The sequence below is a fragment of the Cannabis sativa genome, chromosome 9 (assembly GCF_029168945.1).
Source record: "Cannabis sativa cultivar Pink pepper isolate KNU-18-1 chromosome 9, ASM2916894v1, whole genome shotgun sequence".
In the NCBI taxonomy this organism is placed as follows: Eukaryota; Viridiplantae; Streptophyta; class Magnoliopsida; order Rosales; family Cannabaceae; genus Cannabis; species Cannabis sativa.
In genome coordinates, this window is record NC_083609.1 from 51,830,712 (window position 1) to 51,895,512 (window position 64,801).

Here is a 64,801-nt window from a genome sequence, read left to right on the forward strand (position 1 = left end):
TTTTGCCACTAAAATTTTGTTGCAAAATGATTTAAATTGAATTATAATTTTTAAGTTAAAAAAATGCATCTTCTTAATTTCCCTATGAAGCAAATATATTGTCATGAATACAAGTATTAATTAAGGCAAACACATTTTAAATCTTACTTTTTGGAACCCATGACTCCCCAATAAAGTTTTGTACATTCTGACAACCTCAGCACCCTGATGAGATAAAGCAAGAAGAAAACCGTTCATGCAATTAATTATTGTTCTTTTTTAGAAAGAATCTACATATAAAAAAGGGAAAAAATCAGGAATATTCTAAAAAGAGAAAAATATTACAACAATACTGTGGGCCGGCCCAATGAACATTTGTACAGCCCAAAAGGAAAATATTACAAAAATACCACTTGCCCTTACCTTCAGCCGCACGTCACAAATGGAGAGGATGAATGAAGCTCCATCGATGCAGTCGGCCACGCAACCATAATGAAACCAGATCGAACGTAAAACAGCTGTAAATCCCGTCGAATTTCAATAGGAAACGATCAAATCCAACGATCTAAACATAAATTTTTTTAAAAAAAGAGCAGGACAACCGTGGAGAAACTGAAATTCAACATTTGATTTCGGTTTTTATAGTGCAATATCACTCAAACGAGCGTCGAAAATTCAGATTGAAGCAATGTAAATCTGTATTGAACAGATCTGGAGCTCCCCCTCAAATCCAAAAAAAAAGGTATGAACTGAATTTTTTTTTTCAACAATGATACACGGCATTTTTAGTTGCATTCTGGTTGATTCAATGGTGTGCAACAGGCAATTCATATGGTAAAACCAATAAACAAGAACTGATTCTGATTAAGGAACCAAGGGATACTAAAAACTTTTTTTAATTTTTTTTGCGTTGGCTTACAGTTGCATTATCGTTTGCAAATGGTTTAGAAATCATGAAGAAGTGTTATATGACAAGTACCAAGAGCTAGCATATATACAAGGTAAGATTTATGTTAATGGTAGCAAATTAGTTTTATAATAGTTGTAAATCGATCTGATTCGAATAAACATGATGAAAAATGACAATGAGTAAGAACTATGTAATTTTGGGGATATAATTGTGGTTTTTCAGTTGGTTTACAGTTGCATAATCATATAATAATAGTTTCATTACGTTTTTTGCAGGAATTTATTGTGGAAAAGATAGAGGACAGAACAGTTTGAGAAATGGTTAGTTTCCCAAAATTTAAATGAAGTTTCTTAATAGTTTTATTCTCGTTTCTTTGTAGTTTATTAACAACCAAAAAATGGCAAAATCAGGAATCAGGACAGGAAATACAATGCTTGAACAAAGGAACAGAGATAGAAGTAAGTTTGTACTCTATTTCATAACATAATAAAACCAGTTTTAAAATTCGTTGTCTCGGACTAATAACCATTGCAAAAACACAGGAAAGGAAAGACATTCCATTCCTAGTCTTCTACAATGGAAAATTCGATGATCGAATGAATTATGAAAATTATGAAGCCAGTGGACACTACATTTCTGCCAATTGTAACTATGAAGATTTGCAACAGAAACTCAAAGATGCCCTGGAATGCAACCAAGAAAACACTGTTTTGCAACTGAAATATCAAGTGAAGGAAGGATACCAACCATTGAGGATAAAGGATGATCAAAGCCTGCATTTCTACATACAACTCAAACTGAAAGACCCCGACTTCACAACATACCCAATGTGTGTGAATGTCATCAACAACCCAACAACAACCATCGATGCATCATTCTTTGGAAATGACAATTCATTAATTACACATAGAAGCGCCTTCCAACCAATCGAATACAATGCAGCAACAACAGAAGACTCAACAAATCAACAACATATAATTGAAGCAACGATCGGAATTTGGGGAAGAAAGTTTTGACTTCATGGACTATGCAAAACTTGTGGCAGAGGAAATGGTTGAGCAACTGGAAAACAACAGAAAAAAGGAACCAGAAATCACAAATTATGACGAACTACTAATCACAGATCCGCATCATCCAGAAATAGAAGAAGCACAAATATACAAAGACAAAGAAACACTGCAGAGTGTGCTTGGTTTCTATGCAATTAGGAACAACTTCCAATTCAGAGTTAAAAAATCATGTGCAAGAACATACAAGATTTGTTGTTTGGATCCAAAATGCAAGTGGGCACTAACAGCATCCAGAAACGGGCCAACAAAGTCATTCATCATTCGAAAGTACGACAGAAAGGTGATACACACTTGTGATCTAAACATCAGATTTGCCGACAAGAGACAAGCTACAACGAAATTGATTGGAAACTACATCAAGCCACGGTTCACCAACATAAAAACAACTCAAACGCCACAAGACATCAGAGGAGAAATGAAACACAAGTATGGGGTCAGAATGAACTACATGAAAGCATGGAGAAGCAAAGAGCACGCGCAAGAAGAATTACGAGGAAAAGCCAACGAATCATACAGGTTGCTGCCCGATTTTTTACACATGTTGCAAAAAACTAATCCCGGAACAATAGTGCACATGGAAACAAAGGATGACAACAGCTTCAAGTACTTGTTTGTCGCACTGGATGCATCAATAAAAGGATGGAAGAAATGCAAACCTATAATAGTTGTTGACGGAACTTTCCTTAAATCAACATATGGAGGTACACTGCTCTCTGCTTGTACACAGGATGCAAATGAGCACATTTTTCCACTAGCTTTTTCTGTTGTGGATTCAGAAAACAACAACTCATGGCAATGGTTTTTCACAAAAGTGAGAGAAACATATGGGATTAGAGAGGAACAGTGCTTGATCTCAGATAGACATGAGAGCATAAGTAAGGCAGCTTGTCAAATATTTCCAGAAATCACGCATTGCTATTGTGTATACCACCTGTTAAGCAACCTAAAAGCAACCTTCAAGAAGAATGCAAGCAAGCTGGATAAACCATTCTTCGCTGCAGCCAGAGCATACACAGAGAGGAAATTTGAATACCATATGAGCGAGTTGGACAGCTTGGACATCCGTGTAAGACCATATTTACAACAAGTTGGATACCACAAATGGTCAAGATACCACTGCAAAAACAACAGGTATTCAACTATGACTTCAAACATTGTTGAATCTCTAAATGCAGCAAACTTGGCAGCTAGAGAGCTACCAATCACAACACTGATGGAGTCATTGAGAGCATTGGTTCAACAATGGACATACACAAACAGGAAAAAAGCACAGAAAACAACAACATTTTTAACACCTACAGCAGAAAAGAAATTAGTCGACAACTTTGTGGAATCATTGACAGAAAATGTAATGACATGTTTAATATTTTAGTTGCATTATAGTTTCTTTATAGTTTGTTTTTCGTTGTTATACATATTAACAGTTTTACACTTAATCCGCAGGTAAAACCAATAAACGAGACCATGTTCGAAGTCATTGAACTAACCAGATCATGGGTCATCAACCTGAAGGAGAAAACATGCAGTTGCAACAGATTCCAACTTGATGAGTTACCGTGTGCTCATGCGCTTGCTGTTATAAAAGAGATGAACTTGAATGTTTACAACTACTGTTCGGGTTATTACACCACGCGAACATGGCTTGAAACATACAGCGGCTCAACATATCCGGTACACAATCACACAACTTGGGATGTGCCACAAAACATAAAAGATATCATTGTTCTGCCACCAAACCAAAAAATAAGATCTGGAAGACCAAGGAAACGAAGGTTTTTATCTGAATGGGATACAAAAAAACATAACAGGTGCGGCAAATGTGGACAACACGGACACAATCGAAAGACATGCAACAATCAAGCAATAAAATAGATACATATGAAATATTTGAATTGTTTAATTTTGTGTGCAAATTCAAATAGGTTGATCTGTGATGTTCTAAATACATGGGATTTCATTTTTATGAAATTTGAAACAGTTTTTTAATAGTTTCAAAATCGTTTTGTTACAGTTGCGACCCTTTGTAAAATATTAAGTGCCGGAATGACTTCTTCTTCACAGTTTTAAAGGCAGTCAGTCAATAATTGATAAAACATAACTTGAATAAAGGGAAAAGGATTAATGGAATACGAAGAATAAAAATACATTCATAGCACTATTTAGGAAAAATGAAAACATAGTTTGTATTCAGTTGGTTAATAGTTTCTCCATAGTTGTGCGACCGTATATAAGAACTTGAACAATTAAAAAAAACAAACAACTTTGGGAAATACAAACCTATACAATAAAGATATTATAAGGAGTGAATGTCAAATATCCTAAAAGTTTTAAACCAGCTACATAGTATAAAATCAAATATAATACCTACATTGAAACAACAACACTAAAACTTGTCAAGTAAATAGATTCAACAAATAACAGAATACAGCCACCAAATTAAAAGATCCTATTTCTTCAATTTAGATGCCTTAGAAGACTTGGTTTGCTTCTCATCCTCGCTGTCAATACTTTCGTCAATTTTCCTTTGTCCGTACGAGTAGAAAAGTGAAGCAAGTCGGGTACGATAAACTTCGATGTCAAAGTCTGCAGGGACATCCTTTCCGTGTATAAAGAATTCAGCAAAGGCAGCAACATATGCTCCACAATCACTGTTAAAAAACATAGAGAAAAAATAAACAGTTTAGAAACTAAAAAACAACATAAAAGAAACTTAAAAGAAACACTCACTTCTTCTGCTGAGACGCAAGACCACTAAGCTCCACGATTCTGAATGGAGCTGTAGGGTCAGAAACTGAGGCAGGAGCTTGTGCTCTATTCTTCCAGAACCCAAGTAAATCGAAAAACAAAGGCAGCAACACGGAATAAGCCTTCATCGCATTCCTAGCTGCGGCATTCATCTTCGCGGTTCTCAAAGAATTGTACAGAAACAACGTCCCTTCGTTCACGTCAAGACGCCCAAAAACCCAATGACTTTCCCTTCTTAAATTGATGATGAAAAGCACGTGATCGGCTTCATACCAAGGCTTGGAACAGGGAATGCGCATACCTCGGATGTAATGCGCAATTGGGTGGGCAGCGTGAATGTGTGACATCTTAGTCTTCATTGACTTGGCCTTGTTAAATTTGTGGTACAATGCTTGGATGGAATCATCAAAAAGACAATCAGTAGTTGCGAAATTCAACGTCACAGCGGAAGAATACTTACCTTTTTTCCGAAGGTAATAGAATATGGTGTTCATATGCTGAGAAAAAAAAAACAACACAGAAACACAAATGAAAAGGTTTAACAACTGTAAAAAAACTGAAATGTAGTATCAAAACTAAAAAATATTTATAAAGCAACTAAAAACAAACTACCATAAGTACAATATAAATTGGAAACTTTACCGAGTCGTTCATAAACATGTCGCATGTGGCCAAATGGTAAAACCAAGTTTTATCCTCAACATAATCAACACCTAGCCTAAAACCCGGGGTAAATTTCTTTGCGCCGTCTTCATAACAATTATAATGCCTACAACAACAAAAAAACAGCAAAAAAATAGCATTAAAACAGGAATAAAACTGGAAAAAAAAAATAATACAAAAACAGATTTAATAAAAACAGTCACCTAGGATGTTTAAGCAATCCTTCACCAATCCAAGAGTCAAATTTTGCCTCAATCTCGGTAGATACGGGATCAGCAAAAGCATCATTAAGAGCATAAAGGCCCTTCACATAAGTCACCATTTTGAAATCCCTATCATCCCCAGCTGATTGAGAACCTGAGGACATAAGCTCCATTGGAGTGCTCCCGACATCAGCAGACCCGAAATCAACAAATGGAGATTTCAAGGCCGGAGCACGCTTCCTCTTATCCAACAGAGGTGTATCAGAGACAGTATCCTCAGTTTCTTCATCAGTATGAAGGGCATCTGACTTTTCACCAACAACATCTGGATTGGGTGCGGGGACCTAAAAAATAAAGAATGCATTAAAACAGTTGCAAAACATACTAGAAACTAATGAGCAACCAAAAAGAAACCTAGTTTTTTTGAAAACAATTAAAAGTAAACTTACATTGATTTTAGCAACAGCCTCCAAGCCAGCCAACACAACTTGATCATCATCTATTACAAGCTGGCTCAACCCATCAAAGAAATCGTCCCCCTTCAATCGAGACTCATCGCCCTTCGGCTTCTCAACATCCTTAACATTTTTATCACTCCCTCCAACATCCTCAGATGGATTCACATCAGCAGAAGGAACAGCAGTAACAGCCTTGTCAGCATCATCAGCATCCCCACCAACTTTAACCAACTCACCACCATCGTCGGAGTCGGAATCAATATTTTCTGGATCAGGCAATTGCTTCTCATCATCCTCGGCATCATCATCATCATCATCATCATCATCAGCATCATCATCAGAATCTTGAGTTACTAATTCATCCGATGACTTTCCCTGTATCAACCAACATAAATGAAACTTAAATAAAACAGTAAAGAAACTATACAAAAAAAAATATAAAAAAACCTAAACAATAAAATAAGAATAAATACCTCGTCAGAAGGACGACGATGAATGACATTAACCTTCTCTTGGATATCCTTAATTACAGTCATTACGGATTTGAAATTAAAATCAACAAAACACCTCAATGAAATGAAGTCCTCGGCCAATGATGATTGATTCGAAATGAGCATCTCCAGCTTAGATTTCATCCAATCAATATCTGCTGAATCAGACTTCTTTGAAGATGACCCACCCTCGAAGGATTGCTTCGCTACACCACGTTCATCAATAGATTCATCGAGAAATAGACCGTCAAGTTGAAGCTGCTGCCTCTCTTCATCAGTAGGACGCATGTTTTTTATCTTCAACTGAACAGCATAATCAAACATAATATGAAAAAAAATTAAAACAATTGGAAAAACCAAAAAACAACAACATAAATAAAACTGAAAAGAAACAGGAAAAAAACAGTAAAGAAACTGTAAAGTACCTTCTCCAAAGGTAAATCAAAAATCTTGCCCTTCAAGTCTCGAAGGGTTGGATTTTTGGTGACGATGGTGTTGCTCCAGTTCAGAATCCTGGGAATAGAAGATGAAACTCTCTTACAGAAAGAGTTCACCATTGCAGGACAACATTCATAAAACCAAACAGTGAAAACCCAAGGACATCCCAATGCCCTATACCAGCCATCATATTGACCTCCCTTCTCTGCCTTTCTATTTTTCATAATGATCCCATGCTCGATCCTACCTTTGAATGAGTCAATTGTCAATTCAAATGATTCCCTACCCCAACAATACTCATCCCACCGACCGCTATCAACTACATCTAGAACAAACCTAGACACTTCTTTGTCAGGAGTATTGCTAAGAAGAAAACACTGAATGAAATACAAAACAGCCATTTTCAAACCAATAGACTCATCCAAACCCCACCGACTACCCAAAAAAGCATCCTCGATGGCTTTGTTGTCAATAGTTTTTACACCGCGGAAACATGTTTCTACCAATTGATTTGTTTCCTGTGAAAACAACAACTTGTTGCAATCACCGAAACAATCTAAACCAGAAATCAGGTAAAATTCTTCGGCACTAAACCGTATGCAACGACCAGCAACCTTAGCCCAAAACTCCTTAGGATTAGGCTGTAAAACTTCCCTTAGTAATAAACTATGTACGACTTGCGGATGAAAAACAAACTCAGGCATATCCAGAAAATGCCCAAACTGAGTTTGACGAAACAAAGAAAGCAAATTAACAGATAAAGTGTTTTTAATATTATCTATCACAGAATAAACACTGGTGCATACACACTTAGATCTGTAAAAATCAGAAGGACTAAATTTACAGTCCCAAACCTGCAACATAACGAAAAGGGCCAAAATAAATTATAAATCCTGAATAAAACAGTATGAAAACTGTAATACAACTACAAACAAACTAAAAATAAACTATCAATAGCAAACAACTACACAGAAAATAACAGTAAAGACCTGAAATCGTTTGGAAACATAAAAAAAACAGTAAACAACTAACCCTAAAAGAAATCGAAAAATGCAGTATAAAAAGAACAATAAAACTATATTAAAACAACAAACAAACTAAAAAACATATACAACTATAGAAAAATATAGAGCAAAGATTTGAAAATCGTTTTGAAATCTAAAATATAACAGCAAACAACTAAACCTAATGAAAATCGAAAACACATCAAAACATACCAGTAACAAACTATTAAAAAACTGAAAAGAAACTACCGACGACTGATTGAAAACACCAAAAACGAAAAACAAAACACATAACCTGTAAGCACAAAAAAACACTGAAAATAAAGAAAACAAAACCAAATTAAAGAACAACACCCAGACCAGAATCAAATGAAATGATCAAAAGCAACAATAAATAAATAAAAAATTTAAAAACATGAAACAAAATGCGCAAATGAAACCCTAAAATTACACAAAGCATAATGAACATGAAAACGCCAAAATCTGGGTAAAGCATAAATGGAAGAAAGGGGGAAACGAAAATAAAACTAAAAACCAACCTCAGTCCGATCTTCAGCATGTGTAATAGATTTTTGAAATTTTTTCCCAGAAATTTCTGGAAGCGTGTGCTCCTCCAAGTTCAGCTTCGTTTTCTTCGAAGAATGGGGTCTCACACGCTTCGGCATTGGAGCTTCAAAATCAGAATCAAAATCATCAATGATTGGGCGTTTACCCTTGGATTTGTTGGCCAAAGATTTCTTGCCCATTTTTGATTTCTGTTTGAGAACTGGAGAAGGGGATGAAGATGAACGAGTGATTGCCATCCTATAAATAAGATTGAAAAAAACTGAAACAGAGAGGGAAAAACAGTTGCTAAATCGTGGGCTAAGAGGAAGTTGAAAATTCGTGGATGAACCAAAAAGAAGAGGGAAAAACGTGATAAATTATGGGTGGTTAATGGAGGTTACTTGAATTCAAAATGAACTTAGAGAACAGAAATGAAGAATCGAAAATGAAATGAAAACAAAATGAAAAAAGAGAGGGAAGAGAGTATGATTTGATTGATGATGCATGGGGAGAGCACACGTGTATGCATGGTATGATGAGTAAGTGGTAAATGTGTAATAAAAATAATTTTGTAAGTAGAAATGTAGTAATAGACGTGTGAGGGTAATTTTGTAATAAAGTGTCTAAAAAGGATTTTTCATGTAAAAATTTCTATAAAAAATAGTTGTTCATGACAAAATAAAATAAAAAACAAATAAGATAGTTAATTTTTTTTATTTTTTTTTAAAAAAAAGCCACATTTGACACAATTTTTTCAAACAATAAGAATTATCTCACACGAACAAGTTCAAAAGAATGACAATTAGACTACAAGCATCCACCATATTGTCATACAATTAGTTTTCTTTCCTCTTTCTCATTTCCAAAGCATAATGCAATAATAATGCATCCCCCCACTTTCTAAATAATTTTAGTCAGCTTAAGAACCACAGCATGCTGATTTTTGTACAGCTAAACTACTAGCCCCAGCACCCCAAATGTGTATTAAGATATGTGCTCCACAAACAGGAGCAGAAACAAAACTTTCGAAATGTACCTCAGCTTTGTTGTCAGTATCAGCGAGCCTTTGTTTTATATCTCTTGCTATTGAAAAGAAAACTTGTTCAACATTTAAATTCGTTTCGGCACTTTGCAATATATGTACAATTTAGACTCTCAGTACACAATACATAAACTCAAAATTTGCATATCAGATTTTCACAAGCTGTACAGCACTTACAGTTTCGAAGAACTTGATCCCATACTCATCAGCAAGTGCTTGGCCCTTAGCGGTGGGCACATCCTATAAATTAGGAGGTAATATGATCAAATAATGATAGAAAAAAAAGTCAAAATAAACTTTAAGCCAGAATTCAAGTCGCAATGAAAAGTAGCATACCCTTCTACTTTCATCCATATCAGCCTTGTTTCCTACCAGGATCTTGTTGACATTATCTGAAGCATGCTGTTCGATGTTGCGAATCCAATTCCTAATATCTGAATTAGTTAAAAGGTAGTGTTAGTGCAAAAACCATAAGGGAAACAAGAGGCTAATGACTCTTGAGCAAAGAAAAAAAACCCAACAGCACATATAGAAACAAGATGGATAGCTCTGAAGTAGACAGAGCTATGACAAGAAAATAGAAGATTATTATTGAAAGAAGATTCATCAATTACATCATATACTAGCAGAATTCCCTTGGCTCCTCGATAGTAAGCTGAAAATGAAAGAAAACATACATAAATATGGTTTACCAATTAATTTTGATTGAACCATGAAATTAGATATAATAAGAATTGCAGCAGCAAATCCACAAACAAAAGAGTAGGATGGAATCAACTGAAGGCTATAGAATCAAACTTCTCCATTCCAACAAAAGAGTACGTCACCAAGCTTCCAATACAAGCTAACTTCAGGATGACACTATTGTTTGAGTAATAGTATCTGAACTATTTTTCATGAAAGATCCAATATTTGAGTCCTATAATAGCATCATGGAAACCGTTAATTTTCTTTCAAAAATCCAAGCATGATGATGAAAACAAAAGATGTTTATACATATGCATGTAAATAAAAATATAACATAAGAGTACGTATATCCCCTAGTTAATAAAATGCTTTCCAAAACAACTGAATTTTGTACAAGTAGTTGGCAATAAAATTACATATTTTTATGCATAACTCAATTATTTCACGTGTTACATATTGTACGCATAAACATTCAATTAGTGTCCATTATTAATGCTATGACACCTTAAAAAATAAACAAGATTTCATCATCAAAAGGCACATAGGCAATGGAAGCAGCCATAAAAATAGGAGCCTAGTGATTGTATATGGATAGCAGATGAGAATGAATTCATTGTAGCATTAGCAACAAGTTTAGCTTCTTAAACAACATATAGCACCAGCATTCAACCCTAAATCATTTCATTGAAAATCCCAACTAATTACACAAATCTCATGTAAATGCCATACTTGTGCAGAACAAGTAAAGAGTAATAGCAAATTGAAGGTATCCTAATTAATAAAATTAAGAAGGTTGGTCTATTTAGAAACAATAAAATGATATAAACTCAAGAAACTTTTGAAGTTAACAAAAAAAAATAAGGAGTTGGAGTTTCTATATGATCAAAGTTAAAGGTACGAGAGCATATGTAGAGAAATAGCAGGACCCAAATAAATATAGGGGTTTTTTCATTAGTGTACAACAAAAACAATTATATTACAAAAAATGTGCAAAAAAATACAATTTTAAAAATGTACACATTTAAAAATATATTTACAAAAATTCATACATATTTTTAATTAAATTATAATAGATATATTAATGATTCAACTTTCTATATTTAGATTTGTATAACTATTTTTTATGACTAATTGATATGGTATTAATGAGTAAGCCTACTAATTAACAAAATTTATATATTAATAATTAAAAAACATAATAAGATTCTAATTATAAACAATAATATTTAAAATATACAGATGTAATATTTTAAATATAAGATAAAAAAATAATTAACGATTAAAAATAATAAACAGTTTTAAATTAATAATAAAAAGTGAAAAAAATACATTAAAAAAATAAACAAAAACAACCCATCAAGTTTAACAAAAACATATATAAATTAAAAAAAATACTAAAAACAAATAAACAATATTAAAAAAATATTACAACACGATACACAACAAAACATAATAAAAAAACCACAAAACAACAAAAGAAAAAAAAAACAACTAACAAAGATAAAAATACCAAAGAAATGACATTTATAGATGGAGCATGAATAATTCTTCCACCAAAAAAATACATTAAAAAAATAAACAAAAACAACCCATCAAGATTAACAAAAACATATATAAATTTTTTTAATAAAAAAACAATAAAAACAAATAAACAATATTAAAAAAATATTCAATGCGATACACAACAAAACATAATAAGAAACACCACAAAAAAAAAAAACAAAAGAAAAAAAACAACTAACAAAGATAAAAATACAAAAAAAAAAGAACCTTTATAGATGGAGCATGAATAATTTTTCCACCAAAAAATTACATTAAAAAAATAAACAAAAACAACCTATCAAATTTAACAAAAACATATATAAATTTAAAAAAAAAAACACTGAAAACATATAAGCAATATTAAAAAAAATATTACAATACCATACACAACAAAACATAATAAGAAAATAGTTATACAAATCTAAATATAGAAAGTTGAATCATTAATATATCTATTATAATTTAATTAAGAATTTGTATGAAATTTTGTAAATATGTTTTCAAATATGTGCATTTTTAAAATTGTGTTTTTTTGCACATTTTTTGTAATTATTTAAAAAAAATGTATACATTTATGTAAAATGCCCATAAATATAAGGGATTTTTTCTCATATAGCTTTATTTTGGTAAAACTTTACTTTTTTACTCTCACATAAAAAATAAACAAAAAAGGAAAACTCAAGGTTTTTTTTTTTCAAAAATACGGTCTCTAGAATGACCTTCCTAAAATAACTTTTTCAAATAATATTTCAGATCTAAAATCATCATAAGCTCACCCAAACAATCCAAGATCTACTCCATAATCGATGTAGCTTCTCCAAACAACACCACCAACAATGTAGAAATTTTTGCCGATCACCATGAATGCCGACAAGAAAGCTTTTACCGATCACCATGAACTCCGGCAAGAAGCTTTTTCCGATCAGCCATGGCAACACAATCAACAATAGAGATCTCCATAAAAGTCGACAAGAAGGTCACTATTGAGGCAAATCTCCATAAACGCTTAATTAATTGCCAAATTTTTTGGGTTTTCCTTAGTAAAAACAAATATGATGTTGATTAGTATGTTTGCTTTAATTATTTTTTTAATCAATTGTTGTTTAGTTGATTCACATATATTGGTGGTTTTAGTTCATATATTTTAGTATTTTCTGGTATTTTTTAAAAATCTGGAATGAAAACAGTGAATTGAAGTTTCTGGGTAGTATAATAAGAACAGTGAGTTGGTTTTAAAATTTTAAAATAAAACTATGTTGTTTTAACGTTGTTGTTATGTTTTTTTTTGTTGTCCATGATCGTAAAATAAAAGATGTACAAAAAATACAATTATAACACAAAAATAATGAGAAACTGATATTACTTTATTATTAAGAATAATAAATAATGAAATAAAGAAATAATTGTGTTGACCACAAGAGAAAAAGAAAAAAAAATATTGTATCATAACATCTTTACCCATCCCATCTAAAAATAATTGAATTATATTTATTCAGTAAGATTAATCTTTCCATAATTTTCAACATTAAAAATAAAAATTAAAAAGTTGAAACTGTAAATATAAATTTCAAAATATAAAAAAAGAATAAAAAAGTTATTTTCATGTTGTTATTAAGTTTTATTTCCATTGTTTTGAAACATCTTATCCTTAACTTGAAAATACTATGTTAAACCAAGTTATTTTGAAGTTGTAGTAAAGTTTGTTATGAGTTGTTTATAATGTACTATATTATCAAAAAAAAAAAAAATACAACTGTTTTCCTTCATAACAAGGTTGTTATTTAATGTTTTTGAAGTAGATCAAAGTAAATTCATACTGAAAATTGGTTGATCTGAATAAATTGGTGCAAATAATTCATATTTAAAAAAATAGTGATACATGTAAGGTCATTTCCTGATTACTGTCATGAATAGTTGTTTATACATTGTTCTCATGTATTAAAATAGTTGCTTAATAATATTGAAAAATTGATACACTAGTTTCAAGTATGGAACCATTGCAAAATTTGGTACAGAGCAATGGTCATTGGGATAACAACAAGTACTATGTTGCTTACGAATCAATTGGATAAATAATATTAAAAGATTGCACCTTTACTAAACCAGTGCGGATTGATGAAGAAACTACAATGCAATCGTGAAATAATTCAAAAACAACTGAAATATCAACTAAATGAAGGCTGCCAACCACTCCAAATCAAGGATGACAAAAGTCTATTGTTTTACATAAAGCTATTAACTAAGAAAATTGATTTCAAACGATATCTATTATGTGTGAACATATTCAGCAACACAGAAACACAATCTTTCTTGGCAGCTACCCAAATAATAGTGAGCAACAATGTGATAATGACAGAAAGTGACAATCACTCAGTACAATCAGATGTGAAGCAACCTCACAACAACACAACAATAACAAGTAAACAACTTTTATCTGCTCTAAGGAGGGGATCAGTTTCAAAATATGTTATTTTGGTTGATACTGACACTTTGACAGTAGAATCAACCATATAACAACAAGAAAGCAACCAAAAGCAAACCCCCAAAGGTGTTGAATATTGAAAAATATATAATTATTTATTTATCGTTTGATATTGTTTTAGTTGAAAACTACACAATATCTACAAAATAATAATTTAGTTGTTTTTATGTTATTGTGAAGCTTCTTTTATGGTATTTTTACAACATCTTATTTCAACTTGAAAATAAAATCAAGTTGTTTTCATGTTGCTGTAAAGTTTGTTATAAATTATTTATATATACACTACAATGTTTGTTCAACAATTAAAAGAATAGATTTTTACATGTTAAAACAATTTATCTTATCTCTTACATTCATACATGAAAAATAATAAAAGAACACGCATTATGTTGATTTTACATCACTGGGGACATTAATAGAAAGAGATTGTAAATATAAAGAAAAAAAATACTTATATTTACTAATAGCATTTTACAATTGTTTTAAAGTTGTAAACACGGTGTTTAATTTCATTACTTTTTTAAATATGTTACTTTCACGTTATTTGAACATTGAATTTTAATGGTTAAAATTTGTAGATTCCTTAAATTATGTATACAATTGTTTTTATATTTTTATATCGTTGCTAAATAGTTGTTAACAGTTAAAAAACCCTATTGACAACTAGTATCTTTTTTCAAATCCAAATCAAGAACTTCATCCTCGAAGTCAGAATCAGATACAACCTAAAACATTAGGAAGAAAAAAAAATTAAAACACACTACTAAAAACGTAAAAAAGAAACAACAAGAAAAAAACTAAAAAAAAATTAAAAAAAAAACCATCGAAGCCTTACACCCTTAACAGATTTCGAAGACTTCATTGTCTTTGCTTTACAAGCTTCAACCTTAGATGGAAGTGGTATTTTTATATAACCAGAAGCCTCTGGAACATCAGAGATATTAGACATTTTTTTCTTTGCAATACATTTCATACCCATTTTAGGTTCACCTTCAACCTTCAGATTAGTGGACTTTGAAGGAGTTTTCTTAAGTTTCTTGAGATTTTTTTAGGAGGGGAAGAGGACATCAAACCTGACCTAGTAGTTCCATTTATACACAACAAAATAAAAATAATTGAGAAATGAAGAAAAAAAAAAGGGAGGTTATGGAAGAGAGGGATTCGTGACTAAAAATAAAGTTAGAAATGAGTGGGTTAGGACAGAAGTTTGACGATTTTAAAAATCCAATCGTGGATGATGAACATAGAAATAATAATGAACAAAAAATGAAAAAAAAAAAAAAAGAGTGAGAGAAAGAGAGAAATAACATGTAACAGAGAAAAAAAATGGAGGAGGAAGAAGGACATCATCAAAAAGGTAATTTTGTAATTAAAGAACTTTTTTAAATATAAAAATGAAAAACATAAAATATAAAAAAGTTTAAAAAAGCTAACTGGAATAAAAATGTAAAAAAAAAGACCAAATTTAGTATCTAGTAAAAATCTCTAAATATAACAGTGACATAATTGAGATTTCTAGTATATTAAACAACATAATCCTAATAATTGAAAAGCCCCATTTCTGTAATTTAACTGAGCCAGCACAATGCCAAATCAAAAAGTAAAAAACTGATAATAATGTAGAACAGCCGGAAGACAAATTAACCGTAAAGAAATTATATATATTGATTATTTAGAGGGTACTGACCAGATCGAAGACAAGCATGGAGAAAGCATCTAAAGGTCCTATTATACGTATAATACCTAAAAATATCAAAAACCACAAATTTAGAACATTATAGTTATAAAATTAACAATAATTTATAAATATTAACTTTAACTTATCTGAAACATAAAAAATAAAACACGTATAGTAACAAACATTAAGTGAAAGATTTAAAATAAAATAAAGATATTAATTTAAATTTAAATTCATAACAGATTGCACTAATCTAGGGTAAAAAAAGCATTTATTTAACAAAAATTAGAAATAAATATTTCAAAAATTTAAATTTAAATTTTGATTTTATTAATAGTACTGTATCTTTATATCTTTATATATACTATATATACATAAATTATCTTCAATTATTTTTTTTACTTTGTTCGCTTTCACTTTAATTTTTTTTAACGCAAAAAAATATTAATTGGCCTGAACAAATCTAAAGAGCAAATCAGGGTCATATTTGTTAAGGTATGAGCTAAATGAAATTTATGATGACTTTACAATCTTGTATTGATTGATTGTTAATTAAAAAAATCTCTTCAGGTATTTCAACTGGTTAGGGATTTGAAAGAAGATAGAAGGAGTCGGTACATCCAACCAGGTTAGAAAAAATTTCTATCCTATTTCACTAAAACAATATGCATTGTAACTAACTAGAAATATATTAACATGGATTAATCATCTTCGTTCACTACTACAAAAACCCCCTTTAGAGGCGGTTTTTAAACCCTTTCAGCGTCGGTTTTCGCGAAATTCACTACCGACGCTGATCAGGGCGACGCTAAAGGGTTATGAGCTAATAACCGACGCCATAGGGGGCGTACCAACGGACGCCAAAAGCAAGCGATTTTTAGTTTTTTCAATTTTTTTTTAATTTAATTAGATAATTTTAATTATATATTTATTAATTTATATATTATTTTATTTAATTTAAATTACATATATTTTTTTTTTTAAAATGTAAATTAAATATTATTTAAATTTGGGTAAAATACATAATTTAATTTCATAAAAGTAATTAAATATTACACAAACACTAATGTAAAATTAGTTAAAAATATTAATAAGTTAATAAATCTAACTACAAGTTAATCTATAAAAATTACATAATGAAGAAAAATTCTTGGACCTTTCAACCTCAATCGTCACCGTGAATCACCGCCATCAATTGTTCGATCCACTTTCGCTGTAGTGGTAACAATTCTGTTTTTGGATCGTATTGCTTCTTACCCCCAAACTGTTAAAAAATTAAAAATTTATATTAGTTTATATATATGTATATTATATATTTGTATTATAGAATTTATATACTATAATCAATAATTAAAACTTACAGCTTTTTGATCTTGTATGTAATGACTGGGGTTGGCACGTGCGACGATGTCAGTGATATATTTCAAAACATAAAAACCGCATTCTTGGCTTTTAGGTTGTCTTGGACAGTTTGCTTGGTTAATTCCTAGCCACGGGCCAAGATACTCATGTGCGTTCCCTATATACATGAATGCCCTGTTTTGGAAAATTATATTAGCATTTCAATTCGTTAGTTAATTTAAATTCGTTACATAAGAAGTCATTAAATTATTACCTTCCGATCATTTGTTCTATTACTTCGGGAATTGGGCGGCCACTTAAAGGGTTTAAATGGATAATTTTCCTTGGCGTAACCACCACTAGCGTCCAAGGCATCCTAGAAAATTATAGTAGAATATAAGTAAGATAGTATAAAAATAATTTGAAGACATAATATAGAAATGAACAATTAGCACTAAAGAATTTAATAAAGTTTACCCGATATTCCAAGGAATAAAGAATATTTGGTGGTTGTTATTCATTAATCATAACCAATTAGCCAATCGTCTTGCCGCATCGTCAAAAGACTGACTCTTTTCTTCATCGGTGATCCCATGCACTATGTCGTAAAACTTGAAAATTTTCCTCAGACCGTTGATGCTCTCCCATATGTGCCTGCCAAAAAAAGTGTTAGTGTCTTATAATAATTTGACTATAATTTGATAAGGTTAATATGATTAAAGAAGAGTATACATCATTCCAAACAGCATTCCCTAGTTGCCGATGTAGTCACACGTAGCAACCTGCTGCAAATCCTCTCCAGATAACGTGATCTGGGTACGCGGTGCAATGAATCCTCGGGAGACAGGAATTGTGATTATATCACGTTTATCTTTGAGCCTCAGGAATTCATGAATAATCCATTTTAGCGAATTAGGGATCAACGCCATCTTCTCTTCCGTGAACAAGTCATCTTCCCGTGCACCACGGCCTTGTGGAGAAAGCATCGGAGCTTTCCCCTTTGACGCATCACGTCTTGAGGGCGGTTGAGCGAGTGGACCCTAAACAAAACAGAACATAATATATATATATATATATATATATATCAAATTTTATCCAAATTCTACTGAAATTTCGGCAGCATAACGGTTGTAATTAAATGACCCCAAAAATTTTAAACATGCCTATATAACGACAAATAACACATATATAACAGTAGTTTGTTCATCCATCCCACCGCAGCACATATATTCGCAGAACCTACTTCACTACGGATGAATATTGAAGATATTCAAACTCCACTAATCATTAATAATTAATTTATAAGAGAAGTTACCTCAGTTGTTAGAATTAAGTGTTTAGGCCAAGGAAGGAACATCTGGTTTACGTCCCTAACATATCTGCACTCTTCAATTGGGACTGGGATTTCAGCGTCCTCTCGCAGGATTTCCGAAACCATAATCCGGGCATGTGAATCATCGTAGTTCTGGCAGTGAAATTGGATTATACCAACATGCTCGTACAAATACCCTCGGGCCACAATGTTGTCGATGTTGTCAGAGCAGAGATGTACTTGCTGATTAAGGGCCGCATGGTCATCGAAATTGTACAGGATACCTTGGTCGTTGAGGGAAATAAACTCCTCAGCATAAGTTTGTGGTTGTACCTCATCCTGAGGAGCGTATGGTTGTGGAACATACGCCTCACCAGCCACCTCTCCTTCTTCCTCTTGTTCGGCATCGTTTCTCTGCTGCTTAAGGGATTGGCCTTTGGCTTTTAATTTTTCAATCTCCTTCGCTTGCCGAGCCACAACATCAGACACTTTCCTTTTCTTCCTGCCGAACAGTTGAGATGCCCTGGTCAGGAACCTACAAATCATAAAATGCAAATTAGCTACGATTTTATTTGTGTAACTAAATAAATATCATTTCAAGTAATAGCATACCCAGTAGCCCTGACACGTCCAGGATGCTCTGGTGTCCCAAGCGCCTGCGTCAGTATATCGTTTTGGCCCTGGACCTGAATTTGTCCCTGACTAAGCTTCTCCTCTAATTGAGCCTAATGCACGCATATATTCAAGCAATTAGTATATGAATTATATACACTAACTCATGAGTAGAACTGAATTAAAGATTAATATATACTTACTATCTTCTCTGCAATTTCCTTGTCGTAATCAGTGACAAGTTTTCGACTCTTGGTGCGAGATTTAATCCAAACATGGTGGCGGGGGGGATCTGCAACTTCGAGATCCTTTTTTTACATCACGTTATAACAATTAAATGAGTACCAATTAAATTTTATAGCAAATTATAGCACATTAAATTTTAAGCATTACTTACCACAGCTTCCCGTACGTTCCCCATTCCACTCCGACCACTACGATGTCTAGATTGAATTTTCGATGAACGTTCACGTTGCACCTTACTCAATTCCTACAATGCCAAAAAATACATTAGATACATGTACTTGTATTTAAGAGTTTATCTTAGTGTTAATATAATTAGCGTACCTGAAATTCAGGAGTTAGTCGACTTTCAACAAAAGTGCACCAATCAGCAGCGTCGATCTCGGGGTGCTTTTCAGGGACTTGTGCCAGTCGTCCCAGATCCTTCTCTTGCAACGCGGGCATTATGATGTCTTTTGTCATCCTATTCTTGAAGTCTTTCATTAACTTCCCAGCTAGGATGAGACAAGCATGTTTGAAGGAGTCCGACACAATGAACCCCGTCTAGTTTGAAGGGAAACAAACACGGTTAGAGTGAACATTTGAATTAATAGAAAAACAAATCAAAATTCTAACAAATAACAGCTTACTTGTCTGTCGTTCCAAACTTTATTTTTCAGAGTCGGGTTGACTTCTTTCTTGTTTTTATAGGACAACCCTATCGTCTGTCGGCATCTGACACCTAGAGTGGATACGAGCTTAGAATAGCTTTTCCCGCAGTATTGTCCTTTGTCATTAACCTCGAGGGCCACTCTTTTGCCTTGATCCATTAGCTTGGATATTTCATTCATTTGAGTAGGCCCTCTTGTAGGTATTACTGTTGGACACTCTGCCTCTGGGTCTGAATCAGATCCTGAACTCGAGTTGGCCATATCTACACCATTAACAAACAAAATTGATAATCATGCTACTAACACTAAATTCTACCAAAATTTGATCCAAATTCTACCGAAATTTTGGCAGCATAACGGCTGTAATTGGACGTTCCCAAAAATTTTAAAAGTGCCTAATGTAACAAACAAAACAAATATAACAATATAGAACAAAGAAACTAACATAAACAATACAAAATTTATCCACCAATCCGACCGCAGTACATGTATTCGCAGAACCTACTTCACTACGGATGAATATTTAAGATATTCAAACTCAACTAAGCATGCATTGATAATTAATTATAATAACAAAAGGTTAGCGGATGGATATACCTATTGCAAATCTGATCAACACCGAAATATGTCGATCGACTCTCAAATATTAGCACACAACCTATAACATAATGCAATATACAACCAAATTAAAATTTTAATTATTAAATTACTTACTAGTTATTAAACAAAGTAGCAAGCTACTAGTTACTAATTTCCATAGTTTTTTTTTAAAAAAAATAACATATACATATATAATCAATTAAATATCACACTACCATTATTTTAAAAACTTTAACTCTAAACTAATTAAATTCCTACTACCTCTCATTCTCATTCACAACAAATATATATACAATACAAATACACAAAATACACAAATAGTATATACACAATATATATACACACAACATATATAAACACATATTCAATAATAAAATACAAAATATATACATATGTATCATATATCAAGTAAATAAATATTTACCTTATAAACGCAATCCGGCGACAAATTGCGACCAAAAATCTGGCCACCTATAGCACACACAATATAATATTAATAAAATGAAAAAAACCTAAAAAAAAATTTACAAAAACGAAATAATACCAATGTACATTAATAAAATGAGCAGAAATCATATTTATACCTTAATGAACGTTGAGATTGAACGATTTCTCCGCTAAAATCGGTGGTCGGAGTTAAACCACCACCTTTTTTTAAAATAGGTTCGGGTACAGTGTAAATGGGTAAAAAAACAAAACTTTTTTAGTGTATGGGATTAGATATTGAAAATAGAAACTTTTAAGACAAAAATGAGGTGAAATGGTGAAGAAATGAGAAAGATATGGGGGTTTTTAGAGGTGGTTGGCGAGGGTTTTCGTGGGTTTTCTCTGCTGTAGAAGTGGCTGGGTATATGCTGGAGAAGAAGAAGTGAGGAAGAAGAAGACGATGCAGAGGTTATACTTTGGGAGACCCTATGCCGTCGGTTCCTAGCAAAGAACCAACGGCATAGGTGCACACATGTCAATAAAGTGTGCACCTATGCCATCGGTTCTTTGCTAGGAACCGACGGCATAGGGTCTCCCAGAAACCCTTAAAAAATCCCAATTTCCAACCGACAAGATAGGGTTTACTAATATATATACCTACAGTTTTTACCAAAAAACCGCCTCTAAATGTCAATTTCGAATCTGGTGGGTGTTTTCACACCCTTTAGCTTCCCTTTTTATAAAATGGGTTAAAAAAAGGGAAGCTAAAGGCCCATATTGTAGTAATGGTTTTCGGATGTATATAGTTGTTTTTTCTTTGGCTAATGAATTCACAATCTTGTAAAGTAAAAGCATCAACAGAGACAAACAAAAATACAACTTCAAACCTAAGGAAGAATTAGATATCCAACTACTTAGAACAAAGCCTTTAATAGTCGTATCACCAGCCAAGCAAACTAAAAAGCATATAAACCTTCAAAACATTAGTAAAATTATACATACACACTAAACCTTAGAAATATTACACACAACATTACTAACAAAAGATGCAAAGGCATAATAGCGAGATATAGGTGCACGATTTCAGATTTTAAATAGGCTTTCCTAGAGAGATTAAATAGGCTTAAAAATAATTATCTTAAATCGGAATCATATATTCAAACAAAACATGTGTCAAACAATTAAAAATCATCATGAATCCTGAAATTTTTTTCATCAACAATTATATATATGAAAGTGATACAAAAATAAACAAGAACAAAAAAGAAGGAGAATAGGGATTGATATTCAGTGTCTATCAAAAACAAAAGATAAATTGATTCAAAATAAAATACCATTCATGTATTCTTAATGATGATCAGTCTCTCGATTCCCATTATTTCCAACCTCGAATGTGCTCCGGCGATCGCTCTCGTCTTGTGTACTGCCTAAGCTGCCAGGGACGTTGAAGAATTTGAATACAGCGAGAACGAGCGAGACGTCAAAGTCGAACTATTGTTGGAGACGAGAAGGAGTGACAACGATTTTTTAGGGTTAGGTTTTCATGAATGAGAAAGAGTTTATGATGGTGGTGTCTTATCTGTCCTAAGCTGTTTTTATTATTATTATTATTATTTAATTTGGACAGATATATAATAAAAATATATAATAAGAAACTATTTAAACAAAATAATAAAAATGAGACTAGAAATATGATAATTAAATATATTTTTTTAAAAAAAAAAATAAAAAATTTCTCTAAATACTATTTTTTTAATTTTATTTCATTGAATACTATAAGGGTTTCTATGTAAATAAAATCATACCATCTTTGGGCCCACTCAAGTTTTCATAAATTACAATTTTATACAAAAAATTGTAATAATTTTAGTTTTACTCCTATAAAATTAATTTTTCGTATTAATATTAATTTTATCCATGAGATTTATTAAAATTCATTTTATATTAACTAAACTATATAACTCTTATAAATGTATATATGCATAATTCTTTATAGTTAGACTCAATGAAATTTAATGTGTGATTTTCTAAAATATACATTTGTATTACACACTTTACGAAATCATAATGATTTTAATGTATTATATTGGGTACCTTTATATTTATTAAAAAATAGTGTGAAACTTTCATTTATATTTTTATTTGTATGAGCAATATTTTTTAAAAATTAATAAATAAAATCATTTTCCTTTCAATTTATTTCTTTTTTCGCAAAGTATTCTACCTTATTATATCTTAATAATCAATTTGACAGTATTTTTACTTCTTGTTTATTCAATTTTTTTTATAATAACTAGATAACTTATACTTATTAGTTAGGTTTATAAATTTTTAGTATTTATCTAACAACAATAAACCATCAAATTCTATTATGAAAACATAAACAATTCGAAAACTTAAAATATTATCATAAAATTATCATTGTATGTTATATATTTAGGAGTAGTTATATTTACACATGTTTAATAATTATTATTTTTATAAAACTTTTTTCTGTGTTTTGCTCTCGCAGCTTCTGGCTGGTGGCTATGGCTAAAACGAGGTCTAAAACTCAGGGGAAGGTGAGATCTGTGGGCAAGAAATCGAAGAAGAAGCAGTCCCAATCGACTCAGGAAGCTATTGTGACTGGGGCTCGATGTGAGGATTCTGGAGTAGAACCGCTTGAGGTCTCGGAGGAAGAGGAAACTGTGGATGACGATCCTGCCATGGTCGATTTTTTCCAGCAACCTCTGTCTCCCAGATCGTCCCTGAAAGCTATACAAAGGCAGGATGATGTTCAGAAGGACTTTATTCATTTCCTTCACGCCAATAACCAATGTAACAGTGAAGTGAAACAAGGTAAATCCCCAATCCCTCCTGTTTTGAGATCTGGTATTGTGCGCAATTTAGACACTTCGTTTAAACAGTCTGAGAGTGTAAACAAAGTGAAGATTAATCTTGATGATATTGAGGAGGAAATTAACTTTTGGCAAGCTTCCATTGTTTGTTATGTGCTTGGTGCGAATCCTCCATTACATGTACTGGAGGGATTTGTTAAAAGAGTTTGGAAGGATAAGATAGATAGGGTGAAGTTGCTATCATAGGGAGTTTTTATCATCAGGTTCCATTCCATGACAGAAAGAGATCTGATCTTGGAGGGTGGATACATCTTTTTCAATCGAAGACCTGTCATCATGAAGGCATGGGATCCAAATGTGAATTTCAAGAAAGAAGATGTCAAAAAGGTTCCTATATGGGTTCAGCTTGAAGACCTGGATCTGAAATATTGGGGACAAAGATCGTTGTTCAAAATAGTTGGTCAAGTTGGTGAGCCGATTATGGTGGATAGTGTTACAAGAGAGAGGGAAAGGTTGAACTATCCTAGAATTCTTATTGAAGTTAGGATAGACCAACAATTTCCTGATATGTTAGAGTTTGAGAATGAGCATGGCAACAACACTCATGTAGGCATCAAGTATGAATGGAAGCCAATTGCTTGTAATAATTGCTTTGGCTTGGGGAATTCGACTATTGATTGCAAGAAGAGTGCTAAAGTGGAAAAGAAGTGGATACTGAAGGAAGATCATAGGCCAAAACAAGTATTAGATGAGGATGGATTTATTCAAGTTTCAAGAGGTTCAAAGGGGAAAGAGCAGTCCAATAAGACAGAGGTTTTAAGGGTGGAAAACACTTTTCAAGCCTTAAATTCTGACCTGGAACAGCAAGAAGAAGCAGAAATGGAGATTGTGGATGAAGGAGAAGAGGGCAATACCGGAGGGGGGGAAGATCCCTCTCTCTTCAATGGATAAACTCTTATGTTGGAATGTCCGAGGAGCCAACAATCAACAAAAACAGCGGCTAATCAAGCAATTTATTAGTCTCCAAAAGGTTGATTTTGTTGGGCTCCTTGAGACAAGAGTCAAGGCTCCAAAACTTGGTGCCTTGTACTCAAATATTTTTGAGGGATGGTGTTTTTCATCCAATATTGCGTGGCATAAGGGGGGGAAGATTGTGATAGCATGGAATCCTTTACGATTCATTGTTGATATTATTAGATGCACAAGTCAATTTATGCATCTAAAAATTTCAACAGTGGATGGTATGTTTGATAGTTTTGTTACTATTGTTTATGCTTCAAATAGCAGAATGGAAAGGAAAAGGCTTTGGGAGGATATATGTGGACTGAATACATGTGAAAGATGGTGTCTTATGGGAGATTTCAATGAGATTTTAGCTAAGGAGGAAAGAGTAGGCCTACGGGTGTCAAGCTGGCCTGATGGAGATTTCTTACAGTGTGTTGCTTGTTGCAATTTGGAAGATATAAAGAGCAGTGGTAATTTCTTCACATGGACAAACAAACAACATGGGGGAGATCGAATCTTTTCCAAGATTGACAGGGTGTTAGCTAATCAAGAATGGTTGAATAAGTATGAAACTGCTGAAGTTGTTTTTCTTAATGAAGGGTGGTTCGATCACTGTCCAGCTATAATCTCCTTATATCCGGCTGTTGCTAGTGGCCTAAAGCCTTTCAAATACTTTCGAATGTGGAAATCCCATTCTAAGTTTGAGAGTTGCTTGGTAGACATTTGGTCAAAGCAATTAAGTGGATCAAAAATGTTTCAGGTGGTGATGAAATTGAGAAGTTTGAAAGTGGCTCTGAAAGACATCAACAGAGATGGATTCTCGAATTCGCAAGGGGCTGTTCATGTGGCTAAGACTAGGCTGGATGAGATTCAAACTAAGATGCATAGCTGCCCGTTTAATGAAGATATACAGCAGCAGGAAAAAGAGGCTCGAGAGATATATGTTAAGGTACAAACAGATTATAATTCTTTTCTACAACAAAAGGCAAAGGTGGCTTGGATCCGAGATGGTGATAGCAATACATCACTATTCCATGCAAGTATAAGGCAAAGGCTCAGACAGAATAGAATACTATCTATTGAACATCATGATGGGAAGAGAATCCATGAACCCAAGCTGGTGCAAGATGCTTTTATTGACTACTATAAACAACTTCTTGGTACTAAAATGGAGAATAGACGATGTGTGCTTCCAGGGATATTGAGGAGAGGCCCAATTGTATCCAAAGTGCAATCTGAGATGCTGGAGAAGGAATTTAGTCATGAAGAGGTGAAGAAGGTTGTTTTTAGTATTGCTGGATCGAAAGCTCCGGGTCCTGATGGCTACTCTAGTTATTTTTACCAAGATAACTGGGATACCATTGGGGATCTAATCTCACAAGCTGTGATTTCTTTTCTCGAATCTGGCAAGATACTAAAAGAGATAAACTCAACTGTGATCACCCTTGTCCCCAAAGTAAAATGTCCGAATACTGTGAAAGATTTTCGCCCGATAGCTTGTTGTAATGTTATCTACAAGATTGCTACTAAGATGCTGTGTTCCAGGCTTAAGGATGTCCTTCCTTCTCTTATTTCTTCCTCACAAGGTGGCTTTATCAAAGGGAGATTCATTGGTCACAACATTATGATTTGTCAAGACTTGGTTCGACATTATGGGAGGAAAGCAAATAAACCAAGCTGCTTGATAAAACTAGATATTCAAAAGGCCTATGATACAATCGAATGGGAATTTCTTGAAGAAATGCTAAATGGCTTGCAATTCCCTCCTAAGTTTGTGAAGCTAATTATGCAATGCATTTCAACTCCTAGGTGTTCATTGATGTTTAATGGTACACTTCATGGATTCTTTGAAACTAGGAGGGGGCTAAGACAAGGAGATCCGATTTCGCCTCTTCTCTTTGTTATAGGCATGGAATACTTATCTAGGCTCATGGGGAAGATAGGAGAAAAAGAGGATTTCTCTTTTCATGATAGGTGTGGGGAATTGAAGATTAATCACTTAGCTTTTGCTGATGATGTATTGCTCTTTTGCAAAGGAGAGAGTAAAAGTGTGGAGTATATGCTACAAGCCTTGAAGCTGTTCTCATTAACTGCTGGTCTTGTCCCGAATCCTAGTAAAACTGCTCTCTATTGTAGTAATATGAAGGAAGAAGACATTGAGCATATTATTAGAGCCTCGGGTTTCACAAGAGGCATGTTGCCTTTTACTTACTTGGGAATACCAATTAATGCAAAGAGAATATCTGGGGCTAATTGTGAGATTCTTGTGGAGAAAATGACTGCAAGAATTCGTAATTGGAGTAAAAGGAACTTGTCGTTTGTAGCTAGAACAGTGTTGATAAACTCTGTTTTACTAGCCATCCAAGCTTATTGGAGCCAAATTTGCATCTTGCCAAAGAAGGTATATAGGAGAATAGAAGCAATTTGCAGATCATTTTTGTGGACAGGCCTTGCAAACTATGGAGGAGGTGGTTCCATTGAATGGAACAAGGTTTGCTCTCCTAAATCTGTTGGGGGCTTAGGAATTAAAAAAGTTGAAGAATGGAATAGAGCTGCCATGACTAAGTATGTTTAGGCGATTGCAAATAGACAGGAAAGTCTATGGATGCGATGGGTGCATAGTGTATATCTCAAGAAGGATGATTGGTGGAGCCACATGGCTTCCATTCATGCAAGCTGGCATTGGAAGAAGCTTGTGGCTCTGAAAAACCAGCTAAAAGATCTCACCAATATCCAGCAGTTCACAAGTCAGCAGTATTCAATCACTGAAGGATACAAATGGTTTTCCTCGGATGGCATCAAGACCAACTGGACGAATGAGATATGGGCTCGATTGAACACTCCTAATACACTGTTTCATATTGTGGCTGGCTATGCACAATAGATTGAAAACAAAGGATAGACTCATCAAAATTGGGTTACATCTTGACGAGAGCTGCTGTTTATGTCAGTCAGGTATTGAGACAAGTGAGCATTTATTTTTCTACTGCCCTGTGTCTCAAAACTGTCTGCAGGAGATTAAAATGTGGCTCGGCTGGTCTGCTATTAGCAGCAGTCTCCCACAGTTAATTCGGTGGATAGGCAGGTCAAAAACCAGCAAGTTTAGGAAACTTGTGTTGGCTGTAGCATGTGCTGCTTGTTGGGTTTTATGCCCTAAATAAAACTAATTTCAATATAATCAGATTTACTTATTAATATAGATCAGAAATAACATTTAATGTTGCATGGTTCACATGATTTATTTCATGATTATATGTACATAATGTATAAATTCATCTAAAACCCTTTTCACATACTTGATCCTGTTTATTGTGCTGTCAACACATTGGAAAGTAAACTTGACTATGTGAATAAAGTTTCCTAGATTTATCAGACATAGGGTTTTACTGATATGATAATCTACAACGGAGTTTACTTGCATTTGGAGAAGTGCTATGTTCTTTCCAGAGCATTGGTTAAAGTAAAGCTCAGGTTGGATGCATGGAGTATGCATCGGAAGGGACCGATATTGAACTTTGACTTAGATTTATTAAACTTACCGTAATATCTATTCAAGTCAATGTCGCCTAGTTGATCCTAGATCAAATGATCTTAATCCTGTTATGATTAGGCTCAATCTTGAAAGGCTATTCGTGTTCTTTGATTTGTTAGTTAAGCCTACTTTTAGGTCAGGGTGATACGTACATTTTGGGAACACGGTAGTGCAATTGAGTGGGAGCGCTATCATAAACATGGAATCTATAGCTTCTATCTGGCGAATAGTAAGCAAATGATGATCTCCTTCGAGCTTGACCAAACGAACATAAATGGTGGAGTACTCATTTCACATAAGCTGAAATATCATTTATACGGGGTCAAGTGTTTTAAGGAATAAATACATTGTAGGGTGTAACGGTAATTTAATCCCTTTATAGAGGATCATTGATCAAATTAGGATTATAACAATGGATAACTAATGATGTGTCTATATGGTGGAACATATAGAGCATTCTATATACTGAGAGTGCAATTCTAAGTTCTATGCGTGGATTCAACGAAGGATTAATAAGTTAGTGACTTTTAGTGCTAAATTCTTGATCTACTTATTGGAAGCTCGGTTATATAAACCCATGGTCCCCCCACTAGTTGAGATAATATTGCTTGTAAGACTCATGTAATTGGTTTTGATTAATCAATTATAATTCTCAAATTAGACTATGTCTATTTGTGAATTTTTCACTAAGTAAGGGCGAAATTGTAAAGAAAGAGTTTATAGGGGCATATTTGTTAATTATGATACTTTGTATGGTTCAATTAATAAATATGATAAATGACAATATTATTTAATAATTATTTATAGTTATTAAATAGTTGGAATTGGCATTTTAATGGTTGAATTAGAAAATTGGCGTTTTTGAGAAAATCGGATGCAGAAAAGATAAAACTGCAAAATTGCAAAAAGTGAGGCCCAAATCCACCTTGCATGGCCGGCCACTTTTGTAGGGTTTTCCCTCTGATATTTTCATTATTTTAATGCCAAATAATTCAAACCTAACCCTAGTGTAATGCTATAAATAGATAGTGAAGGCTTCAGGAAATTTACACTTAAATTTTCTATTTTTCCTTCAGAGAAAAACCTGAGCCTTTCTCTCTCCCTATCTTTAGCTGCCACTTCTTCTTTCTCTTCCCTCTTGAATTTCGAAATTCTTAGTGTATGAGTAGTGCCCACACACAGCAAGTGATACCTCAATCATAGTGAGGAAGATCGTGAAGAAAGACATTCAGCAAGAAGGAGTTTCAGCATCAAAGATTCAGAGAAAGAGATCCAGGTTCAGATATTGATAATGCTCTGCTACAGAAAGGAATCAAGAGCTAGATATCTGAACGGAAGGAGTCATTATATTCCCCTGCACCCAATGTAAGGTTTCCTAAACTTTATATGTGTTTAATTTATCGTTTTAGAAAGTTCATATTTAGGGTGTTAATTAAACATACTTGTGAGTAGATCTATGACCTGGTAAAATAAATTCCAACCACTGGCCTCAGAGCCATGGTAATTGATTTACTTGCAAGAAATTTGGACTTTAAAACGATTGTTTGTTTGTTTTTGGATGGTATCATGTTGTATTGAGTGTTATTTGATGATTGATTGATGTTTGTAAATTTTCGTGAAAAATAATTCTGATTCTGTTTCTGGAATTATTTTTATTGGATAGTATGAAAAAAAATTAAGCAAGTTAGCCTTTTACAGAACTCAATTTCGATTTTATTTGAATTAGTTATGAATTTTTGAAGATTTGAAAAAATCGGAGCTGTGCTGAAATTTTCTTGCGATCGCGAAACCTGTCCGTACAGCTCACAATTTTTTCGTTTTTCTTCGATTTTTCATGCTTTTTCATGGAATTATCTTCCGATTTTTTGTGTAGTTCTATATATATACTATTACTATTCCTAATTCAATTCTAATTATCATTTTGAATTAATTTAATATTTTTTAAATTTAATTCAAGATATTAGTGTAATTTGAATTTGAATAGAATTAGTATCTATCTTCTTGCTTAAAAATCTATCTTATTTTTAAATTTGATTATATTTTATCTTATTTTTAAATTTAAGGTCAGATTTTATATATATTTTTAAATTAAATCTTTTTTAGATATTTTGACCTTATTTAAATTTAAAATAAGATAATTATAATCATGTAATTTTAAATAGATGTAGGATATTTTGCTAACTTTTAAATTTTGTTATTTTATTTATTTAAATTAAATTTAAAATCTGAAAAGGATATTTAACTTATCTTTTCTAATTTTTATTTAATTTTTATTTATAAAATAACATTTAAATTTTAAAAGTAGTTAGCAAATTTTGAAATGATATTTAGGTTGGTTGAAACCTAATTTTTCAAAATTGTAGGTTTAATTTTAAATTTAATTTTTTTTTAAAATTTCGAATGATTCAAATTTTTTTTTAAAATTTTCGAAAAATTATTTTTTAACTAATTAATTATTTCGAAATTAATTATTTAATTTAAAATTAAATAAATCCTACATCCAACTATCCAGCTAACCTTGTTGGAGGAGTATGTGTTTTAGCTTGTTTGTAAGTTTTCAAAACCTATTATTACTTGATTGCAAATAGCCATGGTTACTTTTTGCCAGATCTATTGATCTGATGGCTCCCTTGGTCAAGATAATAATTTGTAACAGGTATATTTACAAACTTCTTTCATCTGTGTATGACCTAGCAACATGATAGGACCCATCCAAAGTGTGCCTGTGTGAGCCTATGTGTTTAATTTCATTATAGATGCATATAGGGATATAGGTTGCTGTTGCTAAAATAAATTATCATAGTTCTTGATAGAATTTATTTAGGCCCATTTAGTTTTTGGGCCTATTCAATTAATAACAGTTGTTCTTATTAAGGTTAAATTCCTCTCCTTTGGGCCTTGTGTGAGAGTTGGGAGATAGTAGTGGGTATGACATACTGAACCCAGCACCCCCTCACATGAACCACCCCAATTGTGAAGGCCCATTTGCCTGATTTGAATAACTGTACTAGGTTAATTAAACTAGTTTAACCTAATAAAATTGATTAGCAACATAATTAATTTCATTTATTTTGAAATTAATTTAAGAAAAATATAGTTTAAAGAATTTTTTATTCTAAGCTAAACTATATGTATTTTCTTGTATTTAATTAAATATAGAATTATAATCATCTAGATTCTTTCTGGAGCTTAATTTAAATTTTTCATTAAATATTCCTATTTAAGTTGATATTTAGATATTTTTTAAGTTAATATCTTTTCGAATATTAACTTAAAATGGAATATTTTCAAATTAAGTGGTTACAACTTAATTTTTGATATTTAATTTAAATTTGAAAAAAAAATATTTAAGTTCTAGATTTTTTTTCTAATACAACTTAAATTAGATATTTGTTTCAAATTTTGTGGAAAAGATACTTAGTCAAATAAGATATTTTCTAGATAGTTATTTCTAGACTACTTATTGTTTCTAATATTAAATAGGAAAATATTATACATTGTGAAATTAATTATTTAAATAATTAATTTTAGTACAATTTATTTTAAGTATATTTTTTCCTAGTATTAAACTAGAGATTAATAATTAAGCCTTCTCTACACTTAATTATTTATTTCTTGAATTTAATACATTTAATTAATTTGAAAAATTAAATATCTAAGTTGATTTTCATCATGATACTTAAATATTTCTTTTTCATGACACTTAATTAAATAGAAAATTATTTTTAGTTGAAATTTATTTTTTCAACTAAATTTAAATAATTTTCAAAATATATTTTTTTTCTTTATTTTATTAATCAAATATCGAAATTGCATTTCTTAAATGCTGGAATTTCGAATTTTATCTTGAAAAATAGATTAAGTTGTAAATTAATTATTTATTTTAATTAATTTTGGACCAACTTAAATCAATGATTTTTTCATTAATTGATTAATTTAAAAATAAATTGAATTAAAGTATATTATTAGAAATCGAATTAATTAATCAAAGGAAAATCTAGATAGATGATATTTTTGCTTGAAGTATTTTTCTAGTGTATTTAATTAAATAGAAAATTAATATTTAAGTTGATTTTCATCATCATACTTAAATATTTGAAATTTTTCTTATATATTTAATTAAATAGGAAAATTATATTTTTTTGTTGTAAATTAATTTTATTAATTAATTTTGGGCCAACATTAAATTAGAATAATTTTTCCAGGATTTATTTTTTATTTTAACATGCATTTTTTCGAAAATTGTATTCTTAAATACTTTAATTTTTCGAAATGCAATATATATATTTATAGAAAATAAAATTTGAGTTGTAAATTAATTTAAATTAATTTTGTAACAACTTAAATTGAATATTTTTCTAAATATTTATTGGAAATTATACTAAGATGGAAATAATTCATGTTATTTTCTTATCCATTTAAGTAAAATTTATAAATATTAAATTAAAATTTATATTTAGAATTTTTTATTCTAAATTGGAAATTTTAATTAAATAAATATATATTTAAAATAAATAGATTAAATAAAGAGAATCAAAGAAAATATAACTCTCTTTAAATAGTGAGCTTTATTATTAAGATATTCGATCTCCATTGTGGGTTTTACACCGCGTTTGTTTTAGTGAGTAATCCTCCCTAATGGAGGAACGTTCATTAGCAATTTCGCACCGTTTAACCTCGCATGATAAGTAGTTTGTAAGTGTTTTGTATGGTATGGATCACCCTAATGGTGGCGACCATACTTGACTTGCAAATTATGAAACAATGGTGGAAGCTCATAAGATATAATTGCCTTGACTCTCGCCTAAACGGGACAACGTTGAATTCCAATCTTGATCGAATAAAAGGTTGCTAGAATGGTTATCATTTTAGATGAGCTGACAACTCTATTCAATGGATGATGCTTTGACTCTCGCCTAAACGGGACACTGTATCAGTTTGTTGAAAAACCTTGGAAATTATTTAGGATTGTAAGTTTTAGTATTTTCACTTGTCATTCCTACTTGCTATATGTTTATAATTTCTGAATTGTGTATGAATTTGTATTGAACCATGTTATTTTCTGTTATAAAGTTGTAGTTTAATTTCGAATCTTCATTGTTGGTCTAACTTGACTTGTTTATCTAATGAGATAAATCCCTAGTGGATTTTCACCATTAGACATACATAATAGTGTAAGATCTCGAAAGATAAATATTGTATATGCAACATCTAGCTGTTCATCAATTGATGACACCTTAGAGTAGTATTTTTACAATATGAAACAAGAAGATTACATAAATAAGATTACTTTGTCTTTCGCTAATCGAAGCATCGTTGGATTCTTATTTATAAACGAAATTATCCTAATTCCTCTTAGCTTATTCATTTCGAATTAGCTTCAAAATATATCATTGGATGAATGGTCTATAAATCATTTCATGTCATTATATTTTCTCTTAAGAAATTAAATGACCCATATGATTATAATCCCAAAATTCTATTCCCAATTGATATAAATCCTCAATCTTAGAAATCTCCTACTTGTATGAGCAAATCAGACTTAGAATTAAATAGTAGTGGTGGTCCAAGATAGAATTACTCATTATATTTGGTATAAATTTTAAGTCTTTGACTTTAATTTTAGATTCCAAATAGAAATTTTCTTATATTTCTAATTCCAGATACAATACAGTTACACTTTCTCAAGTGTTTAATATCCATCTTTTATTAATGGATTCAAACTGTATGGAATATGAGTTAAGTATTCTGTGACCAGGATCCACTTGCAGTATTCTAAGAACTCTTTGATGTAACTAAACCTATGTCATCAATAGACACTACCATATTTTTTTTTAATCTATGGCATTTGTATCTTGTTCATAGTGGATTTGACAAGATCGATCTCTGCAAAGAGTTAATATGCCTATATCCACTGAAAGTAGTTCATCTCATTCGCAGATGGATGTACATTCAGGGGTGGATATGAGTTTTTCGTTGTATTCTTAAAACGATAACTCTGGATTATACCTTTTAGCAAGAAATTTGAAATGTTTAAATATTTCATTAATTTCTAACAATGGTTAAAACCATTAAGGTAAGTGGTTAAAGATCTTGCGAACTGATAGGGGTGGAGAAATAGTTAGTAGATATGCAGTTCAAAGATCATTAAATTGATTTTTGAATTATATCCAAACTTACCTCCCTAGAAATTTCGAGTTGCATATTGATGATTAGTTACTAGTCATTGCCTAAATCGTTCTATGGTAATACAATTTCAGAATGATGTAATGGTTGGGTACTTAATGTAAATCATTACTAGATTCATGGATGACCTAATCAAAATCTTAAGAAAAGCTAGAACTGTTAAGCATGGTTTGTTAGCTATTCTAAGTGATTAGGGGTGGACCATCCCATTGTCAATAGATAAGAAAGTGTTTGTTCAAACAAATACTACTTTTTCTAAGATAATGACTAAGTCTGAAAACAAGTAGCAAATAGAGGAGATATTTAATTCTTGATTCCAAAAGTGTTCTATCATCTTATATAACATATGATGATCCCACTGCCCCTGTTGTCTTGTCACAACCGAAGAGATCAATACCATTTAGTTTTCTTAGACATAATTCACGGTACCTTGTCGTAGTGGGAGAGTTCCTAGGAACTCACCTTCTTATGACTTGGGAGACACTAGTGATTAAAATCCATTGTGAGTTTAAACAAGTAATGGATTATCAAGATAAGAAACAAAGAAGAAAAGCCAATAGAACTACGGTTTAATCCATTCACATGGAATAACCTAAAGTTTTCTATTACAAGGACATAAAAGGAAATTTTTGTTTATAAGTCTATTCAATGGACTTAACAAACTTCCTATTCCTAGTATTATAGGTTTGAGTTTATCTAAACCTATGGCTTGTGGTATACCTGGTAATTACTTACTCTAATGCAAGCAGCTTACTTTAGTAAGATGCTGAAGCATTTTCTTTCTAATGGCAATCTATAGAAGCTTCACAACTTCTTAGGCATAGATTTTATTTATCTAATGAAAAGTCTCTACTATTCCAGAAAAGATAAAGCCATGAAAGAATTTCTTATATCAACAGTGAGAGGTCTTAGATATGCTTTTGCATGCCTTAGACCAGACACCTGCTGTTGAGTGGGAGTAATGAGTAGGTATCAGATTAATCTAGGAGAAGAAGATTGGAAGACAATCAAGTAAATCTTAAGATAAAGAAGAGGAACTATATGTTAGTCTATAAGGGTGTGTTTAAAACTCTTAGACTACACCATATCAGATTTCGAAATTTGCCTTTGTGCTAGTAAATCTTTCTGATAAGATGGTGATTACTCTGGGGGTGGAATAGTAATTTTGGAGAAGTGTAAAAACCTATCTGAAGTCTCTAGGTCTACCAGAAAGGGACTGAATGTTAAAGTTGCAGGAAAGGTACTTATTCAGTCTAAGGAAAGTTCTATACATCTTTGGCACCATTCCAAATTGCCTAAACTACTACTCTTAATTTCCTGATTAACCAAAAGTAGTTGCCAAAGGTATAGAATCCAGTATCCCAAGAGAGTAGACATATAGAGAGGAATTTCACATTATCAATGATTTTGTGATTAAGGAAGAGTAATGGTGGAGAAAAGGTTGTGGTTAATTCAACCTTTCAGATCCTATGACAAGGAGTTTACTACTACTACACTTGATTTGTATATCAAGGTGTTGATATTATTTGAAACGCACTTTTTGTTTTATATTAGTGCAAGTGGGAGTTTGTTGGGTTTTATGCCCTAAATAAAAATCATTTCAATATAATCAGATTTACTTATTAATATAGATCAGAAATAACATTTAATGTTGCATGGTTCACATGATTTATTTCATGATTATATGTACATAATGTATAAATTCATCTGAAACCCTTTTCACATACTTGATCCTGTTTATTGTGCTGTCAACACATTGGAAAGTAAACATGACTATGTGAATAAAATTTCCTAGATTTATCAGACATAGGGTTTTACTGATATGATAATCTACAACAGAGTTTACTTGCATTTGGAGAAGTGCTATGTTCTTTCCAGAGCATTGGTTAAAGTAAAGCTCAGGTTGGATGCATGGAGTATGCATCGGAAGGGACCGATATTGAACTTTGACTTAGATTTATTAAACTTACCGTAATATCTATTCAAGTCAATGTCGCCTAGTTGATCCTAGATCAAATGATCTTAATCCTGTTATGATTAGGCTCAATCTTGAAAGGCTATTCGTGTTCTTTGATTTGTTAGTTAAGCCTACTTTTAGGTCAGGGTGATACGTACATTTTGGGAACACGGTAGTGCAATTGAGTGGGAGCGCTATCATAAACATGGAATCTATAGCTTCTATCTGGCGAATAGTAAGCAAATGATGATCTCCTTCGAGCTTGACCAAATGAACATAAATGGTGGAGTACTCATTTCACATAAGCTGAAATATCATTTATACGGGGTCAAGTGTTTTAAGGAATAAATACATTGTAGGGTGTAACGGTAATTTAATCCCTTTATAGAGGATCATTGATCAAATTAGGATTATAACAATGGATAACTAATGATGTGTCTATATGGTGGAACATATAGAGCATTCTATATACTGAGAGTGCAATTCTAAGTTCTATGCGTGGATTCAACGAAGGATTAATAAGTTAGTGACTTTTAGTGCTAAATTCTTGATCTACTTATTGGAAGCTCGGTTATATAAACCCATGGTCCCCCCACTAGTTGAGATAATATTGCTTGTAAGACTCATGTAATTGGTTTTGATTAATCAATTATAATTCTCAAATTAGACTATGTCTATTTGTGAATTTTTCACTAAGTAAGGGCGAAATTGTAAAGAAAGAGTTTATAGGGGCATATTTGTTAATTATGATACTTTGTATGGTTCAATTAATAAATATGATAAATGACAATATTATTTAATAATTATTTATAGTTATTAAATAGTTGGAATTGGCATTTTAATGGTTGAATTAGAAAATTGGCGTTTTTGAGAAAATCAGATGCAGAAAAGATAAAACTGCAAAATTGCAAAAAGTGAGGCCCAAATCCACCTTGCATGGCCGACCACTTTTGTAGGGTTTTCCCTCTGATATTTTCATTATTTTAATTCCAAATAATTCAAACCTAACCCTAGTGGAATGCTATAAATAGATAGTGAAGGCTTCAGGAAATTTACACTTAAATTTTCTATTTTTCCTTCAGAGAAAAACCTGAGCCTTTCTCTCTCCCTATCTTTAGCTGCCACTTCTTCTTTCTCTTCCCTCTTGAATTTCGAAATTCTTAGTGTATGAGTAGTGCCCACACACAGCAAGTGATACCTCAATCATAGTGAGGAAGATCGTGAAGAAAGACTTTCAGCAAGAAGGAGTTTCAGCATCAAAGATTCAGAGAAAGAGATCCAGGTTCAGATATTGATAATGCTCTGCTACAGAAAGGAATCAAGGGCTAGATATCTGAACGGAAGGAGTCATTATATTCCGCTGCACCCAATGTAAGGTTTCCTAAACTTTATATGTGTTTAATTTATCATTTTAGAAGGTTCATATTTAGGGTGTTAATTAAACATACTTGTGAGTAGATCTAAGATCCTGGTAAAATAATTTCCAACACTGCTCTGGTTTACAAGATTTGGACAGCAAGGAACTTAGTGATTTGGAGAAAGCAAGAGTGTACAGTTAATAGAATGGTTGAGGAAATAAAGCAATGTATCAAACTAAGAGTTACTATGTTCATGCCTAAGAAAACTAAGAAAGAAGATAGAATATGGTTCCAAAGTTTGTAAAAAGATTGTTGTAATTAGCCATTATTATTGGGCCTCTATTGAGGTGCCTTTAGTTTGTACAAATTGGTTTAGAGCAATACAATTTCACTGATTCATAAAAAAAATAATTATTATTTTTATTGTGTAGAAATAATAATGGATAAAAGTTGGATATGGTCCAATAACAAATTATCAGAAGAATATACCAACGGGGTTAGTACTTTTATTAACCTCGCACGTAGTCACTTGAATGATGAGAATAAAACTCCTTGCCCTTGTACCGATTGTGTGAACTTCTACTATCACGAATTAGAAACAGTAGAGCGACACTTATGGGTCAATGGTTTTTCTAAATCTTATACAAACTGGGTATATCACGGCGAGGACGAAACTGCTTCAAGCTTCAATATTGATGATTTAGAGTCATAAATGAAGACAACGAAGATTCTGAGGATGGTGATGATGAAATGTTTGACGTTCTAGAAGATATTACTGGAGGAGTAAATTTTGAAACTAATCAAAATGATGAAATTGGAGGGGAGGAAACTTATTACAATGGACCTACAAATTTTAAAGAATTATTTGACGAAGTAGAGAAAGAATTATATCCAGGGTGTTCACAATTTTCTTCTTTAACATTTTTGGTGAAAATGATACATATCAAGGTGCTTAATAAAATGAGTGACAAATGTTTCGATGTGGTACTTGAATTACTTTGTCAAGCTTTTCCGACTGATCATAAGCTGCCAAAGTCTCATTACAAAGCTAAGCGAATGTTACGCACACTTGGATTAGGCTATGAGACAATTCATGTATGTAAAAATAATTGTACTCTATTTTGGAAATAATATAAAGATGCTACAGAATGCCCTACTTGTGGATTTTTAAGGTACCAACGTAAAGGAAAGAAGAAAAAGAATGTACCGGTGAAAAAAAATGCATTACTTTCCAATTACTCCACGTCTACAAAGACTTTTTATGTCACGACATACGTCAGAAGAAATGAGGTGGCATAAATAAAAGCGTCTAAATACTGAAGGTGTACTTAGATATCCTGCAGATGGAGAAACTTGGAAAGAATTTGATAAACAATTTCCAGAATTCGCAAAAGACCCCAGAAATGTCAGATTGGGACTTGCAACCGATGGATTTAATCCATTTGGCAACATGAGCACTAGCTATAGCATATGGCCTGTTGTATTAGTGCCTTATAACATGCCCCCCCTGGAAATGTATGAAAGAAAATAATTTCATAATAGTATTATTAACTCCTGGTCCCAACTCTCCATGTAAAGACATTGATGTTTACTTACGACCCCTAATTGATGAGCTAAAACAATTATGGGAGGAAGGGCTAACAACATATGATGTATCAAATAAAAAAAGAATTTATAATGTGTGCTGCAATATTGTGGGCGATAAATGATTTTCCAGCTTATGGTACAATATCTGGATGGAGCACAAAACGTTACAAGGCATGTCCTGTTTGTAATGTGGATGCTTTCTCGTTTCCCATATTAAGTAAGTTTAGTTATATGGGGCATCGCCATTTTTTTCCATTAGATCATCCATGGTGAAAAGATAAATGCTACGATGGTAAAATTAAAAGTCGTCGTCCTCCTAAAATATTATCAGAGGAAGATATCTTAAAGCAATTGGAAAAGTTGATCAGTTCATTCCAGGAAAAATACCGAAATGCGATAATGGAAAATTGTCAGAAGAAGTCATGCAAAGGAGAAAAAGATTAAAGGTTCATGTGAATGGTGGAAAAACCCAAAAGAATAAACCTATTTGGAGTCAAAAATGTATTTTTTTGGGAGTTAGAATACTGGTCAAAATTGAAGTTGAGACACAATTTAGATGTGATGCATACTGAAAAGAATATTTGTGAAAGTATCTACGGTACAATGTTATGCATTGATAAGAAGTCAAAGGATACTGAAAAGGCCGGACTCGACTTATAAAGGATGAACATATGCAAAGAATTACACTTGAAGAAACAAGGAGGTAAATGGTTTAAACCACAAGCATGTTACACATTGCCATTAGCTGACCGGAGAAAATTTTGTACGTGGTTAGGGTCGGTCAAATTTTTAGATGGGTATGCCGCAAACATTTCAAGGAATGTCAATATAAGTGAAGGTAAAATTATTGGCTTAAAAAGTCACGATTGCCATGTCTTCCTGCAAAGATTATTACCAGTTGGGTTGCGACCATATGTGAAAAAGGATGTGATACTTGCCATTTCCGAGCTCTCATTATTTTTTCGAAAGTTGTGCGCAAAAACATTACATGTTGAAGATTTGGATTCACTAGAGAAAGGAATTGTGAAGTGCTTATGTAAACTTGAATCCATTTTTCCTCCAGCGTTTTTTGATGTCATGATCCACTTAGCAGTGCACTTACCTTCAGAGGTAAAGTTAGGTGGTCCGGTACATACAAGATGGATGTATCCTATTGAATGGTAAAATAATAATTATTTTTTAAAATAAAATTTTATCCATCTTATTTTAAAAATTAAGAATATTTTTCTAACGATGAATTTTAATTTTTAGGTTCTTAGGTTCTCTAAAAAATTTAGTTAAGAATAGAGCACGATCAGAAGGTTCAATTGCTGTAGGATATGTTGGTAAGGAGGCCTTAACTTTTTGTTCGATGTATCATCACGGGATTGAAACAAAATTCAATCGTCCAGAGCGTAATTGGGATCTCAGTGAGGTACAAAATGAATCAACGTTGTCTGTTTTTGATCAACCTACAAGGTTATTTGGTGGAAGGGAATTTTACAATTTAGAACCTAATGAGTATAACAAGGCGCACTGGTACATTTTAAATAATTGTCCCGAGTTACAACCTTACATCGAGTAAGATTTATAATTATCATATATATTTTAGTTTTTATACATTTTGCACAAATATTTATATTATCTTTTTCTTATTAAATAGCGAACACAAAGCTTTATTACAATCTAAAGGCGTAGTAGACATCATTCGAACTCAAGAGTTGGAATTTTCATTTTGGTTCAAAGAAAAAGTAAGAATTTTTTTTTTACAACTGCGTTAAGTATAGCTTCTACTAAAAGCTAATAGTTATAATACTTTTACAGATAAATGAAAAATATAAATTATCTCCTCATCAAATTACAAAATCAGTCTTAGCTCTTGCAAGTATGCCAGATCATCGAATCTTCTCTTATAATGGATGTATAGTTAATGGCGTGTGCTATCATACTGAAATTTGGGACGTCGAACGAACCACTCAAAATTACGGTGTTTGGGTTGAGGGTGAACATGGTGGCAGTACGTGTGACTTTTATGGTGTCATAACAGATATTTTAGAAGTATCATATATATATGATCATAAAGTGGTACTCTTTCAATGTGACTGGTATGATACTGATACCAAAAAGAAAAGAACACACCAAGAATACCATATCACAAGTATAACTGTGAGCTCAAAATGGTATAAGGAAGAACCTTATATTCTTGCCGACCAAGCAAATCAGGTATTATATTTGGAAGATGATAAGTTTGGTCCGAAATAGAGAGTGGTTGATAAGGTGAATCAATGCCACTTATGGGACGTTCCAGAAGTAATACTTGAAAGTGTAGATGCAGAAGAAGATGGTTCCAATAGTTATACAGAAGCTTATCAAGAAGAGAGATCCAATGATATTGACATAACATTTGATGAGTCAAACGTTGAAATTTCTTTTAACCATCCAAATGCAGAACTGATAGAAATTAACTCATCACATATTAATTTTGAAATAATTAATTGTGATCAAATTTTGAATGAAAGTAATGTAAGGGAAAGAGATGATGATATATCAGATTCCGAGACTGATATAGGGGATATTGATAAGAAATTACAACATTTGGAATGTTCATCTACAGATGAAAGTGATGACAGTTTATAAGTAATTTTATATTATTACATAGTTTTTTTTATATTAATTTTTATTTATTTAATTTAGTACTACTTCAAATTTATTAGTTATTTGGAATTTTATAGGAACATGGGACCAAAAAAAATGCAATTGATATCCCTAATAGAACCCGATCAACGCGAAATATTTCAGAACAATCATCTGAGATTCCCATTACTACTCCGTCTTTACCAGTTTCAAGAGTTAATAATTCCACTACAACACAACCAAGAAAGAGTACTCAAAATGAACAAGAGGATTTAGAATCTACTGGTGTGCTTTTTTTTTTTATAATTATTATTATTAATTAATTTGTAAATTAATAAATTTTGTATTAATATATCTTTGTCAAATATTTCTCTGAGACATTTTGTATTTATTTTAATAGCCCTAACCAAGAAAAAAACTCGTGGTCAAAATAGAAGTAAAGGCACGAGTAAAATAGTTGCGGATACAAAATAGAAGTTGTCAGTAACAGCTAGAAAGGGAGAACTTCACCCGGTAGGAGTCAATGCTTCACGATGAGCATTAGAAATTGGTTTTATAGTAAGAAATCATACACCTCTTAAATATAAAGGGTGGAAGAATGTCCCACCAGAGGATAAGGCACTTATTCATACTCGTATTAAGGTTACTTAACTTTTTCAAAAATAACTTCTTTTCTACATAATTCTTTTTATTATTTCTTCTTTTACATAACATTTCTCTTTCAATAAATATTGTAATTATTTTAATTTATTTATGTAGGATAAATTCAAAATTGATGTGAAGGAAGAAAGACACATGCATGACGTCATTGAACGACATTGTTCAAATCGTTACAAAAATTATAGAAACCAACTTCATGCTCATTATAAAGATGTTGTCAAAGAAGGAAAGGATCCACTAGCTAATCGACCTTTCAATCATAGAATCACGAACCAAGATTGGCACTAGTTGTGTGACAATATCTTTGGTAATGCTAACTGGCAGGTATAATTTATACTTTATATATGTTTATTAATGATATAGTATTAACATCATATGATATCCTTTATTTTTAATTTATTTAGAAACGTTCGGTCGCAGTAGCTAAAAATAAAGCTAAAGTACCATATAATCATCGAGGTGGATCAAAATCTTTTATTCAACATCGAACAAAAGGAGTAAGAGTATTTACATAAGAATAATAATGTTTTTTTTTTTTTTAAAACAAAAAAAGTTATACTAACAATTTTTTTGTTAAATAGTCTTTAGTTAATGATGTTGGAGAAATTGAGCTATTGAGGAACACCCACTGGAATGCAGAAAATGGTTGGTGTAATGAGGAAGCAAGAACACGATATGTATGTCTTAACTTGTTATATTCTTTCAAAATAAATTGTTTAATTTTCCTCTAAAATTATTTGTTTTAAAAATACAGGATCGAATGGTCGAGTTAAGACGACAACATTAAGAGAATAATGGGGAAATAATGGAAGATGAAATCCGTGCTGAGGTTTTGGGTAGTGAAAGATGTGGTCATATACCTGGATTAGGACCTGCCCATAACAAATAAAACTCAAACCACCAAGCTGAAAAAGTAATTGAAGATTGTGTTGCAAACATGCGAGAAAAAATGCGTAATGAGATACGACATGAGGTGCGAGATGAGATTCTTCAAGAGGTAAGAAATGAACGCCAAGATTTTTTTACAACAACTCAAAGATATTATACAATCATCCTATTTTTGGCATCCAACAACCGCCGCCTCCACCACCACCACCTCCACCATCTCCACCATCGTTTGGACTACCTCGTGTTTATACTACCTCTGTTCCATCACCACCACCTGTTGCTAGGGAATGTTCTTCTCCACGATCACCAACAACCGCCAGGGCATCTGGTCCACCAGCTTACTTAATTTTTCACTTGAGATTTAAAACAATTATAATTCTATTTAGTCACTTGTCATATCTCACTTGTCAATTATAATATCTTTTACCAGGATCTAGATTAACTAACAAGTATGTTTCATTAACATCCTAATATGAATTCTAAAATAATGAAATTAAACACATATAAAATTTATGAAACCTTGCATTGGGTGCAGCAGAATAATGTGTCTCCTTCCACTCAGATCTCTAACCCTTGTATCCTGTCTGTCCCAGAGTATCACCAAGATCTGAGCCCGAATGTCCTTCTCTTCAGTTTGGATTCTTCACAATCTTCCAGACTATGATTGAGATACCACTTGATGTGTGTGGGCACTTACTCTATCACTCAAGGATTCAAAAATTTGAAGAAGAAAAGAGGGAGAAGAGGTTTCGACTGTAGAAGTATAGTTGATGGCTCAATTTTTCTGAAGGAAAAATTTTCTGATTTTCAATCTCTCTTTAAGTGTGAGTTATCACTATCTATGTATAGGTAACCACTCGGTTTACATTAGGAATTATTAGGCATTAAAATAATGAAAATATTAATTGGAAAATCACCATTAAGTGGCCGACCATGGGTCAATGGGCCCCACTTTGGTATTTGCAATTTTGACAATTTTCATTTCTATTTTCTCAAAAACGCTAATTTTCCAATTCTAACCATTTAAATGCCGAAACTAATTATTTAATAACTAAAATAAATTATTAAATAATATTACCATTTAATATATTTATTAATTAGACATAATAAAGTCTTCCAATTAATAAATAAAACCTAGAATCTCTTTTCTTCACAATTTAGCCCTTGCTTAGTGAAAATTCATAAACTAGACATAGTCTAATTTTAGAAGTATAATTGATTAATTAAAATCAATTATTTGAGTCTGACAAGAAATATGGTCTCAACTAGAATGGGGACCATGAGCCTATATTTCTGAGCTTCCAATAAGCTGAACCAGAATTTACCAAGTAAATTCCCTAACTTATTAATTCCTTGTTGCATCAACTCTTAGAACTTGGAATTGCACTCTCAGTCATATAGAACGCTCTATATGTTCCACGATATAGATATGCTATAACATTTATCCATCGTTATAATCTAAGTAATCAAAGATCCTCTATATAGATGATTTACACCGAGTAGGGATAAATTTACCGTTTCACCCCTCAATGTATTTTTGATCCTTAAAACACTTAGCTACCTGTAAATGATGTTTTAGTGAACTAAAATATAATCACTGAAACAAGAGCTCTTCTATTTACATCTATTTAGCAAAGCTCGAAGGAAATCATCATTTAACTTCTAAATACCTATAGAAGCTATAGATTCCATATTTATGTTTAGCGCTCCCACTCAATCATACTACCATGTTCCCAAAATGTACATATCACCCTGACTAGAAAGTAGGCTTAACTAACAAATCAAAGAACATGAATAACACTCCTACGATTGAACCTAAGCATATCAGGATTAAGATCTTTTGACCTAAGATCAACTAGTGATATTGACTCAGAAAGATACAATGGTAAGATTATAATATCTTAACCAAGATCAATATCGGTTGAGTCCCATGAAAACTCAATACATTCGAAGCCAGTATACTTTGCCAATGTTCTGGAAAGAACATAACACTTATGCAAAGTGTAAGTACACTTCATCGCTGATTATCACATCAATGTAAATCCAGTGCACTGATATAACAGGGACTTTGTCTTTCGAAGCATATAATCACAATCACATTCCACTGTGTTGACATCACTGTAATTGTAAATGACTATATGTTATCGACTTAACAGATTTTGTATATATATATATATTAAACCACAAACATGAAAACAACATGTAAACATAAATGATTTCTAATCTTTTATTGATAACAAATCAGATTAGATTGTAATGGGTTTTATTTAGGGCATAAAATCCCAACAAACTCCCACTTGCACTAACATAAAACAAGTTGTGCATTTCAATCAATCTATTGTCTTGATCTTCAGATCAAGTGTAGTATGTTTGACTCAACCCAAATTTCTGGAACCATGTTCTTAAAACATTATGCAACATCCTTTACTATATGCATTACTCATCAAGGGATACTGAAATCCTTACTGCTTATTAAGTAAATCTAAATAAACAGAAGACATATCTCTCATTATTTTAAAGTATGAAATAGAGATAATACAATGTAGATTTTTCTTTAGTTGAATAACTTTATGGTAATTTCGAATTTACAAAGTTATATATCTTCACTGATGGAGCTTGAATTATTATAAACGGGTTTTTACACTCTTCTAGAATAACTCCTCCACCCCCAGAGTAACCACCATCTCGGATTCTTTATGAGTTGGTGTAGATATAAGGATTACTAATGCATGCATCCTTATTATCTAACACATAGGTCACTTTCATAAATCTTTCTTGACTGTCCCTTAATGTTCCTTGTTTGATTACATCTCAGATAGCTCCCACTCAACAGTAGGAGTCTGGTTAAATTCATACATAAAAGTACATTTAACCTCTTACTATTGTTTTGAGGGATATCTTGTTGTGACATATTATCTTAGTCTGAAACTGTAAGTTCCTTCTAGATTAAGTCATCAACATAGCAATCTAGTATTTAAATTGAGTGTAAAATACTTGCAAGAGATTAAGTAATCAAATTAAGATACCATAAAATTTTATGAGGATTAAGAATTTTTGCCCAAGTCATTCGAATAGACTATGCAAGAATTCTACTATCTTATTCTCATAATTCTGATAAGTTATTTCTATCCATATAAATGGTTAGATTTACTTTCTCAGTTGTGTTCTAAAGTTCCTATCACAAGTGTCAACCAAATGAAGATGGGTAAAGAATTTTAAAATTCTCCCACTCAAATAATGTAGTGTGATACAATGTCAAAGAACTTTATTGGTATCAATTTCTCTTGCAACAATAATAAATTAAACTAGAACATAAATCAAGATCAAGAATTTATTCTGATAATTTTGCTAATTCATTATATTACATCCATGTTTAAAATATGTGTGACAAAGAGTACTGTGGTGTATTGAGTATAGTCCAGAGTTCAAAATGTACTACATACTTCAATAGTATAGTCCACCCCTAAGTATATAGAAATTATGATCCACCCCTAAGGGATATAGAGATCATGGTCCATCTCTTAGTGTTATAGAGATCATGTGGAGTTATGAATATAATCCAGAGTTCAATAGATATAAAAGATCGTTGAACTGCATATTATTCTAAACTTTTTCCACCCCTATCAGATCAAAAGATCTTTCTATTAAACAAATTCTTAATAATTGTATTAGAATTAACAATTATTCATAAACATAGAAATGAAATTCTAAGTGTTTATGTAGTATTAACTCTTTGAAGAGTTGAAGATACTATAGGATTTCTGTCAATAATAAAAACACATACACATACAATCATCAAAACATATAAATATAATTGGCACTGGCATACACAAGATAAAGTAAATGAAGCTCAATTCATAAATGCAATTCATTTTTCAAAATTAGAAAACTTTATTAAAAATTCTCCAAAATAAAGGAATTGTCTGCAACAATATGAAAAATAGAGAATAAAATCTCAAACTAATAATTGAAATCCAAATTGTTCTGAAACTAAAATAATTAATTCAAAAATAATAAAAAAAATCGAGCTTCATCTTCATCTTGGACTATCTCCACCCTTCTGTCCAACCATCTGATTCAACTCGCTAAGATAGCATCCGAGTTCAAGCAGCTGGAGCTGAAATAAGAAGAAAAACAAATAAACATTGTTAGTAGGTCCAGAATTAATAATCCAAGTGGATAATAATTCACTAAAACACATCAGTTTATAGGAAAAGAAATACATTGTTTCTTTGCTAGAAATTTAGGGCATTGGGGTTTCCAATGTCCCTTTTCATTGCAATAGAAGCATTTTCCTTTTGGTGTATCACCAGTGGTAGCAGCCTTTTTCTTTTTAACTGTTTTCACAGCTTGAACAGGCTTTTTGCTATTCTTCCACATCTTCTTGTTCTTGGGTTTGGAAGTAGAGGCAAAGTTTGCCTCAGCCTTAGTCGCCCCATTATTATTTCCAGAATTATGAGCTTTAGGCCCCTTCTTCTGCGGTCCTCTAATCAAATTTTCATATGTATGAAGGTCGTTGACTAACGTGTGAAAGTCTTGTTCCTTCTTATTCATGACATAATTTGAAGTGTAGGGCAGAAAGGTTGGACTCAGACTATTCAAGATAAGACTCACTTGAGTTGTCTGATCCATTTCAGCTCCATGATTCTGAGCTTCCTGGAAATAACTTGCCATCTGGAGAAGGTGATCATGCACGTTCTAATGAGGACTCATCCGTGCATTGATAAATTTCCTTGTCGCTTCAAAGCGAGACTGGATTGATGCCATTCTGAATAGTTCAGTTAACTGTGTCATGATTTCTGCAGCCGTGACAGTGTTTGCAAACCTTGTTTTCAAGGTGTCAACCATGCTGGAAAGCATGAAGTATCGAGCTTTGTTGTTAGCATTCTGCCAACGCTCGTACTTCTCTTTTACAGCTTTGGTTGCATTGTCACCCGGCTGTTCAAGAGACGGTTCAGTTAACACAAACAAGGTACTTTCACCTATGAGAGCAATGTTAATGTTCTCTTTCCATTTAGGGAAGTTGGATCCACTCAGCTTATTATCAGCCAACAGTGACAACATGGGATTGGTCATTATCATATTGGATACTACAAATAACAATAAATAAAAATCAAGTAAGGTTCAACTCAAAATCTCATTCAGAAATTATTAGCACATAGCAAGTAGGAATGACAAGCGAAAATACTAAAACATACAATCCTAATTAATTTCCAAGGTTTTCAACAAACTGATATCAGTGTCCCGTTTAGGCGAGAGTCAAAGCTACTATCCATTGAATAGAGTTGTCAGCTCATCTAAAATGATAAACATTCTAGCAACCTTTTATTCGATCAAGATAAGAATTCAGCATTGTCCCGTTTAGGCGAGAGTCAAGGCTATTCTATCTAATGAGATTCTACCTTTGTTTCATACTTTTGTAAGCCCTATTAAAAGTTGCCACCATTAGGGTGATCCATACTAAAATAAACACTTACAAAAAAGTACTTATCTTTCGAGATTCTATGGCGTTAAATTGCTAATGAACGTTCCTCCATTAGGGAGAATTACTCACTAAAATAATAACTATGTAAAACCAACAATGGAGATCGAATATCCTAATAATAATAAAGCTCATTATTTAAAATGTATTTTCTATTAATATTTATTTCAATCTATTTATTTTAAATATATATTTATTTAATTAAAATTTCCAATTTAGAATAAAATTCTATATAAAATTTTAATTTAATATTTATAAAATTATACTTAGATGGATTATGAAAATAAAATGAATTATTTCTATCTTAGTAATAATTTTTCAATAAATATTTAGAAAATTATTCAATTTGAGCTGTATCAAAATTAATTTAAATTAATTTGCAACTCAAGTTTAATTTTCTATAAATATATATTGCATTTCAAAAAATTAAAGTATTTAGAATACAATTTTCGAAAATGCTCTAAAATAAAATAAAAATAAATCCTGGAAAAATTATTCTAATTTTATGTTGGTCCAAAATTAATTTATAAAAATTAATTTTCAACTAAAATATAATTTTCCTATTTAATTAAATATAAAGAAAAATTCAAATATTTAAGTATCATAATGAAAATCAACATAAATATTAATTTTCTATTTAATTAAAATTTACTAGAAAAATACTTCAAGCAAAAATAAATAATATCTATCTAGACTTTCATTGACTAATTAATTCATTTTCTAATTATAATATATTTTAATTCTTTATTTTAATTAATCATTTAAATGAAAAGTCATTGATATAGGTTGGTCCAAAATTAATTAAAATAAATAATTAATTTTCAACTTTAATCTATTTTTCATAAAAAAAAAATCAAAATTTCTTGCATAATATATGTTATTTCGAAAATAATGATTAATAAAATAAAATGAAATATATTTTGTAAATTATTCAAATTTAAGTTGTTAAGAAATTAAAAATTTCCAACTTAAAATAATTTTCTATATAATTAAATATCATGAAAATAATAATATTTAAGTATCATGATGAAAATAAACTTAGATATTTAATTTCAATTTAATTAAATGTATTAAATTCAAGAAATAAATAATTAAGTATCGATGAAACTTAATTATTAATTCTAATTTAATACTAGGAAAATATCCTTTATTTAAAATTTATCCAAAAATTAATTATTAAACAATTAATTTTCAATCTAAAATATTTTCTTATTTAATATTAGAAAAAAAACTAGTACTAGAAATAACTATCTAGAATATATTTCAATTAACTAAGTGTTTTTCTAAAATTAACTTTAAAATATTAAAATGAAAATAAATTTCATATATTTTAAAAGTTAATTATGTTGCTAATTCAATGTTAATTAGGTTATACTAATATAATTAACCTAGTACAATTATTTAAATAAGGCAAATGGGCCTTCACAATTGGGGTAGTTCATGTGAGGGAGAGCTGTGTTCAGTATGTCGTACCCACTGCAATTGGCCCCCTAACTCCCACACAAGGCCCAAAGGAGAGGAATTTAACCTTTAAATAAACAATTGTTATTAATTGAATAAGCCCAATACTAATTGGGCCTAAATAAAATTACCTAAGTGAAATTTTATTTTAGCAACCTAGTCCATTTACTTAGTAAAACTTAAATGGACTTCCTATATGCATCTAAGCCCAATAGCAAACATATAGGCTCACACAGGTGAAATGATTTAGATGGGCCCTATCATGTTACTAGGTTTACACAGATGAAAGAAATACAAAATTTACCTGTTACAAATTATTTATAAGATCTATTGACTATTGGACTATGATTAAAATTAGATCATTGGATCTGTCAAAAAGTTAATCATAGCAATTTAGATCAAATAAATAATAGGTTTGAATTTTTTTTTGAATATATAATATAATAATCAAACAATACAAACAAAAAGTAATTGATCTGGAATATCTGGAAAGTAAGCTAAAATATCTCAATTTTAAAATTTAAAAAAAATTAAATTTTAAAATAAATATCTTAACTAGAATTTCAATTTAGGTTGTTAGAGAATATTTGAAAAAAATTCAAAATTCAAGAAACTCCTAAAATTTTAAATTCTAACAAAAAATAAAAAAATATTTAACCAATTTTTCAAATATCAAGTTTATTCAAAATTTAAATTTATTTAAAAATTTCTAATAAGATGATATAATAAAATATCTTGAATTTTAAATTTAAATTTAGATATTTCAATATTATATTCTAAGTCTTATAATTTAATAAATTTAAATATTACATAAATAAACTAATTTTTTTTTTAAAAAAAAGATATTTTAGTATGGTTAGAATATTTTATTAAAACAATAAAATAAAACAAGTTTGAAAATTTATAGTTTTGAAACCCTAAAATTTCTATTCAAACCTAAACTAACCAAATTTTCAATTTTCATGTTATTTTTGCTAAAAATATAATTTTAATAAAAAATATCTAATAAGATAGAATGTTAAACCTAACATATTCCTAATCTTATAATCTTAATTAAAATATATATTGCAGAAAATAACAAATTTGAAAAAGATATGATATGGTTAGCAAACTTTGAAATTCGAACAAGATTATTTTTAAAAATAATATTTTAATATCAAAGTAAGATCATTCAATTTTAATAATAACGCATACTTAGTGTTGACTATGGATTTAGCCAACTGACATGGAGTCTGACTAAGATCAAATTCTGCTTATGACTGTCACAAAAGTACAATAATAAATGTAAAGATACCAAGATTTATAGAGATTCGACCCCTTTGATCAGGTAATGACCTACTCTTCTTTTAGTTGTATTCACTCTTGAGATAATACCGAGCAGATTATAGGTTGAAACCTTGTAATTTCTAGCTATGGCTCTCTTTAGTATTACAATGATGAAAATGTATTTTGCAGGTGAGACGTATGAGAAAAGAGAGAGGATTCAAGGCTTTTGTGCTTTTAAGCGTGATTGAGAGTTAGACCTCAAGTTGAGGTATCTTGCCCTTTATATAGTAGTAGGGCTTACAAGCTATACATAGAAATATCCCTAGAAAATAGGGAAGTTACACTATATATTTGAAATATAAAATAGATAATGAATAATCCCTAAATAATAGGGTTGTTATTTGTTGGAGAATCCCTATCTTAATGAGTAGTTTGAACTTTTCCAAAGTCATAGGAATGCTGAGGGCGAGTTGGAATGATTTGTGGGAAAAATGCAAGTGTTGGAGTGTATCTGTACGCTCGGCCAACCAACCTTGTTGAAGGGTTGTCTGGTGCTTGGAGGCTATCACCCCTGGCCAGATAGCTATAGCTCTGACCAAGACCTTGCATGCTTGTACATCTCTATCAGGATAAACTTGCTTCTATTACCATGCAGCTATGTGATGTTGTAGGTTGGAATGCTGGACAATACTAACCTACCTTCAATATGTTTTTAGCTTTTTTCCATGTGGAGGTGCCACGTCAGGTGGACAAAAATTGGGATAACATTTTCCCCTAAAGGCCCTGTTTGAATGTCTGGTCGTATAGGGATTTTACACTCTACTTATGTGACTTTATGGCAGTTATTAATTTTACGTCAATTTGTGTGGAAAATCGTGTGGCAGTTGCACACTTTCCCACGTTTAAACTCTTGGCCTTCTCTTTCCCATGCATGCCTATTTTTATGGCATTAAGTTTTTGGGTGGAAATTTCCAAAAACTATATATAAGTGCCTCATTCTTATTTTCATTCTTTACTTCTCATCCATATTCTCTGAGTAAAAAAATCTCTCAAAGATTCCATAAAGCCGAAGCCTTATGAGGCTAAGTTCTTTGTGGATTTTTGAGTTTCTAAGACCCACACTCGTCGTGCAGACTAGCTTGATCCTCCTTTCATCGAAGTTCGAAGCTCTATCTCTCTCTCTCTCTCTCTCTCTCTCTCTCTCTCTCTCTCTCTCTCTCTCTCTCTCTCTCTCTCTCTCTCTCTCTCTCTCTCTCTCTCTCTCTCTTTTCGTTCTTTGAATTTCCACCATTGTTGAGTTTTTGAGCTATTCTGAACTTCTTGAATCTCACGTCTTAGAATAGTTTTATACATTATAATTTGTTCAATAGCTTTAGGATGCATAATGTATGACTCCTTGATGAAAAAGATAGAATCTTGTGCTTTTTTTTTTAAGATTTTAATCTTCGGGAAGAATGAACTTTGAATTTTAAAAAATATGATTTTTGATTCGTTTAGGGACCTGATCGGCGCTTTAGGTCTATTAGAGGCCCTGCCCAGTTCTTGGTCTCATCTAAAACCCCTAACCGATACTTAGTTCCTTTCTAAGAACTCTGTCTAGCCTTCTAAGGCTGAATCTATCCTGGCTGGTTCATGGTGAACTAACCATAAGCTGCCCAGTTCTTGGTGAACCTTCTAGAGGCTGGCCGGTTGGTGGATTTATATTTAGGGGTTGTCCGGTTAGTACATTTAAGTCTTGGCCGATTAGCCCACATTTTTATCCTTGTCTTATTTGTGATCTCTAGTTGTTTACCTCCCTTTGTCTTTTCTCACAAATGAACTCGCGCAACTATTAGGGAGGTGAAAATTAGATTGATGAGGACTTACTCTGTCTTTTATACGAATATTATCACTCAACTAGTTCTTCCTCCAAGAGCTCTTCGGGCAACTCTTTGAGTGACTTTGAGGTGAGTAGTGGTTCTCTAGAACCTGTGGTTTAACATCACCACTATTATGAGAAAATAGGTGGTGAGATCTACGGAAGATTTGACTGTGAACTGAACTAGGGGTGGAGACAGTTCCTTCCTAAGTCTTGGAATTACAGTGTCCGCTAAGGTCTGCTAGACACACTGCTTATTTGAGAGGCATCTTCTGTGTCTAGAGATCTTCCTGTAGCAGCGATTTCTATGGCTATTTCCCAGTACTCTGGGCAATACCAAAACTTGGCGAGAACTAAGCAAACATATTACAAGGCACATCCCACTAAACCTCGTATCTCCATGCTTATGGCAAGAGGAAGGGTTCGCCAAGTTGAGCAGGCTGAATAGCCTGAGGCTAGCCACGCAGAGGAGCCTATGGCCAACCAAGTGAAGGAGTCAAAAGTTCATTAGACTGAGCCTGAAATTGAGCCTAGGGCAGCTTAGAGGCACCTTAAGAAGTGTTATGTGATCTAGGGTAATACCATGGGCTCTTATAACAAGGCTAGGGAGCCTCTGAACAGTAGGGGTCAACCTTCCAAGGTCGGGGATGATCATATTGAGGATGAGGCTACCGAGCCATGGATTCTCTAACTTGGAGAGGGAGATAGATGGGTATCTCCTCATTCTACACTATCGACTGCCAAGCTTGACACCATCATCGATAGTGAACTTGTTGGCCAGGTTCAATGCATTAGGCCTACTCGGGATCACTTGGCTCACCATCCCCAGCCAAACTAGATAGCTTGGTCATGCCCCCATGTTGAGAAAGGGGTAGCACTCCCCTTGCATCCATACTTCAGGGACATAGCTAATTTCTTCAAGCAGTGTCCAACTCAGATTGCACCAAAAAAGTATAAAATACTTGTTAGCACTTTTTGTCCTATATGTTGAGTTAGGTTGGCCGCATCCTTCTCCTTTCAAGGTGAATTATTATTTTAAGCTAAAATCCAGTCCAGGCAAGAATAGGACTAGATATTTTACTTTAGCCAGCAAGGCTATCAGTGGCTGGTGACACTATTGATGCAGCCATGTCGAAGGTTGGGGGCTACGCTAGGAGTTACTTTATGGGGTATAACATAAAAGGTGTTCGCCTATTCTTCCATCGGGTCCCAACTTTCATCCGGCCACTCCTTATCTTGAGACTAAGAGATATGGCCAACCACATTTTGTCTCCCCCATTTGAGCAGCGCAACATCTATATATTGGCTTATGAGGAAAACTTCAGGAAGTATGGCAAAGAGGCCTCTTTGGCAAGGATGGCTTAGTCGGTGACTAGGAAGGACTGAACTCTTAGGCAGCGTCTTGCTCGTGGGGGCACTGTTGGCGATGCCCCGGTTTTGATTAGGCTTGAGAGATAGGAGCCTACGAGGTCTGCCCGACTTGTATCGATAGACAAAGGCAAAGGCAAGGCCGTCATAACTGAAAATAGCTCTAGTGAGTCCTCATTTGAAGATTAGGGGCCTTTAGGTTGCACTCCTTCGATTGATCATCCTAAGGAGTTTGACGGTAGTAACTCTTTTACCATTGCTTGCATTTTGTATATATTACTTGTATGTTGACCTCATTGTTCTTTTTGTAGACATGACTTCTAGGCTAAAAGATTTGATGAGGCGACCATCGAGTAGCCCCTCTGGTGGGCATGTTCTGTGTAAGGTTTCTTGGACAGAGGTTACCTCGGACATGACATGGTCCCTCTTCCTCCACCTCCTTTAGGCCCACCTCTAGTCAATCAGCCTGTGATTCGTGATTCTTACTTCTCCTCCTCCTCTCAAGGCACCGGGCAAGAGCAGCCGAAAACATAGCCAGGTAGTTTATTCCAGCAAAAGTGAAAAGGGCAAGGAATTTTCACATAACTATATTGGCAAGTGCCTATCAAGTGTTGATGAGCAGCTCTAGGAGCTAGATGATGACTCCCTTGAATATATGATGGACAGCTCCTTGAGAGATGGGGTTAGCTCTCTTATTGTTTGCTCAGTTTTTACTTCATGCACTGTACTACCCTATTGATCTTGTTTCTTCTTTTTTGATTTTAATGTCTCTTGAACTTATCCATGACCATGATAGGACCAAGGGCTCTACAACGACCTTCAAGAAGAAACTTGAACGCAAGGATGCTGAGCTTGCAACAAAAGATGCGCAACTCCAGGAGAAGGATCTCTAACTTACTGAGCTTGACAAGGTGATGGCAGATCTAGAGTCGGCAGAGAAGGATCTAAGAGATGTCAAGGACCAGTACGACGGTGTGGGCCAGCTGCTTGGAATTTGGACTAAGGAGGTGACAAAACTGATTTCAGAGAACATCATATTGAAGAGGGAGTTGGATGCTGCAAAGAAAACCTACTAAGAGAAGTAGGAAAGTCTTGATACAGCCTTGCGGGGTCAGGATGACCTTGTAGTTGAGTTCAGTGACTTGGCTATGGAAACTTTTTATGAGTGTTACCTCGATAATCCTCAGGGCAACTTTTCTTATGTCGAGTCTCTTGATCGCAAGAGCATAATTGCTCAAGGCAGGGAGTTGTATGCTACCAGAATAGCCAAGGAAAGTGCTCCAGAAGCATCTGCCATCCAACCTGGCTAGGCTTCTTCTGAGGTGCATGATGGCCAGGTTAGGGAGACCAGCCAGCTTTCTATGGAGACACACACTGGCCAGGGTACTAGTGAGGTACCTTCTGTGCAGGTCGTTGGCCAAACTGATCCTGTCTTGGAGACTCTTGATGTTTAGGTTACCTCCCAGGACCCATCTACTCTAGACTCATTTGTACCTGAAAACAATTGAAGGCCTTACTTTTATTATTTTTTCATGCTTTTATTTTGCACTTTTTTAGCTTTGTTCTTGTATGGCCTTAAGGCCCTTTACTTTTGAACTAGTGACCGACTAGTCTATCTTTAATCCTAGCTTTATCTTCTTTTAATTTTTTGAACATGTAGCTGGGTGGGCAACATTTACTCCCAAACTTATGCATTTTATGTTCACCTTAAAGAATACCATTTGCACATACTTAACTATTAATTTCTTGCTTTGCCAAAGCTTCAAAAATTTTTTGCTTAAGTATATTTGTGGTTTTTCGATGTTGTGTGTGGGTTCCCCCCAAGTGATCAAGTAGGCTTAAGGTCTCTTGGTCACTTGCAATTAAACAAGTATATAGATCATTTGCCTGTGTATTTTCTTGGGAGGACCGTTTTACACGCATGTTGAATTAAAACTAAGAATTAACTTTAGAAAGCTAATATGTTAACAAGTTATTTGACACAATTTGAACTAAAAAAACTTTTTTATTCATTAATTGATCTTACATATGTGTTGTTGTTGTGCAACGTACATTTTTCGTATAATAAAAGCTTACAAATATAAAGTCTACTTTTAAAACCTAAGTTGTGGCTACCCCTGCACGGTATACGTGCAAGGGCCATCACTGAAGAGTGATGGTCATATAGCTCTTTTTTGAATTCATGTACGGTGAGCCATCCAAGAACCACCACTGAAGAGTAATGTTACAAGTGAGCTACTGGTAGTACTTTTTGAGATGATCTACATTCCATTATCTTAGTAGGAGAACTAATTCCAACTTCTCATTGTACCGACCAAGTTTGTAAGCACCTTTACTTGTAATTTCATAACTTGGTATGTTCCTTCCCAGTTAGGTCCGAATACTCCTGCTACAAAATCTTTGGAATTTAAGAATACTCTTCGTAGCACTAAGTCTCCTACAAAGTATTTACTCTCCTTAACTTGCTTATTGAAGTACTAGGCAACTTTTTGTCGGTAGGCATGCATCTTTAAGTTGGCTTGGTCTCTTCTTTCTTCTATTTCATTAAGGGATTATGCCAACAAGGTGTGGTTTGTTCCTTGGTCATAGGTTATCCTCCTGTGGGACGATGGTTCCAATCCAACGGGCGGCAATGCTTCATAGCCATGGGCTAATGTAAATGGTGTCTGTGCAGTGGTCGTCTTCTCGGTGGTCTTGTGTGGCCAAAGTACCTCTCGAAGGAGGTCAGGCCAACTACCTTTTGCCTTTTCTAGACATTTTTTCATAGTGTCTTTGATGGTCCTATTTATAGCTTCTACATGTCCATTCGCTTGTGGGTGTGCAACTGTGGAAAAGCTTTTGAAAATGTCAGTCTATTACAGAATTCAGTGAACATATCCCTGTCAAACTATTTTCCACTGTCTAACACAATTTCCTTTAGGTAGTTGCCCAATCAAGTTTATCCCCCATATAGTAAAGGGCCAAGGAGACTGCATTTGTATTAGCTCGTTTGGTGGAGCTCTTGGGATCTTTGAGAATCTTTGGAATTTGTCACATTTTTTGACATAGTCCATTGAATCCTCGATCATGGTAGACCGAAAGTAACCTTGTCTGAGTATCTTTTTGGAAAGGCTTTGCCCCTCAGCGTCCTCTCCATATAAACCTTCATGCACTTCAATTAATAGTCGTTCAGCTTCTTCCTAGCTGACACATCTTAGAAGTGGCATAGAGAAGCCACGTTTGTGCATAACCCCGCCTAGGATGAGGTACTGGGCATCTTTCTTCCTCATTTTTCTTGCTTCGTTCTTGTCTTTTGGCAAGACTCCTGTTTGGAGGTATCCTACTATTGGTTTCATCCATGTAGGACTATCATCCAACATGTCTATTTCTTCTAAAGTAGTGATGCTTGAGTCTTTCAAGAACTGAATAGGCACCAAGTTGGTCTTATCTGTTAAGGTGTTGCTGGCTAATTGGGCAAGTGCATCGGCTATTGTGTTTTCTTCTCTAGGGACTTACCTACTGGTGTGACCTTTGAGCTGACTTAATAAGTCTTGGATTTTGCTTAAGTAGGCCATCATTCTTTCTTCTTGGGCAGTATATTCACCTAGGACATGGTTGACGACCAACTAAGAGTCATTATATATGTCAAGGTTTTATGCCCACACTTCATGTGTAAGCTTTATTCTTGTAATTAGAGCTTCATATTCAGCCTCATTATTAGAGGCCTTCAAATCTAACTTGATTGCTTAGTGCAGTTGTTGCCCCCAAGTGTAATGAGGGCAATGCCAGCATCGGATAGGCAATCCGTACATCTTCCATCAACACGTAGCTTTCAGGTTGAATTCTCTTGTTCTTGCTTCTTCTCTGGCACTTGCTTTTCTCCTGAATCTTAAGAGATTTTAGGAGATATGCCTATACATTCAGTCACAAATTCAGCAAGAGCCATGCCTTTTATTCCCACTCTTCGTTGGTAGGTGATTTCATGTTGGCCAAGTTCTATTGCTGACTTGAGTAGCCAGCCAGATGTTTCAGATTTTTGAAGTACTTGTTGCAAGGGCTGGTCGGTGTACACTCTTATTAAAAGAGCTTGTAAGTAAGGTCTTAGGTTTCTCGAAGTTAGGAGCAAGTATTACGCAACTTTTCAATGAGTGGGTATTGACTTTCAGCATCAATGTATTTTGCTGACATAGTATATTGGGTGTTGAATGCCATTTTCTTCTCTAATGAGAACTGCACTTACAGCAAACTCTGTGACTGACAGGTATATGCCCAATTCTTCATTCTCTAGAGGCTTTGATCAGATAGGAGGTTGAGCCAGTTGTTTCTTTAGCTCTTGAAAGGCAGATTCACATGTTGGGTTTTATGCCCTAAATAAAACTCATTTCAATATAATCAGATTTACATATTAATAAAGTTCAGAAATAACATTTGATGTTGCATGGTTCACATGATTTATTTCATGATTATATATATAATGTATGAATTCTATTTAAGTCCAGAACATATGAACTTAATAATGATTATAGTGTTGTCAACACAGTGGAATATAATCTTAATTATATGTTCGAAAGTTTATTCCCTGATTTGTCAGTTCACTGGATTTAGACTGACATGATAATCAGCGATAGGTATTCTTACACCTTGGATAAGTGTTATGTCCTTTCCAGGACATTGGCAAAGTTTTCCAGCATCGGATGTATGGAGTATACATCGGAAGGGACCGATATTGAACTTTGATTAGATATATTAAAATTTACCGTAATATCTATTCAATTCAATATCACCTGTTGATCCTAGATCAAATGATCTTAATCCTGATATGTTTAGGTTCGATCTCAAGAGTATTATACATGTTCTTTGATTTGTTAGTTAAGCCTACTTTTGGGTCAGGGTGATACGTACATTTTGGGAACATGATAGTATAATTGAGTGGGAGCGCTAACATAAATATGGAATTTATAACTTCTATAGGAATTTAGAAGTGAAACGATGATATCCTTCGAGCTTTGCTAAACAGAGATAAATGGTGGAGATCTCATTTAACTTTCCTGAAATATCATTTATACGGAGCTAAGTGTTTTAAGGATAAAATAAATTGAAGGTGTAACGGTAACTTAGTGCCTTTTCAATGTAGATCATCTATTAGAGGGTCATTGATCACATTAGGATTATAACAATGGATAACTAATGACGTATCTATATCGTGGAACATATAGAGCGTTCTATATACTGAGAGTGCAATTCTAAGTTCTATGCGTGGATTCAACGAAGAATTAATAAGTCAGTGAATTTAATATATAAATTCTTGATCTACTTATTGGAAGCTCGGATATATAGACCCATGGTTCCCATACTAGTTGAGACCATACTGCTTGTAAGACTCAGTTAATTGATTTTGATTAATTAATTATAATTCTAAAGTTAGACTATGTCTACTTTGTGAATTTTCACTAAGCAAGGGCCAAATTGTAAAGAAAAGAGATTCTAGGTTTATTTATTAATTAAGAGACTTTATATGTCTAATTAATAAATATATTAAATGACAATATTATTTAATAATTAATTTTTAGTTATTAAATAACTAGAATTGGCATTTAAATGGTTGAATTTGAAAATTGACGTTTTTGAGAAAATGAGATGCAGAAATGATAAAACAGCAAAATTGCATAAGTGAGGCCCATTATCCAAGGCCCATGGCCGGCCACACTTATAGGGTTTTATCATTTATTTTTTTCATTATTTTAATGCCAAATAATTCTAACTTAAACCTAGGTGGTTACCTATAAATAGATAGTGATGGCTCTCATTCACACTTAACTTTGTGAACTTTGTCAGATGAAAACTGAGCCTCCTATTCTTTTCTCTAGGCTGAACCACTTCTCTCTTCTTTTCTTCTCTAAATTTCGAAATCCTTGAGTGAATGAGTGAGTGCCCACACACATCAAGTGGTATCTCAATCATAGTGTGTAAGACTGTGGAAAATCAACCAACAAGAAGGAGATTCAGCATCAAAGGAAGGAGAGAAAGAGATCCAGGTTCAGATCTTGGTGATGCTCTGCTACAGAAAGGAATCAAGGGCTAGAGATCTGAACGGAAGGAGTCATTATATTCCGCTGCACCCAACGTAAGGTTTACTAAACTTTATATGTGTTTATTTCATTGTTTTAGAATTCATATTAGGATGTTAATGAAACATACTTGTTAGTAAATCTAGATCCTGGTAAAATATATCCAACATCACACTCCTCTATCCATACTACTTTTTATTTCCTCTAAGTATGTTGAAGAAGGGGACACACTTGTCTGTGGACTTTGACACAAATCTGCTTAATTCTACTATGTAGCCAGTTAAGCTTTGCACTTTTTTTTATCTTTATGGGTGACTTCATGTTCAAAAGGGATTAGATCTTCTCTGGGTTTGCTTCTATTACTTATGAATTCACTATGAAGCCAAGGAACTTGCCTGAGCCTACTCTGAAAGAACACTTGAGGGGATTGAGTTTCATGTTGTACTCTCAGAGGATCTTGAAGCATTCATTTAGATCCTCTATATGCCCCTAACCTTTTTAGACTTGACAAGCATGTCGTCCACATTGATTTTCATGTTATGATCGATCAGGTCTTTGAACATCCTTTGATAAGTGGCCCTTGCGTTTTTCAAGTCCAAAAGGCATGACTTTGTAGCAGTACAAGCCTACATCTATCATAAAACTTGTATGTTAGTAGTCTGGTGGATGCATTTTAATTTGATTGTAGCCTGAATAGGCATCCATGAAGCTTAGGATCTCATGACCAGTCATAGTATCTACTAATTGGTTGATCCTTGGCAGTGGGAAACAGTCCTTTGGACAAGCCTTATTCAGGTCAGTAAAATCTATGCACACTCGCCACTTGTTGTTTGGTTTGGACACCAAGACAGGATTGGATACCCAAAACGGGTAGAAAGCTTTAATGATGAATTCATTGGCGTGTATCTTTCAGAGCTTGTGCTCACTCTTTATCCAATAACTTCCTTTTCTACTGTATAGGCCGAAAGTTTGGATTTATGTTTAGGGCATAAGAAATTATGGGCAGATCAATTCCCACCATGTCTTCATGCGACCAGGCAAAGACATAGAGGTTTGCCCTTAGAAATTTTATCAATGATAATTTTATTTCTAGCGCTAAACCTTTCTCAATCTTTAATTTCCTGGTCAGAAGGGTGGGATCGATCTTTACTTTTTCTAATTCCTCTATTGGTCCAAAGTTTTCTGCAGGATTCCCAAAGCGAGATTCTAGGTCTGCTTCCTCACTTTGGGCTGAACTTCATTACCCCTGGCCAGACTCTTTGCTAGAGCTCTTAGAAGGCATTTTTTCTTTCTTGGCTTTGGAAAAAGCTAAGCTATGGTAGTGTCAGGCATTCTTTTGATCTCCCCTTAGGCACCCTTCCCCATGCCTTGTTAGGAACTTTAGGCATAGGTGGTAGATTGATGTCACAACTTTCAGGTCGTATAGGGCTAGTCGGCCTATCATTGTATTGAACGTTGATGGCACATTGATCACTATGAACTGAGCCATCAATGTTCTTATTGTGGGACTTTCTCCAACTTTCAAAGGCAATTAGATGTATCCGAAACGTGCAAGACCTTGGGCAAAGAATCCATACATCAACTGTGTATAGGGTTCTAGATTTGTCAATTGGAGCCCCATCTTATCATAGATTGACTTGAAAAGTATATTTGAAGAGGCTCTATTATCGATCATGCACTTGGCAACTGTCATGTTCCCTATTTGTGTTGTTATGTGTTGGGATTTTATGCCCTAAATAAAACACATTTCAATCTAATTTGATTTGTTATCAATGAAAGATTAGAAGTCATTTATATTTACATGTAGTTCTCATGTTTATGGTTTAATATATACAAAATCTGTTAAGTCTAGAACATATAGTCATTCACAATTACAGTGATGTCAACATAGTGAAATGTGATTGTGATTATATGCTTTAAAAGACAAAGTCCCTGATTCATTAGTGCACTGGATTTACACTGTTGTGATAATCAGCGATGAAATGTACCTACAATTTGGATAAGTGTTATGTTCTTTCCAGAACATTGGCAAAGTATACTAGTTTCGGATGTATGGAGTATACATTGGACTGGGCCCGATATTGAACTTCGTAAAGATATTATAATCTTACTGTTGTATCTTTCTAAGTCAATATCACTAGTTGATCTTAGATTAAAAGATCTTAATCCTGACATGCATAGGTTCAATCTTAGGAGTGTTATTCATGTTCTTTGATTTGTTAGTTAAGCCTACTTTCTTGTCAGGGTGATACGTACATTTTGGGAACATGATAGTATGATTGAGTGGGATCGCTAAACATAGATATGGAATCTATAGCTTCTATCAGGACATAGAAGTGAAACGATGATTTCCTTCGAGCTTGGCTTAATAGTAATAAATGGAAGAGCTCTTGTTTCAGTGATTATATTAGTTCACTGAATTATCATTTATAGGAAGCTAAGTGCTTTAAGGATAAAATACATTGAGGGGTGAAACGGTAAATTTATTCCTACTCGGTGTAAATCATCTATAGAGGATATTTGATTATTGAGATTAGAACGATGGTTAAATGTTTATAAAGTATCTATATCGTGGAACATATAGAGCGTTCTATATGACTGGGAGTGCAATTCCAAGTTCTATAGTGGATGCAATAAGGAATTAATAAGTTAGGGAATTTACTTGGTAAATTCTAGTTCTGCTTATTGGAAGCTCGGTTGTATAGGCCCATGGTCCCTATACTAGTTGAGACCATACTGCTTGTAAGACTCAGATAATTGATTTTAAATAATCAATTATAATTCTAAAATTAGACTGTCTAGTTTATGAATTTTCACTAAGCAAGGGCTTAATTGTGAAGAAAAGATATTCTAAGTCTTATTTATTTAATTGAGAGACTTTATTATGTCTTATTAATAAATATATTAAATGGCAATTTTATTTGATAATTAATTTTAATTATTAAATAAATAGTTTTGGCATTTAGGTGGTTAGAATTGAAAAAATGGCATTTTTGAGAAAATAAGAGAAAATTTGTCAAAAGTGGAAAAATTCCAAAGTGGGGTCATTACTATGGCTGGCCACTTGTGTGGTAATTTTCAGTTAATTTTTCTATTATTTTAATGCCTAATAAATCCTAACCTAAACCTAGGTGGTTGCCTATAAATAGATAGTGATGGCTCACACTTAAAGATGATGAAAATTTAACCTCCAGTAAAATTTTCCTGAGCCTTCTTCTTCTATCAATTTCGAAACCAGCCCTTCTCTTTCCTTCTTCATATTTTCATACCTTGAGTGATAGAGTGAGTGCCCACACACATCAAGTGGTATCTTAATCATAGTGTGTAAGGCTGTGAAGAATCCAAAATCAAGAGAAGGACATTCGGGCACAAATCTTGGTGATACTCTGCTACAGACAGGATACAAGGGTTAGAGATCTGAGTGGATGGAGACATTAATATTCCGCTGCACCCACCGTAAGGTTTTTTGAAACTTTATATGTATTTATTTACATTGTTTTATATATTCATATTTAGGATGTTAAATAACATACATGGTAGTAAATCTAGATCCTGGTAAAATATATTCCAACAT

The 64,801-nt window shown here is 32.9% G+C and overlaps 5 protein-coding genes across 6 annotated transcripts; 2 read left to right on the forward strand and 3 right to left on the reverse strand.

The window, feature by feature from the left end:
* Nucleotides 1–206: 206 nt before the first annotated feature.
* Nucleotides 207–1,905, forward strand: LOC133031467 (uncharacterized). Its single transcript, XM_061104969.1, has 4 exons — nt 207–721; nt 928–1,209; nt 1,300–1,347; nt 1,432–1,905. Exons 2-4 carry the CDS (start codon nt 1,207–1,209, stop codon nt 1,903–1,905), a joined length of 525 nt encoding a protein of 174 aa, XP_060960952.1. The 5' UTR covers nt 207–721; nt 928–1,206.
* Nucleotides 1,906–2,875: 970 nt separating this feature from the next.
* On the forward strand, nt 2,876–3,969 carry LOC115723205 (uncharacterized). Its single transcript, XM_061104126.1, has 2 exons — nt 2,876–3,307; nt 3,403–3,969. The coding sequence occupies exons 1-2, from the start codon at nt 2,996–2,998 to the stop codon at nt 3,829–3,831; spliced, it is 741 nt and encodes a 246-aa protein (XP_060960109.1). The 5' UTR covers nt 2,876–2,995; the 3' UTR covers nt 3,832–3,969.
* Nucleotides 3,970–4,497: 528 nt separating this feature from the next.
* LOC115710363 (uncharacterized) lies at nt 4,498–6,473 on the reverse strand. Its single transcript, XM_061104125.1, has 4 exons — nt 6,020–6,473; nt 5,571–5,914; nt 5,347–5,473; nt 4,498–5,201 (listed from the first exon to the last, which is right to left on the reverse strand). The coding sequence occupies exons 2-4, from the start codon at nt 5,741–5,743 to the stop codon at nt 4,683–4,685; spliced, it is 819 nt and encodes a 272-aa protein (XP_060960108.1). The 5' UTR covers nt 5,744–5,914; nt 6,020–6,473; the 3' UTR covers nt 4,498–4,682.
* On the reverse strand, nt 6,409–16,165 carry LOC133030973 (uncharacterized). 2 transcript variants are annotated; one of them, XM_061104123.1, is made up of 5 exons: nt 15,948–16,165; nt 10,164–10,468; nt 9,886–9,983; nt 6,945–9,789; nt 6,409–6,822 (listed from the first exon to the last, which is right to left on the reverse strand). In XM_061104123.1, exons 4-5 carry the CDS (start codon nt 7,818–7,820, stop codon nt 6,409–6,411), a joined length of 1,290 nt encoding a protein of 429 aa, XP_060960106.1. In that variant the 5' UTR covers nt 7,821–9,789; nt 9,886–9,983; nt 10,164–10,468; nt 15,948–16,165. The 2 variants fall into 2 exon arrangements, with proteins under 2 accessions (XP_060960106.1, XP_060960107.1); XM_061104124.1 differs by lacking the exons at nt 10,164–10,468; nt 15,948–16,165 and having other exon boundaries at nt 9,886–10,144.
* LOC133031468 (ras-related protein RABE1c-like) lies at nt 9,427–15,239 on the reverse strand. The gene is made up of 6 exons (XM_061104970.1): nt 15,096–15,239; nt 14,925–14,985; nt 10,076–10,204; nt 9,886–9,983; nt 9,740–9,789; nt 9,427–9,634 (listed from the first exon to the last, which is right to left on the reverse strand). Exons 1-6 carry the CDS (start codon nt 15,237–15,239, stop codon nt 9,427–9,429), a joined length of 690 nt encoding a protein of 229 aa, XP_060960953.1.
* Nucleotides 16,166–64,801: the final 48,636 nt, after the last annotated feature.

What these genes read in the sequence shown, in the direction of transcription:
- LOC115723205 (XM_061104126.1), top strand. Translation starts at nt 2,996, where the DNA reads ATGAGCGAGTTGGACAGCTTGGACATCCGTGTAAGACCATATTTACAA. An exon ending in TGGAATCATTGACAGAAAAT is followed by an intron (nt 3,308 to 3,402) that starts GTAATGACATGT and finishes CTTAATCCGCAG; the next exon opens with GTAAAACCAATAAACGAGAC.
- LOC133030973 (XM_061104123.1), bottom strand. Translation starts at nt 7,820, where the DNA reads ATGTTGCAGGTTTGGGACTGTAAATTTAGTCCTTCTGATTTTTACAGA. An exon ending in TTGATTTACCTTTGGAGAAG is followed by an intron (nt 6,823 to 6,944) that starts GTACTTTACAGT and finishes TATGCTGTTCAG; the next exon opens with TTGAAGATAAAAAACATGCG.
- LOC133031467 (XM_061104969.1), top strand. An exon ending in ACAAAGGAACAGAGATAGAA is followed by an intron (nt 1,348 to 1,431) that starts GTAAGTTTGTAC and finishes GCAAAAACACAG; the next exon opens with GAAAGGAAAGACATTCCATT.
- LOC133031468 (XM_061104970.1), bottom strand. Translation starts at nt 15,239, where the DNA reads ATGGGTATGAAATGTATTGCAAAGAAAAAAATGTCTAATATCTCTGAT. An exon ending in TATCCATCTTGTTTCTATAT is followed by an intron (nt 9,984 to 10,075) that starts GTGCTGTTGGGT and finishes TAACTAATTCAG; the next exon opens with ATATTAGGAATTGGATTCGC. An exon ending in GCTGATGAGTATGGGATCAA is followed by an intron (nt 9,635 to 9,739) that starts GTTCTTCGAAAC and finishes TATATTGCAAAG; the next exon opens with TGCCGAAACGAATTTAAATG.
- LOC115710363 (XM_061104125.1), bottom strand. Translation starts at nt 5,743, where the DNA reads ATGGAGCTTATGTCCTCAGGTTCTCAATCAGCTGGGGATGATAGGGAT. An exon ending in GGATTGCTTAAACATCCTAG is followed by an intron (nt 5,474 to 5,570) that starts GTGACTGTTTTT and finishes TTGTTGTTGTAG; the next exon opens with GCATTATAATTGTTATGAAG. An exon ending in ACATGTTTATGAACGACTCG is followed by an intron (nt 5,202 to 5,346) that starts GTAAAGTTTCCA and finishes TTTTTTTCTCAG; the next exon opens with CATATGAACACCATATTCTA.